Genomic DNA, 60948 nt, shown 5'->3' with positions numbered 1-60948 from the left:
TAGAACCAAAGCTGGGACTACAGCTGGAGCCAAAAGCCAGGCGGCTCTCAGCGAAGGCAACAGGAAACTCATCCTCTCCCTCTAGCGCTGTGGCCTAAGGGTCGCTACATGGGGCAGTGACCCGAACTCAGCAGGTGTGTGGGTCACACTGGGTCCACCCAGTGGCCACGAGAAGGGGGTTTGCTCGGCTGCAGCCCACGGAACCGGGGCCGTCGCCGCCCGGCGCTTGCGGGGCGGGGCGGCGCAGGGGCCGGGCCGGCGGCTGGGTGTTGCCCACACGCTTCCTGCACCTGCTCTGGGCGCCGCTGAGCCGCCCCTTCCCCCGCCCCCAACCTGCGGCCACGTCAGGGCCAGCCGGGCTCGGCTCACTCCGCGCCAGCATGTCGGCCAGGGGGGGCTCCATGCCGCCGCCCCCCAACCCCACCGCCTACTTCCCCGCGCCCCGGGTCACGCTGCCCGCGGGCTTGGACATCCTGCGCACCTACTCGGGCGCCTTCATCTGCCTGGAGATCGTGAGTGGCAGGGCTGGGGGCTGCTCGGGGTGGGCTGGCTGGGATCCCCCGCTCGCTCCCCTTCCTTCTCCCGCCTTGCGTCCCCGCGCCCAGCACTTGTTGCGCCGAGCCCAGGGCGCCGCGCCGGGCTAGGAGCGTGCAGTGCCCCGCGCCGCACGGCCGGTGTGGTGCATGCAGACCCGGGGCTGCAGGCTGAGGTGCGGGGCGTGCCGGAGCAGGCGGCACCGCAGCCCTGCCACCGTCCCCGCTGCTAACCTGCCATTTTGTAGGTGGGAGAGGTGCAGCAGCCGCCCCTGGAGCGGCTTGTGGCGGCGGCATCAGGAGGTTCTGCTCCGGGAGCCCGGAGAGCCAGAGCGGGCCTCTGTTCCCCAAAGGAGGACCCGGCCCGGAGACCTGGAGCATTGAACTTTATGCGCCGGGGATACGGGTATAGCAACAGGCTGGGGGGGATGTAGGTGGGGATGGGGGGAGGAGGCTCAGTGGGAGCCCTTCCCCATGCCTCCATCTTGCCTAATCCTTGTTTTCCTGCCTCAAAGCTTCCCCAGAAGGGGGATCATGACCAACATACAACTGTGCTGAAATAACACTGTTCTGATTGCCACTCAGTGGTTGTCATAGCTGCCTCTTGGCAGCCGTTTTATTTTCGGAGGGGTGGGGGAAAGAACACTTGGCCTGTATTATGGAGTGAGTTTGTTTTATATCGAGAAGATCTTGATCCTCACAAATTTAGATCAGATTCAGAAGTCCGAGGTAGTAAAACTGTACGGAGTGTGTGTGTGGTTTTTTGTCTTGAGGGCCCCTCAAACTCTAGCATGGATATTTAACCTCGCTGGCATTGAAAGAGTTTGCAGAATCACTATCGTGATTAGAGATTACAGGTCAGAGGTGATGAAATGCTGGCCCCATTGAAGTGAATAGCAAAATTCCCATTGATTTCAATCTGTCCGGGATTTCACCCACAATGCATTTTTTCTTAGTCACAGATTTGAATACTGTCTTAGACTCCAATCTTCAAATGGATCCCTATAGGTGTGCCTGCCCCTCCCCATGGGGCCTTGATTTTTGTTCAATATGGCCTTCACCCTGGTCCAAGAATCTGCTGGGGTGGATCCAGTTGCAGGACTGGAATCCACATCAATAGTCACCAAAAAGTTAACTTATTGATGGATTTGCCAGCCTGTGTAACCTGGGCTGACTTTCCTAGTCTAGTCCAGGCTTTCTCTGATATGGTGCCTGAGTACAATCATAGTTACTGATTACTTCAGTTAGTAATCTTGCTACCAGTCTCAGCAGTGGGATGTTGGAAAAAAAAGTTGTGCTGTTACAATCCATTAAATGTCTTTTCTCTGGATATTTTGAGCCTAAATATGGAGAGAACCTGTTTCCTCACAACAAATACAACCTGAAGAGAAGCCCTTGAAATTAATTTGAAGACTGATAATACTAATCCACATGGGAATACTGAGTGCAGGGAGACGACAGTGCACTTTTACATAATCAGCTTCATTTTATCCACACATTGCTATACTGTATACCAAAGAAGACCTACATACTCTTAACTGCAGGCAACATCTCCTGAAAATAGAGTCTGAGGTTCTAGATTTAGAAGAAACTGGGCAAGCATTATTTTGAAGTTGTAGTTCTCGCAGTCTGAAATGTTTTTCTTCTACTTCATACCTTGAGAGCTGGAAGGAGGAACTGGAAATGGCAATTCAATATAAATGTGAACACTGCTCAGTTCTATTTCAATCAAGTTAAGGCTTTCTTTATTAAAGGAACAAGCTTCAAGAAAGCAAGCATCACTTTTATAGAGATCTGTGTTTGTGATTGAAATAATTGAGAAGATCGGTGTGCTGCAACTTAAATTTTTAGGACTAAATTCTGCTCCTAATTACATAGATCTTAATATGAAATTAATTTGGCTTATATACTTCATTATCTGATGTTCATGACTCAACAGCTTACCATAGCTTTGCTGGTCTTCTATATTTTACTTTTGTTTGTTGCCTTTTACTCTTTTGGCCATAAACATTAAATTCTGTTTATACATTTACAATTATTTCATATCTGTGTCTGCTGGAAGATTACAAAGCTATATATGAGTACAAGATTTAGATTTCAATCTCATTTACATCTTTGACATACCAGTTGCAACAGATACATATGTATTTATATTTTAGGATAAATGAATTTTTATAATCTTTTCATTAATCATAGAATCATAGAATAATAGGACTGGAAGGGACCTCAAGAGGTCATCGAGTCCAGCCCCCCGCCCTCAAGGCAGGACCAAGCTCCGTCTACACCATCCCTGACAGATGTCTATCTAACCTGTTCTTAAATATCTCCAGAGAGGGAGATTCCACCACCTCCCTTGGCAATTTATTCCAATATTTGACCGCCCTGACAGTTAGGAATTTTTTCCTAATATCCAATCTAAACCTCCCCTGCTGCACTTTAAGCCCATTACTCCTTGTCCTGTCCTCAGAAACCAAGAGGAACAAATTTTCTCCTTCCTCCTTGTGACACCCCTTTAGATATTTGAAAACCGCTATCATGTCCCCCCTTAATCTTCTTTTTTCCAAACTAAACAAGCCCAGTTCATGAAGCCTGGCTTCATAGGTCATGTTCTCTAAACCTTTAATCATTCTTGTCGCTCTTCTCTGTACCCTTTCCAATTTCTCCACATCTTTCTTGAAATGTGGCGCCCAGAACTGGACACAGTACTCCAGCTGAGGCCTAGCTAGTGCAGAGTAGAGCAGCAGAATGACTTCACGAGTTTTGCTTACAACACACCTGTTGATACAACCTAGAATCATATTTGCTTTTTTTGCTACAGCATCACACTGTTGACTCATATTCAACTTGTGGTCCACTATGACCCCTAGATCCCTTTCCGCCATGCTCCTTCCTAGACAGTCGCTTCCCATCTTGTATGTATGGAACTGATTGTTCCTTCCTAAGTGGAGCACTTTGCATTGTCCTGTATTTCCTTCAAAATCAGATTTCAGGTAAAACTTTAGAAGCACTTAAGTGATTTAGAAGCTTAAATCCCATTTTCAAAAATGACTAGTTTATGTCCCATTGACTTTCAATTACTTAGCCTCTTGAGTAGCTAAATCAGTTTTCAAAGGAGGTTTTTTTTTTCAATATATTCCCCCAGTGCCAAAAATCACACCTGAAGTTTTAAAAAATTATCTGATAGTTCTTTGTCTGGAGGGGTTGGACTAGATTCATCTTTAAGCCTTTATTCTCATCGTGAGTTTTATTTTTTCTGCAGCTGTTTGGAGCACTCGTCTGGATTTTGGTAGCTGCCTCTCAAGTTCCACTGCCTGTGCTGCAGGGATGGGTGATGTTTGTGTCAGTGACTGCTTGTCTTTTGTCCATTCTCTTCCTGAGTGTATTCCTTTTTAGTTTTACACAAAGAATTGCTGTGGACTGGAACCAGATGGTAAGCTTTACTTCTGGGGGCATAATTTTATGAGAAAAAATGAATTGATCTTACTCTTCATAAGATTTGTAAGGTCTGATCCAAAGCCCAGTGAAATCAATGAAGAGACTCTTACTAATTTTGCTGGGCTTTGGATCAGAACCTAAAATATTTTGCCAGAGTTGATGTTTGGCTTTCATATCATGAATGGCCAAAGCATGGTCTGCAGCACAAATATAACTCCAAGTTCTTCAGTGACACGTCTGCCCCTTTCTTTTAATTTGATAGTGCAGTTTATGGAAACTACAGGCCCTAGCATGCAGAGTTCGGTGTTTATTCAATCAGGTGGCAAGATTCTGCTCAGGTTATATTGAATGTTTACCTGCTGGAACCAGTAGTTCTCACAAACTGTACCTCCATATTTAAAAAAACAAAAAAACCAGCTGTAGTCTGCTCCATTTTAGGTTATCTTAAACTACTGGCAAGTTACTAAGAGCATCCCTCAATGACTTATAGTTTGGATAGTTTTCTGAAAACGTCCATGCAGTGTGCAGCAGCAGTCCAAAAAAAAAAAAAGCAAATAGGATGCTAGGAATTATTAAAAAAGGGATAGAAAATAAGACGAAGAATATCTTACTGCCCCTGTATAAAACTATAGTACGCCCACATCTTGAATACTGCATACAGATGTGGTCTCCTCACCTCAAAAAAAGATATTTTGGCATTAGAAACGGTTCAGAAAAGGGCAACTAAAATGATTAGGAGTTTGGAACGGGTCCCATATGAGAAGAGGCTAAAGAGACTGGGATTTTTCAGTTTAGAAAAGAGGAGACTGAGGGGGGATATGATAGAGGTATATAAAATCATGAATGGTGTGGAGAGGGTGAATAAATAAAAGTTATTTACTTGTTCCTGTAATATAAAAACTAGAAGACACCAAATGAAATTAATGGGGAGCAGGTTTAAAATGAATAAAAGAATGTGCGCTGTGTGAAGGAAAACTATCAACCTGTGGAACTCCTTGCAAGAGGAGGCAGTGAAGGCTAGGACTATAATAGAGTTTAAAAAAGAGCTAGATAAATTCATGGAGGTTAGGTCCATAAAAGGCTAATAGCCATGGGGTAAGGAATGGTGCCTCTGACCTCTGTTTGTCAAAGGCTGGAGATGGATGGCAGGAGACAAATTGCTTGATCATTGTCTTCAGTCCATACCCTCAGGGACACCTGGCACTGGCCACTGTCAGCAGACAGGATACTGGGCTAGATGGACCTTTGGTCTGACCTAGTATTGCCATTCTTATGTTCTTATGTACTCTCCTGTGTTACTACCTAAAAATGTGTTCTTGTGAAGTGTGTGCTCAGAATGGGATGCCTGCAGACAGGGACTGCTTCACACCAGCCTCCCCTATTCCCCCTGCTGCCTCTGATAGGTCCCAGTGTGATGTACCTGGGTGCAGGACTAGGTGACAGTCCCTTCATTTGTGTGCTTTTTGAATCAAAGGTCATAGAACTTCATAACTTTGGAGGTTGAAAGATTAAACATGTGTAATGAGTCCATTAGCAGTGATACTCTGGATTCTAGCCAAACAGACTTCAGCACCACAGCTGTAGTGTTTCACTGTACATAAACACAATGTATAACTTCAGCTCTTCGATGGAATTAAACCACAAATCAGGTTAAGCTTGTTAATTACTCTTGTAATGAGTTTGAAAGTCACTATCCCAAGATTCTGAGTGGGATGTTGAGGAAATTACAGGGAATTTCACAGCATGTTGTTAATGTTGTTCGGGGGCGGTCACATCAGTTGTGCAGAAAAACATATAAAGCATGAGTATTACTTTTAAACAAGTGAATAGTGTCATTGCTTTCAGTGGAATTAGTCACAGACACAAAAGTTCTGCACATAATCAAGTGCTGTGCTGGATTGGAGCCATAGTGCCTTTTTGCGTGTTCAAAATACTACACAAACATTCATCCTATAATTCTCCTTGTAGATATTCATTATACATTAAGCATTTGATAAGACAATATCAATGTTGTTGACTATTCTTATACCTGACTGGATAGGGGTTTTAAAAATAAAAAGAACAAACAGCAGCATAGTAGACTAACACTTAACTTGGAAGCTGTTTTAAAGAAAAGATTTTTGTATTATTTCTTATGCTGCAGAAACTACAATTTGGCATGGAATTCAGAATGGCTAAGTAAGGCTAGTGGTTTGACAAGGCCAAAAATGGGAAAACTACATTTATTACCTTAAAAAACATTTTAACCCTCCACTCCCAAACTCCACTATCCCAGATGCGTATTTGTAGCATTTTTAGGGTAAGATTCTTCCAGTTTTATGCTGAGCAGTACCTTATTTCCTGCTTAGCCTGATTCAAACTAATGGCACTAGTCATGGGACTAAGATCTTACTCAAAAGGAGTAAGGGAGTTGTGCTGCTCCATTCTGAACCAGATGATATTACAAAAACCATAGACTTTATTTTCTATATAATCCAGAGGCACTGAGACTACTGTGGAGGAGAAGGAAGTGTCTTCTGTAGCCTTATCTGACAGCTAGTTGGCTTTTAGTTCATGCAGTAGAAGCTCATGGCTTTAGTCCCAAAGTTTTCAAGTCCAGTCCCTCCAGCCAACGAGGGTTCCATGGGTGTTACATCTACTCATTGTGTAGTTGTGTACATCTGCACAAACTAGGTATAAACTACCATTCTGTTCTGATTTGATAATATTTTACACACTCTGCACTTAAAACTTTTAAGTGTAGACAAAGCCTCAATCTAGGTAGGACTAAGCTATTTGGTGCAGTATATGCCCTTTCATGTCATGTTTCAGAAGAGTAGCCAAAAAGGTTGAGCAATGGAGTTGTATGCTAGGTATTTGACAGAGGAGAATAAGGAGTGGATCTCATCAGTCATTTACTACAGAATACTTATCTAGTTCTGCAGTTTTACAGAGCAGCTTGCAAGGGCCTTGTCTTACAATCAGATCCATGATAGTGCAGCCTGGTGCCCACCTAGAGTCCTATTGAACCCTATGAACTCCAATGATGATACTTCAGGCAACAGTAGAAAAGAACTAGGACACAGGCAAAGGGCCAGGAATCGGGAATTACCGCAGTCATCCTTGCCAAAACAAGGAGTCGGTGACTTGAAACTGAGGCTACAGCTAGTAGATGGAAAGGCAATTAGCAATAAAACCAGCACTGTCCATGACCTGATCTCAAACTATCATTGATAGAAAGCTATTTCTTCGGAGCAGAGGAGGAAACTCTGGTAGTGACTCAGGTAGTAACTTTTCGGAACTGAACACTGCATGGATGTATTGAGTCAAATCTGGACTTGCTGATGCTAGAATTACATTCTTTTACAAAGTGGACTCATTTGACTTAAAACCAAAGTGCACATACCAAACCCTGAAAAATCTATGAAGAAAATATTTTCCTAACTAGGGAAATGAAGGATTTTAAGCAGACTGCATGGGAGCACTGGCTTCTGGAGAGCCACCTGTCTTCCTTCCACTCCTGCTGATAGCTCTGATACAGCTTCAGAGGCAGCAGCATGGGGTAGGGGGGCAGGCGGGAGCTGGTATGCATGGGGGGCTGGCTTAAAAGCTGACTCCTTGCAAGCGCTGGCTCTCACCTGCTCCACCCAAGCTGCTGCCTCTGTGCTGCTGCCCCCCATGCTGCTACCTCCACCAGAGCTGCCTTCCCCACCCTGCATGTGTAAACGTGTAACCGCTGAAAATATTAGTGGTTACATGTTTACCACCACCCCCCAAAACGAAATTTAATATCCTTAATTGGCAGTGTATAAATCTTTTATTGGCAAGAGAATGGGATTGCTACATTCCTAGTACCAAAGGCACAAGTTACTTATGTAAGTTGCCTGAAATAAGTGATACCTTGTTTCAGTTCTATATGTTTTATATAGTAGGAATATAAATATTTTAAGGATGTTTTAAAACAGGCCTGGGCAAAATGTGGGCTGCATTGTGGCCATGGAGGCAGCAGGGAGCCCAATTTGCAGTGCAGAAACACAGCTGCCAGGCTTCCCCCCTCCCCTCCAGTTTTGAAAGAGAAAGGAAGTTTTAGGAGCCGCCTACCTCCAACACTATCCCATCACTGGTTTCTGGCCAGAAACAAGCCAATGGGAGCTGCTTGTTTGAATAATAGGCAGCCAAGAAGAACCACACCCCTTCTCCTCTGCTCAGTTATTCTCTGAAGCACATGGCCAAGCAAGCTGGCAGGCTAGCTGGGAAATGTTTTAAGCCCTGCAAGCCTTATTTAGCTCTTTAGGCAGGCAGGCTGGTTTGGCTGCTGGCTGGTAAGTCTCTTGGCCACAGCCTACCTCTGGCACCCCAGCCCCTCCCTGCCCCAACTCTCTGTCCCCCTCCTTCAACCATACCCCCTCCCAGATCTGGCATCCTAATCTCCTGCCCCGGATCACAATCCCCTTCTATCTTAGGTAACATCCCAAACCCCTGCACTCCAGTGTCCTGCCCTAGGTCACAACTGCCTCCTTCACCCAAACTCTAGTCTCCCTCCTGCACCCCATTCCCAATCCCATGCTCCCCTCTGCACTCAACTTCCATCCCAGACCTGCATCTCTTCCATTAATATCATGGAAGAGTGCAGCCTTCGACCACTTTCTAAAATCTTGGAATGGTCCCCCGCAAAAAATGATTGCCCACCCCTGTTTTAAAAGCTTTATTGGATTGGAACTGTTTTTGTATCCTTCAACCTGGAAAGTCAGGCTCATAGTGCCTAGAGCCAAAATGTACAGGACTTGAGAGAGAAATTAAAACTAACACATAAAACGCCCCTCTGAGTGAACGTAAATAGCAAATATTTGTATGCACAAATGTGCACAATATAATGGGTGTGAGAAGAGTAACAGGATGGGCTTTGGACTTTATGTTTTACTGTAAGTATGGTATATACACCATACTATTTTAAAATAGTGGTTTTTGGTTTTTAAGGAACAAAATTGATGACATTTCAAATTTTGCTTTTAAAACATGACAATATAATTGCTGATCTAGATCACTTAAAAGAGGTCAAGTTATATTTTGCAGCTGTGGGTTTTACTGCTGTTTTGCTTTTGCACTGTTACACAGTAATATAACTGAGTTTTTATCACCTTGTATACTCTTTCTAAGATATAAAGATTACAGTAAAACTCCAATAGTCCGGCATCCAATAGTCCGGCACTCCTGATAGTCCGGCATCAAAATGGCAAGAGCCTAGTGAGTGAGCTTCGGCAAAAAATGAGTCACAAGGTAACAGCAGCAGCAGCTGAACTGAGCAAAATGGGTAGAAAAGGCTTAAAAAAACTAAAACGTTACAGTATACTGTATACAGTATGTACAATAAAAAGGGTTAAGAACACTTTATATACAGTATATAATGTTATAGTGTGTGTGTGTGTGTGTGTGTGTGTGTGTGTGTGTGTGTGTGTGTGTATATCTATATCTATATATACCACCTTATAGTACCTCCTGATAGTCTGGCATATCTGATAATCCGGCACCACGTAGGTCCCATAGGTTCCGGATTATCGGATGTCTGCTGTATAAAGTTTCTTACTTTGTTGTGTTTCATTGCAGTGTGACGACCACTCCTAGTTGTCATTTAGGCCATCAGTTGATCAGAAAGCCGTTAGTATGATACACCTAAGCTTGCTTTTTGTTTGTATTTTGTTTGCACAGAAAGCTAGGGATTGGTTAGCAAGAATGCACATATTCAATCAGTTACAACATTGACTAATTCTCTCACTTTCTTTTCAGGATTTTCTTTTCCATGCAGTTATTTTTGTCTTTTATTTTGGAGCCTTTTTGCTGCAAGCAGCAACAACATCTCTGCATAATAATATATTTAAACAAAATGTCACTACGTTTCTAAGTGATCAAGAATATAACATAAGCATAGCAGCATCAGTAAGTATGTTATTGATACACATCAAGAGATAGAAGTCTGCTTAAACCATTTTAGCAACCCAATCCATCTCTGACTCTAATAGCTAACTAGAATGTAAACTTTTTGGGGAAGAGAGTGTTTGCCTTTGTGTGTTACACAGCATTGAGTTTGGAAAATAGTTTTTTTTTTTTTTTTTTTTTTATTTCTCCCTTTGTCCCAATAAGTTGTTACTGTATGGTAGGTATTTGCTGCACTACACTATAATGTTCTTTATATTTGATCATAAGGGATCGCATAAGCCATATTAGTCGTTGGAAGAGAAGGCTCAATTATGTTTTCGTTTGCGTCAGAGCGATGCTACCACTTCCCCATTAGGAATTTGAAAGTGTAACCATGTACAAGGTGAACAGATGAGCCTTGGTTCATCAGTTAACGTCTATGGTTAAACGCAGGCTTCCAATATGCATGGGAAGCCAGCTTAAAAGCCTATTCCCTGTGCACTCCTGTGGAGTCGCCTGCCACCCTGCGCTGTTGCCTCTGATGTAGAGGCAAAAGCACAAGGGGGCAGATGGCAGCCAGTATGTGTGGGGAGCTGGCTTAAAGCTAGCTCCCTGTGTGCACCAGCTCTGGGGAGCCACCTTCCCCCTGCATGTAACCTCTGAAATTTTCAGCAGTTACACGATTACATAATTAAATGCATTTTAACAACCCTGTTCCCCATATATGCGTGCCAACGGTTTAATTCAAGGGATTAGAAGTACTGTTCTTAATTTTCTACCTTCTAACAATGTCTTGTTTAGATCACAGGATGATATACATTTATTTAAAATTTCTGGAGATTCCAATCACAAAAAAATAAAATACACAATCACAAAAAGGACTGCTCAACTCATCTAGATATAAATGTCTATCTGCTGATATGAAGATAATAAAATACATAAAGGCTATGTCTACACTTGCTGCTTCTTGTGCCAGAAATATGCAAATAAGGCGAAGCATGGAATATTGCCGAGCATCATTTGCATACCTAATGAGCTGTCATTTTTTGCGGAAGAGGCTCTTGCCCCTTCTTGTGCAACAAAAACCTTCTTGTGCAATGCTGTTCTTCCTGAAAAGTAATCAGCGTAACGGCATTGCGCAAGAGGGTTTTTGTTGCGCAAGAAGGGACAGTGTAGACAGCTCCTTCTGGCGCAAGAGCCTCTATGAAAATAATCATCATCCTGTCACCCATTCATGTTTTCTGCCATTTATCAAGAAAATGTTAAATAAAGACTGCATAAAAAAAACAGAAAAAGCTAAAACCTGGCTGTCAAGAAAATAGTATTTCAGGTGTTTTTATTCTAGATGAAAGCATGCATATAGGTTCTTTCTTAAAAGGTAGTAGTCCCAGCAATTATTAATATCTGTTTTCTAAACATTCACTATCTCATTCAAAGCATGAGTAGTATGGATAGTAGGAATGTTAAAATGCAAGCAATTAAATAACCATGTAACTACTGAAAATTTCAGCAGTTACACGCAGGGCAGCATGTGGTGTGCAGGGAGATGGCTTTTAAGCCGGCTCCCTGCACATACTGGTGCCTGCCTGCCTCCATGCTGCTGCCTCTGGGCAAATAACTCCCTGGGAGCCAATGTGCTCTGGGAGACCACTTTTAAGTCTGTTCTCTGCCCAGGCTCGTCAGTTAACCAGGTACACAGTTACACTTTCACGTCCCTAATGGGTATGGTGTAATACTCGTAAGTGACTCCTAAGTAGAGAGAAGAAAAGGCAGGTCTCCATCATTATGACCTGGAACCAGGTTGGGCCTACCAGTGCTGGTGCCCAACACAGCACAGCACCAGTCCCCAGAGCTGTGGGGAAAAAGGAGTTGCCAACTCTCCGGATGTGTCTACACAGCAAAGTTATTTTGGAATAACCGTGAGCGTTTAAACAGCAATTCCATTATTTCAGAATAACTTTGAAATAATGGACGGCTTATTCTGACGTCTATAAACCTCATTCCACAAAGAATAATACCTATTCCAAAATACTTATTTCTGAATAGGGGCTTTGTAGATGCTCTGTTTCTTCTATTTTGAAATAGCCCCTCACCAGGGCTATTCCTCCTGGGGCTCTAAATTGAGATAACACAACTACATTAGGGAAGTCTGCCTCTGATTAATTTTGAGGCTTCTCTGCGGTGTAGATCTGCTATCGAAATAAGCTATTTCGGAATAACTATTCCAGAAAAGTTTATTCCAAAATAGGTGTGCAGTGGAGACGAAGCCTCCCAGACTAGGTGCTATTTACTGTAGTGACATATGGTCCAGAAGAGTTGGCAACCTGGAGCAGGACTGAGAGAGGTGTGGGCCAGAGGAGCAGCAGATGGCCAGGCAGCTGGATGGAGAGAAGCAGCACTTTTAAGGGGAAAGTGCCACTTCTCTCCAGCCGCCCATTGCGAGGCTGTCCCCTGTTCAGTTCTCCAGCCAGAGAGGAACACACATCTCTGCCTGGTGAACAGGGGGCTGGGTTCTGCGCTGTGGGGCAGGAGACAGGGAATAGAGCAAGAAGTGGCCAGGACACTCCTCGTGAAATGAGGTGTACCGGTAGTTCGGAATAGGCACCCTAGTCCGAACTACCTAGTTCGAGCCCCGTGTAGCCGCGCTGCACGGGGTTCGAAGCAGCAGGGATTTAAAAATGGCGGCTCCCCGCTTATGCTAATGAAGCCCGGGAAATTCAAATCCCGGGCTTCATTAGCAAGTGCGGTATGCATACATTACCCTCCTAGTTCGAACTAGGAGGGTAGTGTAGACATACCCCCAGTTCCTCAAGAAATGAGATTTACTTTTTGACAAAGGGGGAAGAGGTTGCCGAAAAAGCCATGTCTAAGCTAATTTCACTTTTGAAAGCAGATATGCATATCCTCTTTCGACTGTTCCGCGTAGTATAGATGAGCCCCTAGTGTCTTCATTCATCTCTGATAATGAGAAGACACTTGATTACAAGGTATACAGATTAGTATTTTAGAGGGTTGCACCAAAACCTAGCAAAAGATCTACTTCAGTTACATCGAAGCAAAGTGATTTCAGCATTTGATGCTTTTGAAAAAAAAAATTAAAAGCAGTATCACATAGGTTCTCCTCTTGAGGTTCATGATGGGGCCTCAGGGGGTCACAACCAATCTTCATTACTTTATGGCTAGCTGGGGGAAAATTCTGATTATTTCTTCTAAAATGTGGTTCTGGGAAAAGTTGAGCAGCACTGCAGTGATAGCAATTTGATGTGATTCATCTCATTTTCTTCTGCAGATTTTTGCCTTTGCAACAACTATTTGTTATGGCTGTAGCACAGCCCTTGCTTTAAGAAGATGGAAACTATAGCACTTTGAAGAGATTAATGGTTCAGCATTCTAGTTTAATTTGTGTAATTGTGCATAAGATCAAATTAAATGCCACTCGTCTTTCAAACTCTAATGGAATTCCAAAAGGCTTTTATGTATAAACTCTATTTTAAAAATGTTAATAATTCAGATAAGCTTATATCGGAATTATTTTATTTGACATAATCTGTGATTGTTTTTATATGTTAATTAGAAGCATGATCCTACTATCTATATAGTATTATGATTTTGTGAGAAATAGATGAATCATTAGCAGACAACTGAATTTGGGTGCTAAACAATTAGGAGGCTGGAAGTGGAAGCTAAAGAAATGTGTTATATGTACAGGCAGCTAAAAGTTACAAGTTGCATTGCTTATGGTTGATTATTAAAAGCCCCACTCCTGCAGTAAGTTCCAAGCACCAGTATCCTTGGGTTTCTGCCCAGATTCAAGTATCTGTGACACTGTGCTCCTTGCGGGGTGAGGACCTAGCTTGATTGCTGTGAGATTGCCTTAATATTTTTAAAAGCAGAACTTACAGAAAAAACTATTTGTTTCTATCTAGTACAATCTTGTGAAATACTTTACAACCATTTCTGGCGAGGATGTTCTGATCTTTTTTACAATTTTATTGCATTCCTTAGTAAATACTAATTGTTTAGTGCTATTAGTCTGTAGTTTTCTTTTATTCAAGTCTATTTATACTGCAAAATGTAAACAGTGCATTTGTGTTGTATCTATGGTATGTTTCGGTTAAAAACAAAGTATTTGTATTGGTTCATCTTGTTGTGAATCAGTTTTTACTTCATGTGCTGCATTTATATTGTTTACTATATGTGTCAATATTGTTTGAATAGAGTATTACAGAATGTTGAATTTTCTTATATCTAAATTTTTTCAGTGGTTTATTTGTTGCATCTTAAAGCCCCAGTCTTGCAAAAGATACTTGGGCAGATCCTTATGTCTTTGCAGAATCATTCTGAAGACAGAGAGACACCATTTAAGCATAAGGATCTATCCACAGAAATGCTTTTGCAAGAATGTTGTAGTCTGATCAAGTTTGTTTTGACTGTCCCAGTTATATAATGAATTAAATGAGGTATAAATGCACCAAACTCAACTTAGCAAACATTTGCAATAGTGTATCGCTTCCCTCCCCCATTATCAGTCTTTAGCAGTAGTGCTTGCAAAAGTGCCAAATTGTTAACCGCAGAGACTGAAGACTACTTGTCATCCATAGAAAAGCAACAGTGCTTCTTCTGTAGAGACCACTTGCATGTAGACAGGTTAGAATGCTTTCTTACCTACTCAGGCCTGGCCTATTCCTAGAACTTAGGTTCATCTAAGTCAGGGGTAGCCAACAATTTTTATGGGGGGGGCACTCCAAGAATTTGATAAGTGGTCAAGAGCCGTGCTCTTCTATGATATTAATGGAGAGGGCACAGAATCTGGGACAGAAGTTGGGTACAGGAAGGAGCTCTGGGTAGGGAATTGGGGTGAAGGTGGGATCTGGGAGGGGGTTTGGTTGCAGGAGAGGATTCTGACCTGGGCGAGGGCTGTAGAAAAGGGTGCAGGTTCTGGGAGTGGGTTGTAACCAGGGGCAAGGGTGCGGCAGGGGGCTGCAGAAGGTTTGGATTATGACCAGTGGCAGGAGAGTATTGTGACATGGAAGGAGGTACAGAGGGTTTGGGTTGTCACCAGTGTTCTCTCTAAGCTGTGCTGCAGCGCAGCTTCACAGTTGATGAATCAGCTCCGCTCAATCAGTTAGCTCCATGCCCTGAGCCTCTGTCTGGGCGAGGCTGATTCATCACCTGTGAAGCTGTGCTGCCCTGCAGCTTACAGGGAATACTGGTTGTGACCTGGAGCAAGTGGTTGGGTTGCAGGAGCAGGTGGGATGCCAGGTGCAAGCTTTGATCAGAAGGCGCTTACCATAAGCAGCTGCTGGCCAAGAGCCCAGCGGGACCTTCGGGCAAGCCCCTTGCCTGTCACACCCCCCCACACCACTCAAAGCAGCTGGCTGCTGGGGCCAGCATGTGTGTTTCTCCACAGTATGTCCCTTGGAGGGTTTCTATGTGCTGCATCTGCCTGCAATCACAGCCCAGGCAGCTCCAATTGGCCAGAAACCAGCCAATGGGTGCTGTGAGGAATGTGCTCATAGAGGGAACAAGGCATGGAGAACCCCCTCACTCCCAAAGGGGCTCTCTGCACATAGAATCATAGAATATGAGGACTGGAAGGGACCTCAAGAGGTCATCGAGTCCAGTCTCCTGCCCTCATGGCAGGACCAAATACTGTCTAGACCATCCCTGATAGACATTTATCTAACCTGCTCTTAAATATCTCCAGAGAGGGGGATTCCACAACGTCCCTGGGCAATTTACTCCAGTGTTTGACTACCCTGACAGTTAGGAACTTTTTCCTAATGTCCAACCTAAACTTCCCTTGCTGCAGTTTGAGCCCATTGCTTCTTGTTCTATCCTCAGAGGCCAAGATGAACAAGTTTTCTCCCTCCTCCTTCTGACACCCTTTTAGATATCTGAAAACTGCTATCATGTCCCCCCCTCAATCTTCTCTTTTCTAAACTAAACAAACCCAATTCCCTCAGTCTTCCCTCATAGGTCATGTTCTCCAGACCTTTAATCATTCTCGTTGCTCTTCTCTGGACCCTCTCCAATTTTTCCACATCTTTCTTGAAATGCGGTGTCCAGAACTGGACACAATACTCCTAACCAGTGCAGAGTAGAGTGGAAGAATGACTTCTCATGTCTTGCTCACAACACACCTGTTAATACATCCCAGAATCATGTTTGCTTTCTTTGCAACAGCATCACACTGCTTACTCATATTTAACTTGTGGTCCACTATAACCCCTAGATACCTTTCTGTCGTACTCCTTCCCAGACCATTGCTTCCCATTCTGTATGTGTTAAACTGATTGTTCCTTCCTGAGTGGAGTACTTTGCATTTGTCTTTATTAAACTTCATCCTATTTATCTCAGAACCACATGATGGCCTTAGCAGCAAGCCACTTTCAGAGGCTTGTGACTGCAGCAGGCAGGGATCCTACCTGAGTGTCTCACTGGGCAATAGGACATTGGCAGCCCAGAATATTGTGGCGGGCCAGATCTGAATGTTTCGCAGGCTGGATTCAGCTGTATTTTGCCTGCCCCTGATCTAGAGCACAGGTGCATCACTGAAAGCTGTAAAAATATTCACTCCCTGTGCAATATAGTTAGATCCCCTAACTCCCACTGTAGATGCAACTAGAGCTAAAGAAGAATTCTGTCAAACTAGCTGCTTACTCTTGGAGAGGTGGTTTACCTACGTCGATGGAAAACCCTCTTCAGTTGATGTAGGAAGTGCTTATCTCCTAGGCAGACCATGGGCCAAATTGGGACTGCCAGATGCTTTTGAACAGGTCTCAAAATATTTTATTTACTTATTATTATTTTCTTTGGAAGCCTGGATCTTGACTATGCCTTGACCAAGAAATTTGGACCTGGACAAAAAACAGACTACCTCTGGTATACACTATGGCTTCAACACTGTAGGGCTACATCTACACTGCAGGCTTCTTGTGCAAGAACTTTTTGCGGAAGAGTTCTTCTGCAAAAAGTTCCTGCGTGAGAGCACGTCCACACTGCCATGTGCATTTGCACAAGAGATGTGCTTTTGCTCAAGAGAGTATACACACTGCCATGGATGCTCTTGCACAAGAAAACTCTGATGGCTATTCACAGAACGGCCATCAGAGCACCTGTGCTTTCTCCTGTTGTCCGTCCACACACGCCTTTTTGCGCAAGAGCTCTTACGCAAAAAGACTTATGCCTTTTAGAAAGAGGAATACCTATACTGCAAAAACCCCTGTCTTCTGATAATCTGCTGTACTTTTTCTTGTGCAAAAATAGTGTGAACACTCCGAGTTTTTGCACAAAAACTGCAGTGTAGACGTAGCCTAGCAGTTCCACTATCATGTAGACACGGCCTCAGTCTCAGCTTGCCAACAGCAGTGCCAGTTGCAGTGAAGGTAGTTTTTGTTAGATTGCCATATGTGAGGCTTTCTGGTGGAAGCTAATTCATTTGACATGTGCAACTGAGTCATTGGCAAGGGTTAAAGCTTTCAGTCAATACTAGGGATGTAACTGCTTAACCAATAAACCTCACTCTGAATGGGTGAAGCTTACCAGTTCCAGTTACATGCTGGTTCCCCAGAAGTAGGGCCAGCATTCCTTGCCAGCCCTGCTCCTGGTGAGGCTTTGCTGAGGGCTCTACAGTATAAAGCTTATATATAAGCTGCAGCATGTGTAACTGCTAGGATTTTTAGCAGTTACATGGTTACATTTTAAATGACCTTTTACATTCCTAATCAGTACTAGCCTGAGCTAACTTCATACCAGCAACTTGGAAATGAATGGCACCTTCTCAGTAAATGGATTTGGTACATTTTATTTTCTGAAAATCTTTCTCCCTTTTTTCACTGACCAAATCTTCAACTGTTTACTCTTGTCTAAACTTGTAATTTTATATTTTTTCTCATGCAACATAGCACAAAACTAACGACTGGATTTCATAGTGTATAAAATATTTTTAAACTAGAGTGTACAGATGAAGGGGAATTTCTCCCCAAAAATATAACAGACTTACACTCTGCTGCATTAAATGTTTTAATTCTGTGTATTTGGTAGTGTGGTTATTGATGGATTTTCATCAGTTGGAAAGTCAGATATCAGTACAAAGAATAGTAATCTCAGATATATGATTACATTAATGCTAGATTTATTAAAAAGAGTAAGAAGTCTTGGGAGGGTACTTGCACAGCCTTCACAACACTTGTAACCATGTCACGTGGAATAGAGGCTCAAATGATGAAACAGTAAGACTTGGACCATATGAAAGATGAGTCTGAGCCAGAGAGGGGAGGTGGAGGAAGGCTAGTGCAGATATGCAGGGTGATGGTGTGGGGAAAAAACATACTTAATAGGTGCTGGTCAGGTCCCTTAATGCACCAGTGGAAAGCTCTCGTATTTCAGCAGTGTGAGGGGTATTAGAACCTGATTAGTGTAATGTGGTCAGTTTTGGAGTTTAAATTGAAGTGAGATATCCAGGAACATATATCAGACACATTGCTATTAAAAAGCAAAATCACAATTCCATAACTTTTTTCTATGCCCATAATGCTGGTTGTAGGGTATCTTGGATACCATTGCTTTAGTAAACATTTACTTTGTGAGGGAGACCTTTCTCAGAAGAGTATAGTAAGAAGCAATACTTTACACATTATTGCTAAAAGAAGAAAAAGAAACTATAGTCTAAAAAGTAAAGACTTTGTTAAAGCCGGTCCATCAGATAAAGCAGCCAAAATAATTTTTTCATCAACCTATTTTGTTTAAAATATGCAAATAAGTGTACAACTATCAATGTAAAGACATGACTTTTCTTACATTGCTTTTATAGTGTCCACACGTGCTAGGTCCTTCACAGAAAACTCTTACCATGAGTTCTTGCTTCAGAGCCTGTAGCACAAATGATAGACAAGTGAAAATGTGCAATAATATATACCTGAAAAAGAAGGGGTGAAGGACATGTCAGGTTTCTTATTAAATAGTTATTCAGTTTAGACTTCTCTATTTAGCCTTTGATTCCAGCTGGACTTCTTTATTATTAAAACATTCATTTGTAAGTAATGCTGCAAAAGGGTTTTTGTTTTTTATCTAGAACCTGAAAATCTCTTAGTTGTGTACTAAGAAAATGAATGTATTGCTGTTCAAAGTTTATAAATAAAAATATTGCAATGTTACCTCTCAACCTTACAAATACAGATTTTAACAAATGAGATACCACTCCTAACATATTTGATACAACAGGAAACAAAATTACACCTCTAAGAAGATGGCCATTTTCTGGTTCTTGCATCTGATGACATGCCCAAACCTCCACGAGCATTAAAGAAAGAATCTCCAAATGTTGAAGAAATTTTTATTAATATTTTATATAGAACCATACATGTGCATTGGTGTTTTACACAGGAGCACTTGCTATCCTGAAAGATACCTCAAATGACATGTCCAGTAATCCTGGGATTTTGTTTTAAAGCATCTGAACTCTTCCAAACTTGCCTGGAGACTTGGGAAAAACAAATTCCTTGCATTTGGGAGATCTCAGGGCCATGATCTGGATACATGTTCTTAATTAGCTTGTATAAAGGTAAAGACATTTGAGGGATAGACCCTTTTGCAAAGCTTGATGGTCAGAGTAGTAGTGAACTGTAGTGTGTGCACTGACACTCTGGGTTCTTCCACATCAACTGTGCTGTAGCGTTCTGATGTTCAGAAATGGTCAAAGGGCATGGTGATGTGACTTCTCTCGTTTTCTCCTCTTTGGTGCTATCGCCAATCCTCGCAGGTTCAGTTCACTAATAAAGTCAATTCCAATTCCTCTGATGTCTCTCACAATTTGATAAACCAGGTATAGCTCCACTGGAGAAAGTTGAAGTTAAAGGTAAAATTACTAACTGGCAAGAGATTCAGAGTCAGTCCCTCTAAAAAGCAATGTCCTTCACAATTATGGCACTGCAACGTTTAAAGGAAAGTTGATATAAAGTCAATGCTAGAGAATCTCACTGTCAACATCTACCTTTTTGTTGTATCATGCAAGCAAGGTAATAACAAACTTCAACAGGCCTTTATTTACCAAAGGTGAAACCTCTTTACAAAGCTGCTGCTGCTCCCCTCTAGCTCTCTCTCAGGCCTGGCCCATCTCCTCCCCCCTCCTTCCTGTTTCCTGTGCTTCCAGATTCCCAACAGCCAGTGCTCCCAGTTCTAATAATTACAAGCAGCATCTAAAACACCACACTTTTGCTTCAGAAAACACATGGGAACTCATGCATACATTCCACTTCCTCTAATTATGACATTTACATTACCATGCCTGTCAAGTGCTTAAGTCTGAGCCTAAATAACAGTAATGTGTTCCTGAACTTGGTCTCATCTCTACTGGCTTTTACAGCTGGATTAAAAAAAAATGGCTTAAATAAGTTTCAAATTCACTTTTAACCCCATTTGTTTCCATGGTTGATCTATACACAGTATGCTTGGGTTTTGAATATCAGCCTAATGCTATTCATTCCCTTTAATAATGACTGGTCAAAGTGTGCAAAATCCCCATTTGCCTCTTGTGTGATTTGAGAATTGCTTGTGGTGAGCCCTCTGGATTATGTTTAATTAGTGATCAACCAAGAATGCAAAATAGCTTGAGAGAAAAGCTGTGAGAAATAATATCTTTTATTAGATCGATGTCTGTTAGGGTATGTCTACACTACAATGTTATTTCAAAATATCTTATTTTGAAATAGTTAATTGGAAATAGCTAATTTTGAAATAACGTGTCTATACACAAAATTCATTTCGAAATAGCGTTTTGCCATTTTGAAATAGCGCGTCCACAGTGAGTGGACTGTGAATCATATTTAAGGCTGGCCGGAACCAGTTCCGGCAGGGCACCAGGTCAGGACTTACCTTGTGTGGCTGCTGCCTGAGGCTAACTGGTCACACCCCCACCCCCGGAGAGCTGGTTCTCAGCTTTCCCTGCTTGCTTGTCTATCTCGCTGATGTCAAATAAAATGCACGTTTTTTTCACAAACACAAACTGTCTTTATTTAACAAAACGGGGGGGGGGATGAAACTCTGAGGAGACTGGGGAAAGGAGGTGAGAGGGGAGGGGGAAACCTGGGAGGAGGGAGCTGGAAGGGGAAGAAGGGGGAGGGGAAGCTCAGTGGTGGGGTTCTCACCTGGCCAACAGTCTCCCAGCACAGCAAGGTGAGGATGACCATGCCCTGCACCATCAGAGCTGATGTGCTTGCACAGAGGCCATGGTCGGAATGTCTAGCTATCCCCGGCAATGGTAGCTGCCCTGAGACCGCACCCATGCCCCTGTGCTGTGTATAGTGCAGCTGAAGTGGGGGGGAGATGTTCCCTGCCTCTGTGTAGTGGGAGCTTGTGAAGGGAGGGTGTCCTGCTGTGTCCTGCCCCGGGGTCAGGAGCATGTCATGTCTCTTCACACGTGTGTGTGGCTATCAAGCTAAGGCCCCTGTGTGGCAGGCAGCTGGAGCCACCTGCCCTGGGGTGGCACGGCATGTAAACAAGGCCCATGTGCACGGTCCCTGGTCTCCCTCCCTGCCCCCCCCCCAGGAAGGGGACAGTGATGGTACTCACATGTTGTGGCCTCCCCGGACGACTCTGGTGACTCAGCTGCTGGAACAGTTCGGGGGTCCTGGCTGCGTGGCACCCCCAGTGGCGGCTCCTGCAGCTCCCCCTCCACACCCTGATCAGGGCTCTCCACACTCTGCTCCTGGATCGTTGCCTCCCGGGGTTGCACAGACCATCCTGCCCCCCATTATGCAGTCCAGTGCATCAAAATGGGTACAGATGTCGGCCCCTGTAGGGGAGCTGCCCCGTGTGGCCCTTGCATATGCCTGCTGGAGCTCTTTAATTTTTATGTGCACCTGCTCCTGTGTGAGCATGTGGCCTTTGGTGGCCATGGTGGCAGCTATGCAGCTGTGTTCCTCCATCTAGTGCGGAGATCATGGACAGTGGAGGCCTCCCCCCCAAACCTCTATGAGGTCCATGATCTCCGCACTAGTCCAGGAGGCCGCCCGCCGTCTCCGGACCCTGGCTCCTGGGAGCTGGAGGACTGGGTGGTAGACAGCTGGCTGGCACTGGCTGCCTGGCTCATTCTGCGAGCACTGGGTCAGGGGCAGTGACTGCTGGCAGGCCTGGATCTGGCACATGCAGTGTGGCCAGAGTCTACCCTTTAAGAGCTCCAGGGCTGGGGCAGAGGAGAGGAGTTTTCCTGGTTTGGCCCAGAGTGGCTACCAGGGAAAACTGGGAAGGGCTGGAGGCCCCCTATTTTGAAATAAGCGTCTATGCAGCACTTATTTGGAATTAGCTATTTTGAATGTGGCGTTATTCCTTGTGGAATGAGGTTTACCAATTCGAAATAAGCGCTCCGCTATTTCAAATTTATTTGCCTGTGTAGACACTATTAAAGTTAATTCGAAATAACATCTGTTATTTTGAATTAACTTTGATGTGTAGACATACCCTTAGAGAGGCCAGTTCTATGTAAGCTCAAAAGCTTGTGTCTCTCACCAACAGAAGTTGGACAAATAATAGCTATTACTTCACCCACCTTGTGTCTCTAATTGCTTGGGACCAGCATTGCCACAGCTACACTACATACGGGGTGCATCTAGACTGGCTGCGAGAATTTGCGGAAGAATACTGACGATCTAATGTAAGATTGTCAGTGTTCTTGCGCAAGAACTCTGACGCTCCCGCTCAGGAAAAAACCCTCTTGCACAAGTGTTCTTGCGCAAGAGGGCCAATGTAGACAGGGACAGGAATTTTTTGCGTAAGAAAGCCTCGATGGTGAAAATGGCCGCCGGAGCTTTCTTGCGCAAAACCGCATCTATACTGGGCACAGATGCTTTTGCGCAAAAGCAAATCTTTTGCGCAAAGGCACTTGCCAATCTAGACGCTCTTTTGCAGAAATACTTTTAATGGAAAAACTTTTCCATTAAAAGTATTTCCGCAAAATCATGCCAGTCTAGACGCAGCCATGTAGTATAGCTTGAGGGACAAGCTGGGGAATGTGAGAGCTGTTGACAGGTTGTTTTTTTCAACCGTACTAAGAGACACCAGAATTTCAAAGTGACTAGATAAATACTGTTTAAAAGCTCAGGTGTTTTTACAGTGTCTTTTGTATGGCTGGTCTTGATGTCACATATCCTACCTAGTAAAATCGAGACTAAAGATTGCGATAACAAAAACGCAGCAACACGGTTGCTATGTTCCAGAACAGTTTTCTTTTCTGCTAACAGTGGTCCAGGCAGTAATTATGACCACAGTTTGTTCACAGCAATTGTAATATCCACCTAGCTAGGTCAACAGATATTGTACCAAACTGTTTTCACTTTGAAGTACTGTTCTATCCTCCTGCTACTCTTCCTGTATATTTAAATATGTCATCATAATCCTATAATGACAGACTTCATTGCTGTCCCTTTATAGCCTTTTACTACATAAGGGAATTAACACCATTCCTCTAAAAAGTATTTTCAAATTGTAACACACTGCTTTCTAACCTGAGCAAGTCAGAAAAGGGAAAAGTCTTAAGGGGAGAAATGATGAATTTGGGTCAATAAACACCAATGGAAAATATTTTTTTTTAATGTTGAGGAATCTACATAATTGTTTTCTCCAATGGGCTAAGTTTCTCTCTGGTACTTTTGACCCTCTTGTGAATCTAATCCAAGATGCATTCCAGTAATATTATGATATAATTATGGTGTTGTACCTCTATGACACCCACTAAGTAAAATAGAATCATAGAGCTGGAAGAGACCTCAGAAGGCCATCAAGTCCAGCCCCCTGCCCTAGGCAGGACCAATCCCAACTAAATCAACCCAAATCCAGGGCTTTGTCAAGTCAAGACGTAAATATCTCTAGAGATGGAGACTCCACTACTTCCCTAGGTAACCCATTCCAGTGCTTCACTACCCTCCTAGGCTACGTCTAGACTGGCCCCTATTATGAAATAGCCATGCTAATTTCCAACTTTGGAATAGGGAAATCCGCAGGGGATTTAAATATCCCCCGTGGGATTTAAATAAACATGTCCGCCGCTTTTTTTCCGGCTTGGGGAAAAGCTGGAAAAAGCGTCTAGACTGGCGCGATCCTCTGGAATAAAGCCCTTTTCTGGAGGATCTCTTATTCCTACTTTCAAGGGCTTTATTCCGGAGGATCGCGCCAGTTTAGACGCTTTTTTCCGGCTTTTCCCCAAGCCGGAAAAAAAGCGGCGGACATGTTTATTTAAATCCCGCGGGGGATATTTAAATCCCCTGCGGATTTCCCTATTCCAAAGTTGGAAATTAGCATGGCTATTTCGTAATAGGGGCCAGTCTAGACGTAGCCCTGGTGAAATAGTTTTTCTTAATATCCAACCTGGACCTCTCCCACCGCAACTTGAGACCATTGCTCCTTGTTCTGCCATCCGTCACTACTGAGAACAGCCTTTCTCCATCCTCTTTGGAACCTCCCTTCAGGAAGTTGAAGGCTGCTATCAAATCCCCCCTCACTCTTCGCTTCTGCAGACTAAACAGACCCAACTCCCTCAGCCTCTCCTCGTAGGTCATATGCTACAGCCCCTGATTATTTTGGTTGCCCTCCGCTGGACCCTCTCCAGTGCGTTCACATCCTTTTTGTAGTGGGGGGCCCAGAACTGGACACAATACTTCAGATGTGGCCTCACAAGAGCCGAATAAAGGGGAATAATCACATCTCTGGATCTGCTGGCAATGCTCCTCCTAATGCAACCTAATATGCCATTAGCCCTCTTGGCGACAAGGGCACACTGTTGACTCATATCCAGCTTCTCATCCACTGTAATCCCCCGGTCCTTTTCTGCAGAACTACTACTTAGCTGATTGGTCCCCAGCCTGTAACAATGCTTGGGATTCTTCCATCCCAAGTGCAGGACTCTGCACTTGTCCTTGTTGAACCTCATCAGATTTCTTGTGGCCCAATCCTCCAATTTGTCTAAGTCACTCTGGACCTTATCTCTGCCCTCGAGTGTATCTACCTCTCCTAGTTTAGTGTCATCTGCAAACTTGCTGAGGGTGCAATCCATCCCCTCATCCAGGTCATTAATAAAGATACTGAACAAAACCAGTCCTAGAACCGAACCTTGGGGACACTCCGCTAGAAACCGACTGCAATCCTGACATCAAGCTGTTGATCACTACCCACTGGTCCTGACCTTCTAGCCAGATTTCTGTCCATCTTACTATACATTTATCCAATCCACATTCCCTTAACTTGCTGGCAAAAATATTGTGGGAGACCGTATCAAAAGCCTTGCTAAAGTCAAGGTATATCACATCCACTGACTTTCCCATGTCTACAGAGCCAGTTACCTCATCATAGAAGCTAATCAGATTGGTCAGGCACGACTTGCCCTTTGTGAATCCATGCTGCCTATTCTTGATCCCTTTCCGCTCTTCCAAGTGCTTCAAAATGGATTCCTTAAGGATCCTTTCCATGATTTTTCCAGGAACCGAGGTAAGACTGATCGGTCTATAGTTCCCTGGATTGTCCTTCTTCCCATTTTTGAAGATGAGCACTACATTTGCCTTTTTCCAATCATCCAGGATCTCTCCCAATCTCCACGACTTTTCAAAGATAATGGCCAAAGGCTCCTCAATGACATTTGCCAATTCCCTCAGTACCCTCGGATGCATTATGTCCGGACCCAGGGATTTATGTATGTTTACCTTCTCTGAATAGTTCCTAACCTATTCTTTACCGACCAAGGGCTGTCAATCTTCATCCCATCTTGCATCACTTAGCGCATTAGTCTGGGAGCTGACCTTGTCCGTGAAGACAGAGGCAAAGAAAGCATTGAGTACTTCAGCTTTCCCTACATCATCTCTCACTAGGTTACCTCCTTCATCCAGTAGGGTTCATCACACCCTCTCTGATCACCTTCTTGCTAACATGCCTGTAGAAACCTTTCTTGTTATCCTTCACATCCTTTGCCAGTCGCAATTCCAATTGCGCTTTCGCCTTCCTGATAACCCCCCGGCATTCTTGAGCTATACATTTAAACCCTTCCCTGGTCATTTGTCCAAGTTTCCACTTTTTGTAAGCCCTCTTTTTGTGCTTAAGTTCACCAAGGATTTCCCCTGTAAGCCAATCCGGTCTCCTGCCATGTTTGCTTCTCTTGTTACATATCAGGATGGTTTCTTTCTATGCTTTCAATAAAGCTTCTTTAAAATACTGCCAGCTCTCCTGGACTCCTTTCCCCTTCATGTTAGCGTCCCAGGGAATTCTGCCCATCAGGTCTCTGAGAGAGTCAAAATCTGCTTTTCTGAAGTCCAAGGTGTGTATTTTACTACTCTCTTTTCTTCCTTTGGTCAGGATCCTAAAATCTACCATCTCATGATCACTGCTTCCGAGGTTATCACCCACCTCTACTTCCCCTATTAGTTCCTCCCTGTTTGTGAGCAGAAGGTCAAGCTGTGCACAGCCCCTGGTTGGATCCTTCAGCACTTGTACCAAGAAGTTATCCCCAACATTCTCCAAAAACTTCCTGGATTGCCTGTTGTGACGTAGTGTTGGTACCTTGCTGGTTGCTAGGCTGGGGCTGAGGGTGACCTCCGCTGGCTGCTGTCTGTACCACGGCCCAGCAGAGTAGCTGATTTGACTGGTTACCTCCCAGGGAGAGAAACAAAGGAAGGAGGGGAGGCCAGCCTCTGGCTGGGGAGCAGGGCTGGAAGGGACATTTTTAGTTTCTGTCTGGTATCATGGAGGAAGCAGCCTAGGAAAGGGTCTGGGATTTAGGGGCCCAGTCTCCCCCATCTCAAGGGGGGCTGAGGCATCCTAGGCCTGCCCTGTAACCAGATTACATCTATGCTGTGCTGTGTAGACGTAGCCTAAAAGTTTACACTGAACAGTCCCCTGTGCAGCACAAGTCAGTATAATTTTGGGTTTATACTCCAGATGGGCTGTGCCTGGGGAGCTCAGTGTTATCTTGGCTGTAACCTCTCTGTTGTTGGTATACGCAGTAGCTGGTCAGAGAGCCTTCATGTATCTCCAGCTGGGCTTGCTAGTGGCTGTGCGGGGGCTGGTGAAAGTGTAGGACTGCAAGCTGATCACAGCAGCACAGTGTGAGAGAGAGCTCAGGCTGGTGAGTCAGAGGGCTTAATGTTCTCCCAGTTCCAGGTGGCACCCTTGAAAGGTGTGGGGAGGAGGGGTCTTGTCACACCTCCCACTGCCATAATACCAAGCACCTCACAGTTTTCACAACATCTAGACTCACAAAACCCCTGTGCTAGTATTTCTTTTCTGTGGGAGAGTCATTGAGGCGTAGAAAAACAGCAGCTCTCACAGAGTCACACAGGAAGTCTGTGGTGGAGCAAGAAATTGAACTGAGGTGTTCTGTGGCCCACGTTAGTGTGACCTAATAAGTTAGTGTGACCAAATCACTGCACTATCCTTCCACTTAGTGTGTTTCACCTTTCCCTCTCAGTCTTTAGCAGTACAGGCTGTCCCCGGGTTACGTACAAGATAGGGACTGTAGGTTTGTTCTTAAGTTGAATTTGTATGTAAGTCAAAACTGGGACATATTGTAGGGGAAACTCTAGCCAAACATTTCTCCAGAGCTCAGTTTTATTCTCCCACACCTCACTTCCCTCAGTCCTTTATTCTCAAGCTGAGGTGTCTGCTGAGAAAAGCCGCTCTGCATCTCCTTGGTCTGCTGGAGGGGGGGGCACTAGCTTCTGCGTCTCCCTGGTCTGCTGGGGGGAAGCAGCTAGTGCGGGGTTGCCTCACCCCGTTTGTAAGTAGGGATCCAATGTAAGTCGGATCCATGTAACCCGGGGACTGCCTGTACTGCTTTTTCCATATCCAGGGCAGGATTGCTGCTGACAATCTATCCAGGCTCTGAGGTGGAGAAACACTATGAATAAAAGGGAGGTTGAAGTTGGAAAATTGAGATCCACGCATCAGGTGATCCAGTTTAGGGATGTTCATATTCAGGGACTGACTCTGTCCATTATAAACATAAGGGCCAGCTCCAAATTTGGGTCCAGAAACCAAAGTTCAAAAGAGTCATTGAATCTGGCCATCCCACCATTGATTCTGACCCCTTTCACACAGGTTTGATGAACTGTAAGCAACCTGTGGAGTCTCTGTGTCTGCACTGGTTCTTTGTGACTCATTCTCTGTGCAGAGAGTGCCTGCCTGGGCACAGCCTCTTTCAGCCTCAGACAAGAAACTCGTCAAACTCCCCTTTCAAGGAACTAGTCCTGGGTTTTGTTTAGCAGCAGGCACACTTTCACTGCTTCCTTGCAGCAAAGTAATTGCAACTGCTGACCTTGAAGTGACTATGTGTGTGTTTTTCTGATCCAATCACAATTCATTAATCTTCTCTGCAAACTATGGTCCCAAGCCTGTAGTGGAAGGCACTTGGGCCAATCCATGTCAATGGCTCTCTTTTGAGACACAGGAGTCCTTCTGCCTTGCAGGATCAGGATCTACATGTTGTGCTTTTTCTGCTGCCCATTTGTTTTTTAATGGAGCGGACATTTTGCAGATATGTGATAACATGATGAGAAAAGTCTATCTGTCCTGCATTCACATGATTGGATTGTACATTACTTTGCTGGGGATACTGTAGGTCAGTGATACTCAGAGCTCAGTGGTACAGAAGCCAAATTAGAGATCACCATTACCCAAAAGAGCCACAGTGTAGCAAAATACTGACCAAATAACCCACAACTGGTTAATAACATAGTAAAAGCATCCTCGATGGTTAATAATTAAATCACACTGTTTTAATATCACGTGATGCAAAGAGCCACAAGAGATACATTAAAGGGCCACTTGGGAGCCTAAGAGTATGACTGTTTTAGGTTCAATAAGCTTTATGAGCAAAGTTAATGAGGTGAGATGCTTTTATAAATCCTTTGCTATGGTTTTGCCAGTGTGAGGGTAACACACCCATTGTTCTCTCTCTCACTGGAATTACTTTATGAAGTGGAAAAGGCAGCTGAGTCTTACTGGCATTTTGGGTCTTACAGGAACCAATACTTTCCCTGAGGAAGTACAGTGTGGTACCATGGGAGTATCACACCTTTTGGGAAACACAGAAGTACATACATTGGTTCCATCAAAGTAACATTTTCTGGGAAACAATCCAAATGGGAGACCTACAGATTTGGAAACCAGGATCAGGGCCTTTATACTTGGTCCAAATGAAAACCAGAAGCCTCTGACTAAGGGCCAAATTCTCAGGAGGAGTAAGTTTTACAGGAGCTGAAAATGTGCTTGTAGGATTTATTTGGTTTTGTTTCATTTTTAAGGCAGAGGTCTGACTATGAGCAAGCAGCTAGATTTCACTCATGTACTTCTTGGGGCTGAATTTTGCTCTTAGTTGCAGCTTCAACTGACTTCCATCTACCTTCAATTGGAATTTTGCTAAAGCAAGTGAGGGTAGAATTTGCCTCAACATTTCCACTAAATAAAGCAGCCTTTGGAAGCAAGCAGCCACAATTTTATCGTGATTTTGATTATATCTGGTTTCTTTCTTAAATCCCCTGGTTCTGAAGTCAGGTCATTACATCATAATCTCAGCAGTCATTAAAAACAGTTTCAAGCCCCTGTGGCTGTGGACAAATGTATGAAAACATGAAGGCTCAAAGACTAGTTGACAAAAATAATACAACTTTTCTTATTTTTAAAATCACATTATTTAAAGCTAATCTCATGATTCTGGGGGGACCTGACTCATGAACAGTGTTCCTTGTAAGCTGGACAGTTGTGCAGCCACTTAGGAGAAATGTAAATGCCGCCCAGCTGATTAGTCAAGCGTACACAGCTAGCTACGTCTAGACTGGCCCCAAATTCCGGAAAAGGGATGCAAAGCAGGTAAGTCAGCATAGGGAAATCCGCGGGGGATTTAAATATCCCCCGCGGATTTAAATAAACATGTCCGCCACTTTTTTTCCGACTTGGGGAAAAGCCGGAAAAAAAGCGTCTAGACTGGCGCGATCCTCCGGAATAAAGCCCTAGTAGAAATAAGAGATCCTCCGGGAACGGGCTTTATTCCAGAGGATCGCGCCAGTCTAGACGCTTTTTTTCCGGCTTTTCCCCAAGCCGGAAAAAAAGCGGCGGACATGTTTATTTAAATCCGCGGGGGATATTTAAATCCCCCGCGGATTTCCCTATGCTGACTTACCTGCTTTGCATCCCTTTTCCGGAATTTGGGGCCAGTCTAGACGTAGCCCTGGGGTTTGTGTTTCTGTGGATGGTGCATGTTCACACATGCCTTGGGGCACATAAAAAATGTATTTCACATACAGATGGAAAAAATCCACACATGGATGTAAAAGATTAGAGGGAACATTGCTCATGAGCACTGAATGATTGGAGCTGGTAATACTGAGCAAAGTGCCACCGGACAAAGAGTCATTGCAAGCTGCTGAACTTAAATTTAACTGAGCTATAAAAAATAACTTCCTCTAGGATTCTTATATGGAAGTAGGTTCTTCTAATGACAGTGATGCAAATGGTGCAGTCCCAACAGGGCCCACAAAATTAAAGGGGCCCAACTCCCTGGGACAAGGGCATGGCCAGCATGGGGGGAGTGTCCCTCTGGAAAGGGTGACCCCAGTTCCCAGACTTGGGATGTAAAAATCTCATTTAATTGGTTAACCGGTTAAATGTGATGTTTAACTGGCAAACCTATTAAAGGATTGCAGGGGGGGAGGCTGCTCCAGCCTAATTTCTCCAACACTTGCCAGAGCAGCCCCTGCTTGCAACATACCCGGGCTCGCCACGGCCAGGACTGCTCGGTCCTCCTGGAGCAGTCCCTATCCGTGGAGAGCCTGGTGTGGTTGGAGCAGCCCCTGCCCTACCCCCAGCTTGAAGGAGGTGTTGAGTAAGTTTGCATCACTGGAGGCTGTGAAGGAATGGAGGCGAGGGGAGGCGAGGGGAGGCAGGAGAAGAGACACACACTTTCCTACTGAAAAAAACAACAAATGGTCTGGTAGCATTTTATAGACTAACAAAACATGTAGATCCTTGTTTCTTAAACTGTGTTCTGCGGAACGCTGGTGTTCCGCGGAGAACTCACCGGTGTGTCGCAGCCGTTTGAAGAAAAAAAATGGCCGCCCGAGCTTCTGAGACACAGCGGGTGGTGCAAAGAGATGAGCGAGTGGTGATGCGGCCAGAAATGAGGCAGGGCTACTTGCGTTCCTCCTCCTGTGCTTCCACGCGAAGGGCGGAAGAGGTGAGCAAGTGATGGCATGGCACAAATGAGGCAGGGCTACCTGCGTTCCTCACGTGTTTCTGTGCCCGGCTTGCAACCGCCTGGGAAAGCTCCATGCCTCGGTTGCGCCCCTTGCCAGAGGGGAGGAGCGTTGCAGGGCCAGTTCTGATTGGCTGTCTCTGCTGCTGCTCTGAGGATCCTGCCTGCCAGGGGAGAGAACTGTCCTAAAGCTGCCACTCCGACCGGGTCTTTGCACCACTGTCTTTAGCCCTCGCTTGTTACCCAGGACAGCTGAGGGGACACAGCACTTTCCACCCTATTGCACAGACAAAGCCTTTCCCTTCAGTATTCTGTGTCAAAAATAACAGAGCCAGGGGCTAGAACTATTGAAGGACAAAACATTAAGCAGTAAGGGACTCACTGTGAATCGGGTGGCAGAGTAAGGTCCTCAGTGCCCCTAATGCTGGCGTGGCTGCTATGGCCGCTGTCAGTCAGCTGCTCGACATTAACCAGTGCTTGATAAGGTATTGAATTTATAATTTCCACCAGTATGAGTAAACAGAGCAAATTACATTTCCCTATCAAAAAGACAGAAGTCTAGAAGGTTTCATAGGGCAGTGAGCGAATATTGTTGTTGTCAGTAAAAGTGTCATCCGTTGTTCAAGGGGCAAGTTTTTTTTTTTTTTTGCTCAACAAAAAATCCTTGGTGTTCTTCATAAAAAAAATTATTGTTTGGTGTTCCTCGGACTTAAAAAGTTTAAGAAACACTGATGGAGATGGTAACATGAGTTTTTGTGGGCACAGCCCACTTCTTCAGATGACCTGAGTTACCATTTTTTATGTCTGATTTGTGTCTGTTTATTCTTTTGCTCCAGCCCCCAAAAGCTTATGCCCCAATAAATAGGCTAGTCTTTACGGTGCCAAAACACTGCTTGTTTTTGCTGAAACAAACTAACACTGTTACCCCTCTGAAGCATTTTGGTCTATGACAACTATATAGACTCCAGTGATGTAGTTAAATGGGCGTAAAAGGATTTCTCATTAACAGGCTAGTACTATCACTTGAAAAAAAAGTGTATTTTGATTTGTACTATAACTGCATCCGTAATTTACCAAATTCCTTCCCACTCCTTAATTTTTTAGTTCTAAAAAGCAGTTTATATAATTAAACATTGGTCTAATAATAAAAGATACTACCTCACCCATCTTGTCTCTCCAATAATCTAGGACCAAGATGATTATAACACAGCAAAGTTTATAGAATTGAAAAAGTGCAGAGCAGATCAGTTAAAATCAGTAGGTGGTGCTCTAGCCATACATAACATGTCACTGCCTGCAATTATGTAGATTTATGGAATTTTCTTTTATAATGTCATACTTCTTGAATTGCTTGTTGTAATTTCTAACTAACCAAAGCTTTCAGGCGATCACAATACTTGTTTTAACAAATAATCTATTACAGGTTTTTTGTTAAGTTAGTGTGGTTCTCTTTTCAGACTTCTCTCCAAGACCAGTAAAACATCAGTATAATACTTGTAATACCTGATATTGTTTCCTATTTGCATTATAGTATTATCAGGACCCCATTGTATACATATATAAGAAGATTCAGTTTTTGGATCAAGAACTTACAACCTATTGGTAGTACATATCCTTCTCTCATGTATGGAAATACTCAGTGGACTTGATTCTCTTCTCATACTGTGCAAGTCACTGGCTAACACCTTGAAGTTATGGGGTTGAACCAATTTAAATTCAGAATGAGTAAGTGGAAAATCAGGTCTTCCCTGTTTGGGGTGGGAAGGAAACGTCCTATGGTTATGAATTAAGACCTTGCAAGTGGACTGAAGGTTTCAGCTAAATAAGTTTAATCACAAACAAATTTGTGACTTTTTCTAAACGACGAAGTTCCTAAAGTTGATTATTGTTTGCTATAGACAGACCTATACACCTAGTTGTTATATCACCAAGGTGAGGAGTAAATTCCTCAAATTTGTCTCCCCTTCCATAGATTTTTAAAAAAAATAATTTAGCCAAATTCAGTATTTTCAGGTTGTGCACATCTTGTATTGCCCATCTGGACAGCTGTGTTGGCCTATTGGCCGTCCACCAGTATGAGTTCTCAACGGCCTCCACCACTAATCTGGCAACCCTATTCCATTGCCACAATGCACCGTTTATGAGGCCCACCCTCACTCGGGGCTGTCCACAAAATAAACAGTGGGGAGGTAGCAGGGCCCAGACCCGCCCTCTCTCATGGGCCCCAGCCCAGGGCCCTAAGGACAGGTTTCGCTATGGTCCTGTCTGACTGGTGGGGCTTCCGGCCATAACTCACCAGCCCGCGGGCCACCTTCAGGGATGCCCTGCCCTGGGCTACTTCCTACCCCCCTGCCTTTAGTTTGGGGCAGGAGCATCCTTCTCTACCCTCTGTGTCCCCTTTAAGTATGGCGCCTGCCCACGGCGATGCCCCCTGCCCAACGTCCGTGACGCATACTCCCTGGGACTTCACTCCCCCCATGTGTCATGCTCCTGACGTCTCCCCAGCTGTGGTACTTGTTGCCGGTTGGTGTCTGCGCTGCTCAGCTGAGCCACAGCCCGGGAGCAGGCGGTGCAAATGGCCGTTTCACTTCCGCGCTCCCCATGCAGCACAGGGACTGGCGCGGTTCTAGTGTGGGGCAGGTTGGCGCCGCCACCAATGTGACTCCACCCCGTCACCACCCACCCCTTTTAAGTCCATTCCCACCCTTGTCCCTTTGTCTTCTCCCTCAGCTGGTATTCTTGAAAAAAAATATGTGTTTCCATGCGTACTCCCGGGGCGGTGTGCAGCCTCAAAACAGTACTGCCATAGGGACAAGCACCACCTCATGATTCGTGCATTTGTCTCTTTCATCTTTTGCAACCACCAGAGGGGTGTGTGGTTTGTCACAACTCAGTACCTATTCCCTAAAAGATAATAATGTAACATATCAATCGCCCATTTTACAACCAGGGCTTCTTTTTCAATAGTGGAATATTTAAGTTCTCTGGGGAGTAGTTTGCGACTGATATAGAGAATGGGGCGTTCATCCCTTTCTTCCCCCAGGATAACATGGCCCCCAGTCCCACGTCTGAGACGTCCGTATAGAGGACGAAGGGTTTTGTAAAGTCTGGCTGCGCTAACACCAGGGCGTGCGTTAGCTGGTATTTCAAGATCTGAAATGCTCACTTGCACCCTACATCCTACCGTACCTTCTTGGGGCAGCTAGCGTTGCAAAGTTGGGGACAAAGCGTCTGAGGTAGCTGGCTAGCCCTAAAAATTGGTGTACTTGCCTCTTGGTTGTTGGTGTAGGGTATTCTGCAAGGACTCCAATTTTGTTCACCAGGGGCTTCAGTCTCCCCTTGCCCACAGTGTACCCTAAGTATGACACCTTCCTCTCTTCGAAGTGACATTGCTAGGATTCACCTTGAGCTCGGCCTCCTTCAGAGTCATCAGGATGGCTTCCAAATGCTGCAAATGTTCAGTCCAGGATGTACTATATTCCACGATGTCATCTATGTATGCAGCCGCATACTGTTGATGTTCCCATAATAGCTTATCCATTCACCTCTGGAAGGTGGCCACTGCCCTGTGTAGGCCGAATGGCATTTGTACCAACTGGAACAGCCCCATATGTGTCAAGAAGGTGATTTTCTTCTGGGAGGCGGGGGGTCAATGGAATTTGCCAATATCTCCTGGTTAGATCTAGGGTCGACATGTATTACGCTGCCCCCAGCTGGTCAAACAACTCGTCGACTCGAGGCATCGGGTAAACGCCAAATTGTGAGACTGCATTGACTTCTTTGAAAGTCAATACAAAACCTGATAGACCCGTCGGGCTTCGGAATGAGTAATATGGGGCTCCTCCATTCACTGCGCAATTCCTCTATCACCCCCCACTTCAGCATTCATTGAACCTCCTCCCTCACCATGCCCCACATCTTCCAGGGAAGGGGTCGCACAGGGTAACGGATCTTCTTACCAGGCTCTGTGGCAGTACATTAAGGTCATCTGTCCCGGCTGGTCAGTCAGGACTTGCGAAAAGCACTTCGGTCTGCTGCGTCGCCGTGAGATCTTTGCCTACCTGTTGGGGTAGTGGGTTATCGCCTCCCTCACCAGCCCAGGGGCCCAACTCAGCCTCCGGGCTCACCGGGTTGACCATTAAGCTGTCCCTTGCCCTCTAAGCCTTCAAGAGGTTGATATGATAAACCTTGGACTCTTGCCTTCTCCCTGGCATCCTTATCTCTTAATCCAGCTCCCCTACCTTACGGATCATCTTGAAGGGCCCCTGCCACTTAGCGAGTAATTTGGAATCTTGCACGGGGAGTAGAAGTAGGACCCTATCTCCTGGTTCAAATGTCCTTAAACGGGCCCCTTTGTTATAGTAGTTAACCTGCCTCCCTTGGGCCATCAATAAGTTTTCCCTTGCAAACCCTCCCAGGCTATGTAACTTTTCCCGCAACTTAAGTATATACTGTACTGACTCTTGTACCCTGGTCGTTTTCTCCTCCCAGGCTTCCTTTACAATATTGAGGATACCCTGGGGCCGCACCCCATACATGAGTTCAAATGGTGAGAACCCCATAGACAATTGGGGTAACTCGCGGATTGAAAAGAGCAGGGCAGGTAGCATCCTAACCCACTCTCTGGGGTCCTCTTCCATGAATTTCCTTATCATACTTTTCAGCATCCTATTAAATCGCTCTACCAACCCGTCCATCTGTGAGTGGTAGACAGACGTCCTTAAAGGTCTTATCTGTAAAAGGTGTCAGAGTTACTCCATTAATCTCGAGGTCACATTAGTGCCCTAACCCATTAGGATCTCCCGAGGAAGCCCCGCCCTGGAAAAAATCTTCACTAACTCAGCAGCAATAACAGGGACGGTTGTGTTCCATAAGGGTATGGCCTCGAGATACTGCATCGCATAGTCTATCAGGACCATTTATATATTGGTATCCCATCCTGGTCTTCTCGAAGGGGCCTACCAGGTCTAAGGCAACCCTCTCGAATGGCTCCTCAAGTACAGGTAACGGGACCAGGGGGGGCCTTAGGCACACCCCAGGGTCTAGCCTTCTGGCACTCGGGACAGGAGTTACAGAAGACTTTTATGGCTTTGTACACCCCTGGCCAATAAAATCTTTGTAACAACCTCTGAGTCATTTTTTCGTACCCCAAGTGTCCAGCCTAGAGGTTGGCATGAGCTAATTCTAGGAGTTGCTCGTGATACTGCCTGGGGACCAATAATTGGTAAGCTGTTCCGCCATCTTTTACCCCTTCCGTGACCCTATACAAACAGTCCCGCTGTACCTCAAAATGGGGGCTTATCCTTGTTCAGTCAGCTGAATTCCTGCATTCGCTTCCTGCCTCGGCGCTCTCCCAAGAGTGTTATAGTAACAGGTCCTCTTATTGCTCCCGTATAAAATCTCCGCTCCATAGTTCGGGTTGGACCAACAGACCTTGGTCGTGTCGCTGGCCGGAATTCGACATGCCCTGCTCCTTTTCAACTACCAGGACTTCTCTTGCCCCCCGCTTCCCTAACCACCCTGTCGGGTACGGCTTGATATCACCATGCACACACTGTACAAAAACTGGCTGCCCTCTGGGTCTGCCTTCCTTCACCATATCTGCCCGCACTATGGTCTGTCCACAGCTGGAGTCCACTAGTGTGGTAATTGGCCCTTCCTCCCACTCAATATTTCTCAAGATTTTCCACTTCCCTTGCTGGGTGGAATACTTCTTCCCTGCCAAGACCTGCCTGTAGGTACAAACCCTGTTTGGGCAGCTCCTCTTAAAGTGGGTCTCCTGCCCACAATGGAAACATATGCCCCCGGCCGACGTCGTTTCCCCATGATGTTGCACCCACTGTTCATGTTGGGCTTGGTACAGTTCTCCAAGCTCTCGTATGAGCTGTCTTTGCTGCTCTTGAAGTTGGAATGCCAGGTGCTGTATCAGCAAAGTCTGCTGTAGCTGTTGCTGCCTCTGATTTTCGGCTATACACTCAAATATCTTGGCAAACACCATCCTTTACTTTCTGGAGGAGGGTGCTTGCTCGAGTGGTGGGGAGGTAACGAAAAGAAAACAAAATTCCATAAGAGAAGAGAAGGAGAAAAAAAAAAGGACAACCGAAATCCCTCAACCTCTGGTCTATCCTAGAGCTCCCTTCTGTCTCAGGGCTCTGGGTATCACAATACCCACATTCTCCACCAGTTGTGAAGGAGGGGGGCTATCCCTCCTCCTTCCCTCCATCTGGGCGGCTGTGTTGGCCTATTCACCATCTGCCAGTATGAGTTCTCAATGGCCTCCACCACTAATCTGGTGACCCTATTCCATCACCTCAACGCACAATTTACATGGCCCGCCCTCGCTCGGGGCTGTCCACAAAATGATAATGTCCATAAATGGTGGGGAGGTAGGGGGGGCCCGGACCCGCCCTCTCTCATGGGCCCCAGCCCAGGGCTGTAAGGACAGGTTCCGCTACGGTCCTGTCCAACTGGTGGGGCTTCCGGCCATAACTCACCAGCCCAAGGGCCACCTTCAGGGAAGCCCCACCCTGGGCTACTTCCTACCCAACCTGCCTTTAGTTCGGGGCAGGAGTGTCCTCCTCTACCCTCCGTGGCCTCTTTGAATATAGCGCCCGCTCACACCAATGCCCCACTGCCCAACGTCCATGACGCACGCTCCCTGGGGCTCTACCCCCACCCTCCGTGTTTCATGCCCCAGACGTCTCCCCATCTGTGGTGCTCATTGCCGGTCGGCATCTGCGCTGCTCAGCTGAGCTGTGGCCCGGGAGCAGGTGGCGCAAATAGCCGTTTTCCTTCCGTGCTCCCCGTGCAGCACGGGGACTGGCGTGGTACTAGCGTGGGGCAGGTTGGCGCCACCACCAAGGTGCGACTCTGCCCCATCACACCCAGTCTGTACACAGCGTATAACTTCTTAATTAGATCAGTCTAAATAATAGCTCTGGCTATTGGTTCTGCAAACAGCTGTCGGGAAAAAAGGTGAAATCAGGTCATATTTCTATGTGCAATTTTGGGGACAGTAAATGGCTACAATACAAGTTGTCTATGTCAGTTGATAAAAATGCAGTCATATCCACTATCTCCTTCAATGATTTTCTTTGCCTTAACTTATGTCCTTTTCCCCAAACAATTTTATCTGTGGTGACAAAGGCTAAAATGAATGAATTATAAGACTACTGAATACGAGTCTGAACTGTAAAGTTCACAGATGGAGAGCTGAGCTTTATGTGAATTAATCTTAATTGTCAACTAACTGAAACCAAAGAAATGCATAATCTACATCAGGGCTACTCAACACGCGGTCTGTAGGTTGCATGCAGCCCGTGACCTGTTTGTTTGTGGCCCTAGGTACAGTTTGGGTTTACGTGGGGCTCAACACGTGGCCTGCAGATGGGACCCTTTGAGCATGGCCTCCACTGGGAACATGCTCCACAAAGGTGAGTCAATATAATGGTTTTCTGTTGATATGTGTTTTAGTAGTCAAATTACTGGAATGTCATTGCTCGTTAAAAGTGCTGTCATATGAGTGGAAATCGGGTAAATATTGCAGTTTATTAATATCAGCAGAGCTGACTTAAATGGAGCCTCCGTGTTGTGTAGTCTTGCCTTCATCTTTATATTCATGCTCATCAGTGTGAAATAAGTTAGTTGCATATATTGTTGCATGTAAATGCAACCATATTTAAGTTGTGGCCCTCTGCACGTGCTGTGAGTATCACTCTGGCCCCCGGGGCTTCCAAAGTTGAGTAGCCCTGATCTACAGAGATATCTTCTGGCACTATCTCTGTCTTTTCAGACAAGGTTCAGGTATTGCACCCTAGTGAAGTGATCTGTCAAACTGCAAGCAAAATGATCCAGAATAATCATAATACACAGTCATCTGTACCAAAGAGCAATGTGTGAAAAAATAACTGCCTGGTATGTGGGAAACAGATTAAATTCCCCCACAGCAACAGGCAGAGGGGAAGAAAGAATTATGAACAAGGGTCTCCTCCCTCTCAGGAGGGTGTTCAAACCACTGAACTATGGCATATTCCAGTGGGGAGAGGTTTCTACAGTTTCTCCTAACGAAGCTGTTCCATTTTGGGCAGCTATTAAGCTTAGGGTTACACTACAGATCCACTTTGGAATAATTATGTCACTAAGAGGTGTGAAAAATCCACATCAATGAGCAATATAGTTCTATTGACCTAACTCCCATTTCCTCATCCTAGTCTCTCCGGGTATGTCTACACTACAAAGTTAGTTCGAACTAACGGACATTAGTTCGAACTAACTTTCATAGGCGCTACACTAGCGCTCCGTTAGTTCGAATTTAATTCGAACTAACGGAGCGCTTAGTTCGAACTAGGTAAACCTCATTCCACGGGGATTAAGCCTAGTTCAAACTAGCTAGTTCGAATTAAGGGGTGTGTAGCCCTCCCCAGCTTTCCCTGGTGGCCACTCTGGCCAACACCAGGGAAACTCTACTGCCCCCCTCCTGGCCCCGGACCCCTTAAAGGAGCACAGGCTGGCTACGGTGCCCGTGCCAGGTGCAAGCCTGCCAGCACCCAGCCAGCAGACCCTGCACCTGGCACGGATCGAGCCACCCACCCGATGCCCCCCACCCCTCCGCCTCTTCCCGGGACCAGGCTGGCGGCTCCCGGGAGCTTGCCCGGGACCGCAAGAGGCGGGCACCCACCTGGGCTAGTGCGGACATTGTGGACCTCGTCCACGATCTCGGCACTAGGCACAGGAAAGTGGCCGGCTTGGGCAGGATAGCTGCCAGCCTGGCCACCCAGGAGCAGGTGTGCAAGAGAATCAAGGGGGTCCACTGAGACCCCCGACCCTGAGCCCTGAGCTTACAATGGCCGTCCTGGGTCAGACCAAAGGTCCATCTAGCCCAGTAGCCTGTCTGCCGACAGCGGCCAACCCTAGGGACTCTGGAGGGGATGGACCGAAGACAGTGACCAAGCCATTTGTCTCGTGCCATCCCTCTCCAGCCTTCCACAAACCTTGGGCAGTGACACCACTCCTATCCCCTGGCTAATAGCACTCCATGGACCCAACCTTCATGACTTGATCTCACTTCCCTTTAAACTCTGTTCCAGTTCTAGTCTTCACAGCCTCCTGCAGCAAGGAGTTCCACAGGTTGACTCTTTGCTTTGTGAAGAGCAACTTTCTGTTACTAGTTTGAAGCCTGCTACCCATTCCTTTCCTTTGGTGTCCTCTAGTCCTTCTTTATGGGAACTAATGAAGAACTTTTCTGTATGCACCCTCTCCACCCAACTCCTGCTTTTAGAGACCTCTATCCTGTCCCCCCTCCGTCTCCTCTTTTCTAAGCTGAAAAGTCCCAGTCTCTTTAGCCTCTCTTCATATGGGACCTGTTCCCAACCCCTGATCATTTTAGTTGCCCTCCCCTCTCCCAGCCTCTCTCTTCCCCTCTCCCACCTCCTTTTCCCAGTCTCCCCCAGTTTTGTTCAATAAAGACAGATTCCATTTTGGAAGACACGTTATCTTTATTTTGTACATCAAGAATCGGGGCTAGGGAAGGGTAAGTGGAAGGAGGTGAGGGAGGAATGGGGCACGAGCCCCCAATGGGGAGGACTGGGCTGGCTCTGCGGGCTTCTGGGGGTGGAAGCTCTCCTGCAGCCCTCCAATTGCCCCCTCTCCCCAGATGGCAGCTTGCGGCAAGTGCAGCCGGGCTGATGGCCGAGTGCTGTGATGTGCCCAGTGTGGGTACTCCGGGCAATCCAAGCCAGGACTGAGAACTGTCTGTCCGGGGTGGGGGTCGGGACCCTTTAAGCACAGCCCTCGGCTAGCCTGAGACAGCATCTCCACGCTCTAAGTCCTCCTCTGATGCCCTGCCGGCACTGCTTCCAGCCATCCTTAACCCCGCTTCAGGGTCCACTTAATGTGGACGCGCTAGTTCGAATTAGCAAAACGCTAATTCGAACCAGTTTTTTAGTCTGGATCCGTTAGTTCGAATTAGCTTAGTTCGAATTAACTAATTCGAACTAAGTTCGAATTAACTAATTCGAACTAAGTTAGTTCGAATTAACTAATTCGAACTAAGTTAGTTCGAATTAGCGCTGTAGTGTAGACATACCCTCCTAGAGCTATTAATCTTAGTCTGTCTTTTCACTAAGTCCGTGCCAGTCATCCCAGTTCAAATCTCCTTGCCCCATCCATCTCAGTCTCCTCAGACTCTGCATCCTAGCCCTACTCTTCTCTTAACCTCTGCTCCCAGACTCAGTCTCTATGGCCTTCTTGTTTTGATTTGCTTGTCCAGTCAGTTCCCACCCCTGTGCCTATGCCCCATATCTAGTCTGAGCCTTCTCCCTGCCCTGCTCTCTATCTCATTCACCCCATTGGCTCCTTGTCCTGTTCTTTGCCCTAACCCCTCAGGTGATCTCAGTTTTTATTCCCTCCCTGTCTCACTGGCTCCCAGCTTCAGGCAACATTAGGTGGGCCCCATATATTAGCCTGTAGGAAGCAACACCACTGAAAATCATGCTTTTTATAGTAATGTAAGACCAAATGCTGTCCTCGGCTCTAGGGTTAATGGTATTGTGATGGTTTGCAACTTCTGGGATGCCACCTGAGATGCTGAAGATACCACTGAGTCCTCCTTTTTCTGCCAGCTTAGGCCCCCTTTACTTGGTCTTGCTGAGCCAGGCACTAAAGCTTTCTCCAACAGAGCACACGGGTAGGGCCAATCACATCTGTAGACCAGGCCCTGAAAGTACGGTCAAGTTCAGACAAGTGACTGATAATGGCATCCTTACTGCCATGTCTACTGTCTCTCAGTGACTTCCCAAACAAGTGTGCTCAATTTAAAAATAAGATGGTGCCTGATTCTCTATGGCTTTGCTTTTTGTGTACTTATTTGCACCTCTGTAAAGTTACCACATTATAATGGTGCCATTTTACATCCCCTTTGTACAAGTATAAAGGGGTACACGAAGTGTAAGATCATGAAGAATCATGCCCATGGTTCTCCTATTTGCTTGCAAGCTCAAAAAACTCAGCCTGGCATCTGAAAGTCAAGCTAAGGGATTTTTCTTTTTTCCTTTTTCCACATCAAGACCAGGTTCTGTCGGCCAAAATCTGTTCTCAGAAATACTTGGGCACATCATTGATTTCAATAGGGTGTAACGGATGAATTGATTGGCTTATAACAGGAACATAGGTTATGGTTTTCAGTATTAACTCTTGATTTTGGATGCATCACTTGAAGCATCCAAATGAAACATTATAAAGAGGTCCTCAATTTCAGTAAATGCTAAGCACCCTGTTCCCTTCTTCCACCAAGGAAGCGAGGATTCTTTTGAGTATCTCAAGTTGAGTACTGATTATGCACAGGACAGGGGTGCTGAAATGATTTGTATAGTGGGGGAGCTTAGAACCACTGGACAAAACTGTAAATCCTCTGTATAATGAAAACCACTTCAAGTTGGGGGAGAAAGCAGAACCCCCAACACTCATAGGGTGCATATACTATACTACATTGTTATTTCGAGATAACTAGTGTTATTTTGAAATAACATTGTGAGCATCTACACAGCCATTCCGTTATTTCGAAATTATTTCAAAATAACGGATGGCTTATTCCGAAATCTGCAAACCTCATTCTACGAGGAATAATGCCTGTTCTGATATAGCTATTTTGAAATAAGATGTGTGTAGATGCTGCACTGCTGCTATTTTGAAATAGCCCCTCACCAGGGCCATTCTAAGTTATTCCTCTCCAGTACCTCCTGGGCGCTAAATCAAGATAGCGCATCCACATTAGCGAAGCCTGCCTTGGATTAATTTTGAAGCATCCCTGTAGTGTTGACGTGCTATTTCGAAATAAGCTATTTTGGAATAACTATTCCAGAATAGCTTATTTCTAAATAGCCATGCAGTGTAGGCGTATCCGTAGTTCCTGCATGTACGGCACAGAAAGAATAGATTCTGGTCTATTCTCTCTTTAACTCTGTACGCTGTACAAAGCTAACAGGAAAAGCAGGAAAAACTTATTTTGTCACTGTCAGCCCATACAATTCTGAATATCCACAGGGAAGAGATCTCAGATAAAAAAAGCACCATTACACAGCCACTTTCAGAGTAGAAGTACACTTTTACCTTTTTATGTGTTTGTATCTGCACTCATTGACTAGGAACAATGCTTACCTATTTCACTGTGGATTTTCAAATTAAATATTTTAATAGGTATCAAATGCTGTCAGATTCTTGAATTGGAATAGAAATACAAAACAGTATTATTGTGAACGAAAAGCACACATGCTATACACAAAATAAAGACAGATTTCATGCCCACTGTTTCTGTTGTGCAGCATGGACCAAGATCAGTCCTGATGATGTGTCTCAGGTGCATCCAGTTTGGATGGCTATTTAGAAGGTCCCCACCCTACTGACTCCTCCCATGGCCAGAATGCTAATGCACATCCTGTTCTGGACTGTTGGGCCCGCATGACATACACTTCCTGGAGTGAGTTGGCAATTGTCAGAAGGCAGAGTGTTCTGAAGCAACACACCCAGTGAAGTAAAAAAAAAATGAAATTAAAATATTTCCTATCTTTAGAATTTGAAAAATATTGACTGTTCCAAAGGATAGAACATTATAGTGTGCTCTCTGGGGCTTGCCCCACAGCACTGTCCAAGTTTTCCCTTTGATGTTTTGCCCATATTATAAACTTCACCAAAGAAAAGAAAAACAGCTCTTTTCCTTGAGAGCAAAGAATAAAGTGACTGGAAACATGAATTGAAACTTTAGTCTGGTTTTTGCAGCAGCAGAGTTTCTCACATCAAATATCATAAAGGGAGACCACAAACAAAAAACAAAACAAGAGAAAGCTGCATCAGACTGATGGCTTCGTCTGTTTCGTACTTGGATTTCTCAGACCTGGTGGGAAATGACATGTGTGACCTGCTCTTCTGATTTGCTAGTAGCCCCAAAATAGGATAGAAGATTGTTTCTTCATGGCTGCTTATCTTTGGTGTATTTTTTAATGTAGGCTTCATCTCCCACAAGTATAAGCTTAAAAGTTCCAGCCATTTCACCTAAAGAAACCAAAAGTACGATTTCAAAGAAGCAAACAGCTATGTCAATGGTAGAAAACTCTGGTCAGAGGACTCTTCTTAAAAAAATGTCTGTGTAGGAGCCCATTGACACGAATGCTCAAAACTCCGGTCATCTGAAGAAGTGGGCTGTGCCCACGAAAGCTCATGATACCATTTACATGTTTTGTTAGTCTTAAAAGTGCTACCAGACCATTTATTGCTTTTTAAGTTTATCATTTCCAATGGCACTTAAAGAAGAGCAGAGCAGCAGATTTCTGTCTACCCAACCTGATCATTCTCTACATCAGTTTCTGTTTGTTGATTTCTGGTCATTTCGGTCTGAGTTATTTCATAAAGGGGCATCTTTGCGATAGGTCTTCTAATATTGTTGTGGGATCATGGATTTAAGCTCAGAGCCAACTGCTTGAAGAAGTTCCACCCTGATCATTTCCAACAGGAAAAGAAAAGAAGTTGAATGGGAACTCTCACTTCTTACATCACTCTGCCGAGTTGTTATTGCCCAGCTCTCATGGGAGGGCTCACGAGAAAGCTGTACTTGTAAAAATCCAAGAGGCTGCACAAGATCCTCTCAGTTTTGCACTTCTGCAAATCCTTTCTACTGATGAACAGGAAGCATTAAAGATATAAGAAACGCTGTACTGCTTCAGCAATTTTATACACTGACACTGGACAGTGCTACATTTTGGGCATAATTTTCCCAAGCACCTGAGTCTCATTGATTTATCAAGAGATGTAGGATTCTAAGTCACTTAGGCACTGTTGTTGCCTGAACAGGAGTCCAGTAGGCAAGAGCTCCTCTTTGACTCCCAAAGGGCATTCCAGGAAGTGTGCGGGCAACAGAGTGGATCTTTTCTGGCTGCCATGAACATTCCTGCTCTTCATCTCCTGGCTTCAACATCAGCTTGATTTGTCCTTCACTGCCAAACCCTGAAACCCGACTGGGACTCTGATTCATGCAATTGACCCTGGCCTGGATTTTGACTATAAACTACTCTCAGCCTCAGGATTGACTGTGCTCTGACCCTTAGTCCTGATTGCCCTTGTCAGACTCCCAACAGTGGTGCCTCTCTGGACCACTTCCCTCAAAAGCACTAACCCCACTCTCATCCAATAGTCAGCACATAGGCAAAACTCACTTCCAACACAACATGTGCCAAAATGTGCTGGACAGAACCAAACGATAAAGGGGTGCTCAGTGGGGCAGAGAGAAACCCACTGAATGAAAAATCAAAACAAGAATGACGACATCTTATGAAAAAATCCTCTGTGCTTCTCTCTCAAGATGTTACCTTTAATTCAGGGTGGAATTTACCCTTAAATGGGGCCCTAGGCAAGCCATTAATAACTTCAGAGGGGCTTATGTGGGACACAGAGCTCTGTACTTGCTTTCTCCACTCCGTTGAATTTCACCCTGTTTTAGGTGAGACTGATCCTTTGCCCCTGACTTAGCAACTGTCCCTTAGCCTCTGTAATGAACTGGCAAGGTAAGGGCTAATTTGTAACCTTAGCTGAGTATGTAATGGGGATTAACGAGAAACTAACCCCAGCTGTGGTGGTGAAGCAGGGCAATCTCTACTTAAATAGAGCTAGGAACATCTCTGGGGGAAGACCCTAGAGGAGGATGGTTCTGTGGCTGAACCTGTGGCAGCAAGGCTGAGTCATTTGCAGGTCTGGTTCCCATGGGGAACCATGAGCTAAGGCCTATGAGGATGAGGGAATAAAATAGAACAGATGCCCCAGAGGGTTAGAAGGCCAGTTTATGTGGTATTTGTTCTCCGATAGTGGAAAAGCCTGCAGTGTTAGTTCTCTGGCAAGAGTGGAGAAAGCCAAGAAGCCCAGGAAGGATGAAGATTATCTAGGATTTTGAGTCCCTAGAAGGGGAGCAAACAGATGTGTGACTGCCTAAAGGACTGAGCTGCAGGAAAACCCTGGGAGGGAAGGAGATGGGAGAAGACACAGGCTGGGACTGGCCACTTCCACTGAGGAAATGGCCAGCTGGAGTGTAAGAGAAATTCAGGCTCTGGCAATGGCACATACAGACCAGAGTATGCTTTGGACACCCTCTGGGTATGTCTAGACTGGCAAGATTTTGCACAAAAGCAGCCACTTTTGCGCAAAAACTTGCCAGCTGTCTACACTGGCCGCTTGAATTTGCACAAGAGCACTGACTTTGTATTGTACAAAATCAGTGCTTCTTGAGCAAATACTTTCACGCTCCCACTCAGGGATAAGCCCTCTTGTGCAAGAATACTTGCGCAAGAGGGCCAGTGTAGACAAGCACCTTAATTTTTTGCGCAAGAAAGCCCGATGGCTAAAATGGCCACCGGAGCTTTCTTGCGCAAAAGCGCATCTATACTGGGCACGGATGCTTTTGCGCAAAAACATCCGTGCCAGTGTAGACGCTCTTTTGCAGAAATACTTTTAATGGAAAAACTTTTCCTTTAAAAGTATTTCTGCAAAATCATGCCAGTCTAGACGCAGCCTCTCTGTACATCTGTTTTGCCTCAATGCGCTGTATGATAAGGGCCTATTCTCCTCCTGCCTAGCTGCACAATTTACTGTAACAGAGTTACATCCTGGCTGGGTCTATGCTTGTGGCACATCCACAGACACTCCCCTCCCTACACATACACACTCATACCCCCAAAGATGTAACTACTTTAGGCTAGGTCAGGGTCCTGTCTTGGCAGTAACTGTGAAAGGCGGTTGAAGAGGGTGTGTTTCTTGCCTGGGGGAAAGAAGGGCATTTTTTTGTACCAGTAACAGGAAGGGAGCTGCTTCTGTCCCTTCTTCCAGTAACAAACTGCTGTGTGCATTCCCAGGGTTCTGCAGGCTTGTGTTAACCCCCAATCAGTAGATTACAAAGTCACATAGCAATAGCAAGGAAGAGTGTTATCTCTGCTCTGTTGTTTCCCCTTACTGCCTCCTAAGCTTATCCATGGAGTCCAAGCTATGTCACTTGGCAGCAGCAAGGCTGTGGGGGTACAGGTTCTGTGCAGCCTGGTTTCCCTCCATCCCCTCACATAACCCTTTTGTGGTTAATGCTGGTCCTTATTCAAGGAAAACTTGCACTGTGGGATGAGATTCCAGACATTCAGGGAGATTTTCTGAACGTTTTTCCAATATTTTGTTAAGGAGAAATCGGAGCTGCAGAACCGGATTATCACTACGTGCTGGCTGCTTGTCACCATTCTGGCAGCTCCAAGCAGGTATAACTGTCTGGTTCGACTGGCCTGAAAGCCCTAGTCTCCTGCCCTTCCCCCGCCCCCAGTGTGGCAGAGAAGGGGGGATTCTGTGAGCATCTCCATTCAGAGTTTGTCCCTGATTGTTTTGCTCACGGGATCTGGGTCGAGTGGGTGGGCTTCCCTGCGGAGTATGAAGTTGGGCCAGCCAACTTATATCTCAGGTCCCCCAGAGATCAGTGCAGATCAGAGGGAAGCCAGGCACCCACCGAGAGCCCACACACTTTGTGATGGCTCCAGGCCACCATTTCCTGGCAGCACTAATGAACCAGAATGCCAGATGAAACCTAGTGTCATGTGTGTGGTAAATGGCCTTTAGTTATTGCCTGATCAGAGTGACCAGTAACCATTGTAAGTAAGACTGTAGAGACAAAGATTAGTGCTAGAACGCAGCTCCGGCTTCCCCATGGGGTAGGGCAATTCCTTTGTATTCAGTGTATTGGAGTGAGATCCGACCTTAACAATCCCATCATTCTCATTACTGTGTTCTTCCTCACAACATGCTGTAATTCTGACTGGATTGTACAGGTTGTACCTCCTAAACAGGGAGCCTTGGGGCAGGGGACTCAGGCAATGTGGGGAGTCCTGTGGTGTGGTGGGGAGCCCTATGGCAAGGGGCTCTACTGGTAGCGCAAGGAGCCCAGTGGCAGGGAGCTCTACCAGTGTGGGGAGCTCTGGTGGTGCAGCCAGGAGCCCCATGGCAAGGGCTCAAGCGGTGCAGGGAGCCCTGTGGAAAGGCTGGGAGCCTTGCAGCAAGAGAGGTGGCATGGGGGGGCGCCACAGCAAGGGGATTCAGCAGGGAGTCCCAAGGCTGAGGGGTTCAGCCAGAGGTTAGCAGCAAAGCCACATCAAAGTGGGAGGGATGACCGGGCCCAGAAGCAGAGCCAGCGGGTGCCTAGAAGGCCTGTGACAGGACCTCCCCTGATTACACAAATTCCCTTGTTCGGGACCAGACCACAGAGGTCCAAGCTGTAGTGGCTTTTGTTTAATTGGCTAGCAGCAGTGGTGTATACTCTCAGGAAGCCTGGGATTTCAGCTTTCAAATTGCCTCCTCCTCATCCTTTTATGGATGGGTAAATTTGAAACACAAAGTGTAAATGGCTTGCAATCATGCTGAGAGTCAGCAGTGGGAATAAAAAACCCCAGAGATCCAGATTCCCAATTACCTGCACTAACCATAAGACAAAACTTCCTTCATTACAAAATTCTACTTGTCTAGCATCAAATCCATTGATTTGTGCTGCATTTATTTAAATTACATTTCATGTCCAGTGCATCTGGAATGACCAGAGGATATTTGAATCCTTGATGCTCAAGAACCCTGTGTGTCCTAATACAAACAATAGAATTCAGTGGGGGCTGGGGAATCCTTGCCCCTCATAGCAAAGTTTTAATTGAAGTTTTTGCAGAGCTCAAAGCCTTTTACAAAGCAGCATTGTGATTAAAGAGCTGAATAAGAGCCAGCTCTGCTCTCAGGGTGTGAAATTTCAATCACAAAGTGTATGCAAATGTAAATTACACACCCCTGTCAAGTCATTTTTCCGCAAACTCTCTTCTGAACACAGGCAATGGGGTTTAAACTAACTGGTCTGCATCCAAGTCAAAACAAAACACTGAGGGCGGATTCCGATGTTACTCTGTTCCTACCAGAATTGCGATGGAATTGCCTCGAATGTCCCAGTTCCGTACTATTAAGCATTGGCCTTACAGCTGACAAGCCCTAAGATTTATATTGGCTATAACCTAGCACATCAAAATAGGGTTATTGGAACTCAGTTCTGTAGAGTGTGCTAACCTCACCCAGAGGTGTCCATTTTTGTCCATTTTTCTGTTATTGTTTGTGTTGAGTTATCAGAGTGCTGAGAACATAGAGGAAGACACTCAAGGTCTCTGCCTCAAGGTCTCTACTGTCTTCTATATACAAAGAAACAATGAAGCATAAGCACAAAGCTCTGGATGACCACAATGCTCTTATCTCAAAGTGGGGCATACAGAATTTCGTTTACATAATCTTTATCATTTGAAATAGCAATGCCATTTTCCTGCAGCATTGAGCTGGCCAGAAGCCTAGTTCCACAGCCCCTGAGGAGCAGCTGTACAGCAGCTATGCAGCTACCAAATTCTTCACTCTGCCCAAGGATGACAAAATCTATGACTCCATCCCCTTGGGTCCTTGAAGATGATGCTAAGGCTCTGATCTACATATAGAAAGGGCAGGATTCTACATGAATTAGCGCAGAAGGACTTTAAAGGGGCATTGATTTGTACTCTTTCTGGAACACGAATGTTCCTAGTGACAAAAACTTGTCCTTCAACCTCAAGGCAGGGAAATGTAAGAGACATAACTTTGCCCTGGTCTACACTAAGGAGTTATTTCAAAATAGTTCCTCCTATTTTGAAATAACAAGCGGAGCATCCACACTACCAAGCCCGTTATTTCTAAATAAGGGGCTGGTTATGTCAAAATAATAAGTCCTGCTTTCCATGAGGAATAACACTTATTTCAAAATAGTTATTTTGAAATAGAGGTAGTGTTGATGCTCCATTGCTGTTGTTTCAAAATAACTACTCCTCAGAGTCATTCAAAGTAATTACTCTCCCCCAGTGATTCCTGGGGCTCCAACACAAGGTAGCACATCCATATTAAAGGAGCCTGCCTCGGACTAATTTTGCGGCTTCCCTGTAGTGTGGACATGTTATTTCAAAATAGTCATATCGGGAGTTATTATTTTGAAATAAGTTATTTTGAAATAATGTCCTAGTGTAGACATGCCCTTTGACTCAAGTTTATGGTAGGGGAACTACAGGTCACATCTCTATTTGTTTTCCCATCCACTAACTTATTCATTATCCTTTTTGGAGGGAGGAAGTAGGTGGCAAGGTATTTGGTGTTGATGGTACTAGGCTGTGAAATGGATTTAACTACTTGGCTTTTCATTAGTTTTAATATATAATATTTGGTCTTTACTATAAAGCATTCAAATGCCTCATGTTGGGTGTCCTAAACATAGATTAAATTAATATATACAAATTTGGGCCAAATTGTCTGTGGGCATAATTCCATAGACTTCAGCAAGGTTATGGAAAAAGAGATTTTTGTGCCACTTACCTTCACATAGGGCTTGAACCAAAGTCCACTGACAACAATAGCAGTTTGTCCATTGACTACAGAGAGCTTTGGATCACATACATATTGTATACAGTATGCTGTTGTCACATATATAATTCATGGAATGTTCTCCTAAACCTTACCTTGTGGAGAGTGTACTGCAAGTTTTATACCCAAAAAAGATCATGTTAGTATTAGTTTTGACCTGGCTAAGAATAAAAATAATGATTAAGACGCCATACCTTGTACCTGCTCCAATACTGCATTCTACATCAAAGGCCAAAATTGGAAGGAATGAAGGAAGTGCACAATTACTTTTTCTAAGAAGATGCATTTTTTATTAAAAGCAGAAGGTGAGTTAAAGGAAACATCCTCTTAAAAACAGCTTAAATTTTAGCATCAATAGTAGAAATTTATGTCTTGCAGCCAGGGTACATTTAGCACCTCTCCTGCCTTTTTTATGTCCATAAATAAAAAGTTCAAGATCAATTAATTATAACTGATGAATGTTCTGCTTTCAGTTTGCTTCCATTTCACAGGGAGTTCAAGTTTCCTTTGTATTTTCCTATGCATTTCCACAAATTCCAGTAAGATATATTCTTGAATTAAATCTTACCTTATTTATTTGGAAAGGACAGAAATAATTATGTGGTTGCTTTTAAAAATGGATTTGTCTTTAAAATAGCTAGCACGTCCTATTATTTCTTTCATTTTGAAAGAGTAAATGCACCATCATTTCTGAAGTTTCTGTAAAGGCTAGATCAGTGTGAGTTCCACACACAAGTGTCTTGAGGACTGAACCATATAGCTTATTAATAAAAGACATTTTGGTGTAAGCCTGAGCCTGGATTTGACTGGATAGATGCTGCAGGACTCCACAGAGGTCTCAAAGTCTGTCTGCACATAAGAGTGTGGAATGAGGGTCTGAATTATCTGGAGGTTTAACTTTGGCCCCAGTTTGAGAGAAGTAACTATTGATCAAACAATGCAGCTAAAATAGTGACAATTTGGCAAATGAGTCTTGTCCTTTTAAAAACTTTGAAAACTGTAGCATCAAACATTGTGAAATAGGGGAAAAACCTGATGCATCCAATTCTAAGGAGTCCAACTCAAAAAAAATGAAGGAAGAATTTATTTTTTTAACCCACATCCTAATTTTTCTATGGAACATTGTTTTCTTTTCAAATTAAACACTTTCTACCCTACATAGAACATGAGCCATTGTTGATGGCAAATACATTATATTTTACTAAAATATGGAAACAGGTGTAAATATGGATGTTCTCTGCACAACGCCCTTGCAGGCTTGGGCCCTAAAAAATGAAAAGCTGAGACTTTTCCATTACTGTTTTCTTAAAGCTCCTGCAGTCCCCCGGCCATAGCGAGCCCTTTATCTATAATGTGTTTGAAATGTTTGCTGTTAGTTTGGTACTGGCTCAGATTAAGTTTCTCTACTCATTCTTATCACTGGATTCAAAGGAACCATTAAATCATTGGATGGTTCATTAACCATCTTTCCTCATCATCTTAGGGTTGGCAGGATATTACCGGTGATTTGTTCCACACTACAGTCAGATCACCGCACCGCTAACAGACCTGACCAGAATGAAGCAACCAAACGCACTTAATTGGACTGAGGTGTCAGAAGGCTTTTAAGCAGCTTAAAGCTGCTCTTATATCTGACACTGTCCTAAAGGACCTAGACTACGACAAACCTTTCTTCATCTCCACAGACGCATCAGAGCATGGTGTTAGGCAGTTTTGATGCAAACAGGGCCAGATCAACAATTCCACCCCGTTGTATTCCTCAGTAAAAAAACTCTGAGAGGGAAAGCCACTGGTCTGTCTTCAAGAAGGAATGCTATGCCATTGTATACGCTCTAGAGAAGTTACAACCATATATTTGGGGACGACCCTTCCATCTGCAGACTTACCATTCTGCTCTGCAGTAGCTCACTTGGTCAAAAAGTCTACAAGAAACTCCTTCAGTGGCGTTTGGCTCTCCGAGATTTTGACTATGACATATAACACATCTCAGGAGCTTCTCACAAAATGACTGATGCACTCTCCCATGAAGGTTTCCCAGATTAAGCCAGTTAAAACTCTCCCTATATCCAAGTCATCATATTCTATGCATGTGGAGAATCATGTTTAGTTCTTTGTGAATTTAGTAGAATGTGTGTGTGCATGTACTTCATGAACTCCTTTTTTATCCTAGACCTACAGGAAGAAAACACTGCCAGTGTGGGCTAGCCTATCCAGCAGCATCTGTGATTTGGGGGGCATGTGATGGATAGGAGGAGTGCTGGCCAGCATCTGGTGACTAAAGGGTTAAACTCAGGTAACTAGCTGGGGGTGTTGGCAGCGAGCGAGAAGAACCAATGGGATACAGTGCTGAAATCTGAATTGTATAAGATATCGTGCCTGCTTTCTTTGTGTGGGGAGTTAAGCCAGGAATTGAGACACACAGAAGGATTTAAACCCAGACAGGACTATTGTGCCTTCGAGGAATTCAGGGCATGGAAGTAAACAGAACCAGGAAGAGATTGTGAGTAAATAAAAGAAAAATGTGTATATAAAGGGGAAATATGTAGTTGAGATCAGGGTATTTTTCTTTGTTTTGGTTGTTTGGTTAAACTTCTCTGAATTTATGCCTTACCTTCCCCATTCACTATCTAAGAGCGTACCTACAGATGTTCTCTGTGTTTTAATTTGTTTTACTCAATTGCTCTGTTACACCTAGCAACTAAGTATGCTTTATCAAGTATATCTTTTTGATTTGTTGACAAGATCACATTTTTAAGGCGATGCTTTGATTCTTGTGTCCTGAAAAGAAACAGGAAGTCTGTCTCTGTGTGTGTATGCATGCCTAACACTCAGGGTACGCCTACACTTGCTCCCTAGTTCAAGCTAGGGATGCAAATGTAGCCGAACAAAATTGCTAATGAAGCGGGGATTTAAATATCCCATGCTTCATTAGCATAATCTCGCCTGTGTGCTATTCTGCTTGCCAGCTGATTCGAACCAGGATGTGCACTCCGGGACGCATTAGTTCAAATCAAACCCCTTGGTTCGAACTAACATTACTCCTCATTTTTTGAATTTATTTTTTGAGGAGTACTCCTCATTTTTTGAGGAGTAACGTTAGTTCAAACCAAGGGGTTTGATTCGAACCAACACATCTCGGAGTGCACTTCCTGGTTCGAATCAGCTGGCGAGTGGAATAGCGTGCAGGCGAGATTATGCTAATGAAGCATGGGATATTTAAATCCCCGCTTCATTAGCAATTTCGGTCGGCTACATTTGCATCCCTAGCTCGAACTAGGGAGCAAGTGTAGACGTGCCCTAAGAGGACAGCTACCAGAGACTGCAGCTTGTTTTCTCTTTGTTTATCAAGCTCTCTTGTGGTAAAAAGCTTGGGGGTACTTCTCTGGAAGAAGTCCAAGTGCTTTCTTCCTAAGTTCAAGAAGAAAGGGATTTTCTTTTGTTTCACTTGGTGGTGGCAGCTACCCCTCAAAAGTCAGTGAATCTGTGACTCTGGGGAGTTTTTGTAAGCAGAGCCTATAGAGGCAAGGTATTTAAGGTCTCTTGCGGGCCCCCATCTTCTGCACTCTGAATGCCAGAGTGGAGAACAGCCCTGGTACCATCTAGTTTCACTTCTGACATATTACAAGCTATCGAATTCCTCCAAGAGGTTCCTACAAGCAAGCTCATAACTTTTGGTTGAGCAAGAGAAGGTCTTTTAGTATCTTGGGGTATGTCTACACTACCACCCTAGTTCGAACTAGGGTGGTTAATGTAGGCAACCGGAGTTGCAAATAAAGCCCGGGATTTGAATTTCCCGGGCTTCATTTGCATGTTGCCGGGCGCCGCCATTTTTAAATGTCCGCTAGTTCGGACTCCGTGCCCGCGGCTACACGCGGCACGAACTAGGTAGTTCAGATTAGGCTTCCTATTCCGAACTACCATTACTCCTCTTTAAAAATGGCGGCGCCCGGCAACATGCAAATGAAGCCTGGGAAATTCAAATCCCGGGCTTCATTTGCAACTCCGGTTGCCTACATTAACCACCCTAGTTCGAACTAGGGTGGTAGTGTAGACATACCCTTGTGTATCTAGCTCCACAGTTACAGTTCTGCAAGCTTTCCTCATACAGAGGAGTGCTTACTCATTCTTGACATCAGTGGGACTTCCCGAATGAATAATTGCTACTCCATGTGAGTTAGAGTTAAGGACAAGGTCCTGGTTGACTTGATGATTAACTAGTATGCACTGAATGCTAGGAAGCAAAGATGTAGCTGATGAGAAGTTTTCTCATGTTCCCAAAATGCGTAGTGCTATGTTGCACATTCCCACAGTGCTTAGTGGCTGAGGGCAATGCCAGACACTGTGGGATGCTTACCCGCATGGATTTTTCTTTATCTGTCAGCAGGGGTGCTAACAATGTGGCCATGAAATGTTGACAATTGGAAGCAGAAAGAAATGGCTTGACCAGTTTTTACTTTTGGCAACTTTTGCATGTCGACAGCACTTTTGTTGCCAAATCTTTCCAGTGTAGATATACCCCCTCCCTCTCTCCATCTCTCTCTCTCACTTTCTCTTTCTCACACACACACACAAACCCCAAATCTGAATAGCTCCATCTCCTTTTCCCCTATTAGGAGAAAATATGGGCAAGCGTTATGCTGTTAAGAACGTGACCTGAATAAGACAAAAATAGCTCCATCAGCTCCAATTCAAGCTATCAAGATCTAGCATTATTGCAGGCTGTAGGTAAATTCCATTATGAACATTTTTAATTAATTTGGCGATGCAGCTAGACATAAATGTACACATACCTATTTTTATGGACAGAGCTATTGATCTTGGCAAGGCAATACATTCCAGTAATATCTGTCCTCAGAATAAAGCCAAGACAATTCCAACCCATTTCTTCTTTAAAACATTTTGCCAAAACCATCATTTTGTTGGCCACATAATTCTGATTTATATTCAACAAGAGTCGTAAAAAGCTTTTATAGAGGAGACAGTCAGAGTGATATTTGCCTATAAATCAGTGATTTTTACAGCCACAGGATTCTGGTGCTCAGCTTCAAATCCCACTGTGCTGTAAACTGTGTAGACGCAACTGCATTCTTTGTGAATGAGGAAGGTATTTCCTTTTTCACAATGAGCAACTCCACATTCCAATCAGTCTCCAGCAGATAACAAAAGCCAAAGAAAAGGAGTAGCTTTCAAAGCTGATACAGCAGCCATGGGAAAACAGGTTCAATGTGGATGCCACTCTGTGCCATGTAATTCTTTCCATACATGTATGCTATGCAGGCAAGGTGGATGTTGGAACCTCACCCTCTCTTATTTCCTACAAGATTGTAGTTACTTTGTGTGGATTCCCCATTGGCAACAGATAGACCAAATAGTTAAAAATGGGGTGAACCAGAAAAGAATTATTGACAGGGCAACATTATTATTAAGAAATTTCATTCAGCTTTTATGCTGGAATCCAGAACCATAACATATGACTAAATCTCTAAATACTTTTGTCTGTTATTGAGACTTGTTATTGAGAATACCTTTATTCCGCTTCACAGCACCCAAGAAAAATGGAAAAACAATGATAAATGTTGAAATTAAAAACCTAACCTCTTTGGTTGCTAATAAATGGTAAAACATTAAGCATTTATCTTCTAGCTGGGGCTGACATTTCTGTTCTCCATTCCTTCCTTCTGCTGGATTGAAAACACTCATCACTAACTTTAGATGCATGGGTGGTGGGTGAAGCTGCTGCTTGGGGAGGCGAACCTTCCCAGTCTGTGGTCCCATCCATGCTCCGCCACAGGCCTTGCCCTACTCTTCCCAGCCTTCTCCCTCTCCCCACTGTCTCTCTCCTCTATTTCCTCCCCTTTCCTGCTCACCCCTTTCCATCAAAATCCTTGAACCCAAATGTAGCAAGTAACATTTGGAAAAATCATTCTATAATAGTAGATTGTGATGACTGGACATGCAGGAAGGCACCTAATTAAAAGCATTAAATTTGGGACTAAATAATGTCAGTCACGTGTTTTTTCAATATACCCTGAAGTTTGTCAGAGATTGATTTGCAAAAATTTTGTAGAAAGAACAAGTTAGCTATCCTGCTCAATACAACATTAAATACTATGGAAAAAAATCTACCCTTCCAAGACTAAGAATAAGCCCTCTAGTTTCGCACCTCAAAGTAAATTTCCTCTTCCTGACCAGCCAATCAAGTTTAGTTAATGCTCCAGTTCCCTTTTTCTAATGTGAGCTATTCTGGACCAGAAGGTTAGAGGATGAAGATATGTCTGATCCTGACAAGAAGGCTGTGTTTTTCATTAAAGCTCATGAGGAACAGGGTTCTCTTCAAGAAGGTTTATGGATGAATAGGGAGCCAAAAAAGGTCACAGAAAGACAAGAAAGGCTGCCTTCTACCATCAGACAATGCAAGCTGCAAGGAGTTTGAACACAGAATATAGGGAGCCAACTGTTCATGTCAAGCTGGTGTGCCCAGTGAAATATGTAGGCAAAGATCTGGCAGGCAAAGATTGTCTCTCTTCCAGGTTCTTTTCAATGTTTTGGGGGATAGTCTAGGCACACTGTCAAGCCAAATAAATGTGGGCAAGACTATGGGCATTGTGGAATGTCTGTATTTTCATTCTCAAAGGGAGCTGTCAACTGAGTGCCCAGGTACCAAGTGCTGGCTGCTTTAGAAATACACGTAGTGATAACAATGAAGTAATAAAGTAACATAAGTGTATGAATATGTTTCCACAGAATTTCTCCCCTACATATGGACAGTGGCTCTCATCCCTTAATATCTGTGGTAAGCATCCTAAGGTAACTGCACTATACCTGTATTAAAGGTCTGGGGTCAACAAACCCAGATTACTCAGTAGTTTGGCTGAATGAAAGGAGAACCAAGTGTGGCAGTTTGTGGTACTATTGTCAGTGGTGAAAGTAATTTAAAATTTTGTACAGGGCCTGTCCTATTGCAACCGGAGTCCCTGCCAGTTATTTAAATAGCTCCCTGCTGGCTTTTGCCGCAGCTCAGCCAGCTCTTGCCAGAGCTGCACGCACTTATTTTCACCTCCACCTATTGTAGAAAGATATCCACATGGCTTTGAGTTACTACGTAGTTCCAAAAAATTTTCAGTGTGAATTATCCAGTCTGGTTATCTAATTGGGGATGTGAAAAGGACATCATCAGTATTGACCAAGAATGTATAACCATTCAAAGCAACTTTACTGCCTGCCCTCTGAATGCATCTGGAGTCTGATACACATCATGGGAAGTTCAATAGAAGCAGTGGGAGAGGAACTTGTCGGATGCCAGGATATGGCAGCAGCTCACTAGCTGAACCTGTATCAGACCCTGTATTGACTACATTGTCGAGAACCATTTTTCACTTTTTCCCCTGAAACAGAAACTTGAAAGGGTAGGTAAAGAGTTATAGACATGACCCTTTAAAAACCTTGCCCTAAAACCAAAGTCCATTCTTTATGTCCAGTTGATTCCTTGTCCTTGCCACTGAAACTGTCAATAACTCCTGGTCTACATGAGGGGATAAGTTCAAATTAAGATACGCAACTGCAGCTACGTTAATTGCATAGCTGAAGTCCAAGTACCTTAACTGGAATTTTAGGACCCTCCACACAGTGGGAAGTCGAAGGTAGCGCAGTCTCCCTTCGATTTCCTGTACTCCTTGTAGACGCAGGACTACCGGCATCAACCGGAGTGCTCCTCTCATTTTGAATTAGCGGGTCTTCACTAGATCCACTAATTCGAACCCTGCAAGATCGACTACAGTTGCTTCAATCTTATCCGAAGTGTAGACATGGCCTAATTATGCAGTTTCTTATGGTGAATTTTGTAATGGGCAATAGCACAAGAAGTGGACCATCATCATTCTAGTTTATTAGTCTGAACAGTCATTACACATACAGTCATTTCAGAGTCAGAACCATGATCAGGACTAGCTTGGGGTAGATTTCAACTTGTGACTGAGAAGCAATGCGTTTACCATTCTCCACTGAGTGATGCCATCGCCACATCCAATTACAATTTTACATGCACGGTATTTAACATTCCTCACTTTGTCAGTAATCACATTAAAGAATTCCTGAGCTAATTTTAAAAAGATGAATGCACAAAGTTCAAATGACAAAATGGGACGTGCTGGTGCCAAAAAATGCACCCAAAGTATTACTCTGCTTTCTGAATAGTATTTCCACACAATTCAGGCCTCTGTTTCCATGTTACTGAAACAGCAAAAAGGGAAATATTTGCAAGCTGTTTTGATTTTCTTGAACAAGCCATTAAGCAACAATAAAAAGAGGCTGTTATAACTGATGTGCCATAGTGGAATGAGTCTTTCTTTCTCTCCCTCCTCCCCCCCCAAACTAGTAGATGCACTCTGTGAGTCAGAACCTCAAGAAAAAATCTTATATACAGAGCCAGAAAAAAGTCTTGCAGAAATGAATAAATCATCTTTCTGTTTCATCTTAGCTCAAGATTTATTCCCTTGGGTTTTTTTCCAATTCTTTAATCTTTGAAATAAAAACAGGGGGAGGAAACTTAAACTAACAAGGAGTAATCAATCACACACCTAGCAAAATTTGGTGCATTTACTATTTTTTAAGGTTTTGCACAGATTTTCAAAAACTCATAAGGAAATATGTAACTTGCCTTTAAGCATATTATGAGCATGATTCTGCAAGGTGCTGAGTTCCACATACCTTTGAGCTAAGCAAGAACTGAGGACATTCAGCACATGTGAAGAGATGCTCTATGTGACTTTAGGCTGTACATCTTGTTCTCTGTTTATGGATTATGAATTACTGCAGTTCTGGAGGCTATATATTCAAAAACTGATTTACAAATACAAAAACCAGGGATCGGATGTGTAAACTTCTGATGTAAACCTGTTAGACGCTGACTTTCCCATTTTCCTACTATATTTTCACTAAACAATATGTTAAGATTAATTAAATGTATGCCTAGGTCAATCAAATGTCTGGTTCTGTTAAAACACCCGTTCAAGCGGTGTATAAGTATAACTGAGTGCAAAAGCTTTAATCATATGTAGCTTGTCCACACTGCAGTTGGAATATGGTTCTATAACTAATATGGTAAGAACTTGTTTTTGGGTAGCCAGCTATGCAGCCTTTAACAGGATGCCCTTCCAAACATCATAGTTTCAAAAACTATTTCTCAGGAAAAATATCTCTTGCCCAAATTAGTCAGAGAAATCTGCTAGAGCCGTATTAGCAATGCTATGTTTAATGTATCATTGTTGCAAGGACAGTGTCAGCTGGGCAAGGTCATAGAATTATCTTGTACCTAAATCAGAAAACAACCATATCACTCTATAGACCTTCAAATAAAGCAAGACAGCAAATTCAAGCTGAAAAAGCAAGCTTACGATGCTGAGACAATATTTCTTTCAGCAAACAATATTATTAGTTAGTTAATTAGTGGGGGGGGGGGGGGGCTGTGATTTGCTCCGAGCTAGGGAAACATAAAAAGAAGATGATCCCTTTTTACCAATTAGGAACCGAAGAGAATGATCTGGAGAGGTAATGACCAAAAAGTCACATTGAGTTTGGGATACTCAGAACCATTCAGCTTCTTGGTCCATCGTTTGGTAATAATTTTCTAGTGAAAAGACTCGCCTTGATTTCCACCAACCTTGGATCAGGCCCATCACATGCTGGATTAAGTTCGGTGATGACCATCATCTTAATTGACACTAGGTATTGAACTGAGAGCTGCAAAAATCATGTGTGTCTATAGCTTGAGGTAGAACAGCAGTTCTCAGATTTCATTGCACTGCAACCCCCTTCTGACAACAAAAATTACTAAGAAATCCCAGGAGAGGGGACCAAAGCCTGAGCCCACCCAAGCTTTGGATAGGGGCCGGCCAAAGCTGAAGCCCACAGACCTCAGCCCCAGGCAGAGGGGTTTGTAGCCTGTAATTGTACTCTGTAAACCCAGACTCAGGCCCCGGCAAGTGTAATTCCAGCTCTGGTCGCTCCATTAAAACAGGATGACAATCATGGGCAATATAAACTAGGGGACACTCTGCTTTCCCTGGTGCTGCTGTGGTCATGGGACCCGGGGCTTGGTGGTGAAGTTTTTGCTTCATTATGCCCATGCATGGCCCTCCATGGGGCATATCGAAAGCATCTTCAAGGAGTCGCTTTTCCCAAGGGTGGCTTCAGTCAGGGGAGGACAGGGGAGGCCGGCCCAAGACTCCTCCTTCCAATGGCCTGGGGGCACTCTGTGCCTCAACCAGCCCAGGACTGCAGTGGCCAAGAGGGGGCGCTCAGGGCTTTTCCAAGTGGAGGAGGGGTTTGTTGTTCTGGCCATGAAGAGGGCAGGGGATCTCAGAGCTCTGACCCATATTTGGTGGTGGAAAGGGTGGAGCG

The 60948-nt window shown here is 44.4% G+C and overlaps 1 protein-coding gene across 1 annotated transcript; it reads left to right on the top strand.

Annotated features, from left to right (window-relative positions):
• Positions 1-244: 244 nt before the first annotated feature.
• On the top strand, positions 245-19018 carry MAL2 (mal, T cell differentiation protein 2). The gene is made up of 4 exons (XM_075920187.1): positions 245-512; positions 3793-3963; positions 9732-9881; positions 13150-19018. The coding sequence occupies exons 1-4, from the start codon at positions 381-383 to the stop codon at positions 13219-13221; spliced, it is 525 nt and encodes a 174-aa protein (XP_075776302.1). The 5' UTR covers positions 245-380; the 3' UTR covers positions 13222-19018.
• Positions 19019-60948: the final 41930 nt, after the last annotated feature.

Source organism: Pelodiscus sinensis, chromosome 2, assembly GCF_049634645.1.
Source record: "Pelodiscus sinensis isolate JC-2024 chromosome 2, ASM4963464v1, whole genome shotgun sequence".
Lineage (NCBI taxonomy): Eukaryota > Metazoa > Chordata > Testudines > Trionychidae > Pelodiscus > Pelodiscus sinensis.
This window is presented reverse-complemented; position numbering and strand designations above follow the sequence as displayed.

Bases quoted from the DNA above. Each gene is read 5' to 3' on its own strand.
- MAL2 (XM_075920187.1), top strand. From the start codon at position 381: ATGTCGGCCAGGGGGGGCTCCATGCCGCCGCCCCCCAACCCCACCGCC. The intron at 513-3,792 runs GTGAGTGGCAGG...TTTTTTCTGCAG, and splicing joins CCTTCATCTGCCTGGAGATC to CTGTTTGGAGCACTCGTCTG. The intron at 3,964-9,731 runs GTAAGCTTTACT...CTTTCTTTTCAG, and splicing joins CTGTGGACTGGAACCAGATG to GATTTTCTTTTCCATGCAGT.